A 64,360-nucleotide genomic window follows, 5' to 3' on the forward strand; every position below is an offset into this window, starting at 1 on the left:
ACAGAAGAAAGGCTAGCGAATACAGAATACAGACTCGTGTATGCAGATAGGCTTGAGTATACAGAGATGCTAGAGTAAACAGTGAGGCTGGGGTACACAGAGAGGCTAGTTTAAAGAGAGGCTAGTATATACAAAGATGTTAGTGTATATATAGAGGTTAGTGTATAGAGAGAGTCGAGTGTATACAGAAAGGACAGTGCATACAGAGAAACTAGTGTATACAGAAGACAGGCTTGGGTATACATCAAAGCTGACAGTGTATACAGAAGACTGGGTAGTGTATACAGAGAGTCTAGTGGGTACAGAAGACAAGCTGGTGTATTCTAGCTAGTTTTTACAGTCTAGTGTATACAGAAGACAGGCTGTGGTATACAGAGGGTTTAGTGTATTCAGAGAGTCTAGTGTATACAGTCGGCGAGTGTATACATAAGACTGGCTAGTTTACACAGTGTTTACAGAGATGCAAGGGTGTACAGAGATGCTAGTATATATAGAAGACTACAGCATACAGAAGAAAGGCTAGTGAATACAGAATACAGACTCGTGTATGCAGATAGGCTTGAGTATACAGAGATGCTAGAGTAAACAGTGAAGCTGGGGTACACAGAGAGGCTAGTTTAAAGAGAGGCTAGTATATACAAAGATGTTAGTGTATATAGAGAGGTTAGTGTATAGAGAGGGTCGAGTGTATACAGAAAGGACAGTGCATATAGAGAAACAAGTGTATACAGAAGAAAGGCTTGGGTATACATCAAAGCTGACATTGTATACAGAAGACTGGGTAGTGTATACAGAGAGTCTAGTGGGTACAGAAGACAGGCTGGTGTATTCTAGCTAGTTTCTGCAGTCTAGTGTATACAGAAGACAGGCTGTGGTATACAGAGGGTTTAGTGTATTCAGAGAGTCTAGTGTATACAGTCGGCGAGTGTATACATAAGACTGGCTAGTTTACACAGTGTTTACAGAGATGCAAGGGTGTACAGAGAAGATAGTATATATAGAAGACTACAGCATACAGAAGAAAGGCTAGTGAATACAGAATACAGACTCGTGTATGCAGATAGGCTTGAGTATACAGAGATGCTAGAGTAAACAGTGAGGCTGGGGTACACAGAGAGGCTAGTTTAAAGAGATGCTAATATATACAAAGATGTTAGTGTATATCAGGGCTAGACAAAACCCGGGCGCCAGGTCGCATTTGCGACTAGAAATAGCGCCTGGGGCAGCACAGCTGGGGGTATCCTGTCTCCGTGGACCCCCCCAGCGTGATCGCGTCGGGCCATTCCGCCGGCGGCCGGTAATTGAGGCCGCGGCTTTGAGGCCTTCTGCGGTCCTATGATTCCTTCTGGAATCTGGCGCCCTCTTGTGGTGGCCGTTGGTATGACAACCAGCAATGCTAATGGAGCTTGCTCTGCCTGTTTTTTTATTACCTGCCTATCTACTTCCCTTTATTTAGAACCCCCTAAACATTATATATATTTTTTATTCTAACACCCTAGAGAATAAAATGGTGGTTGTTGCAATACTGTCTGTCACACCGTATTTGCGCAGCGGACTTACAAGCGCACTTTTTTTGGGAAAAATAATTTAGTTAATAAAAAAGTAAGACAACAAAGTTAGCCCAATTTTTTTTTTATATTGTGAAAGATAATGTTACGCCGAGTAAATTAATACTCAACATGTCACGCTTCAAAATTGCACCCGCTCATGGAATGGCGACAAACTTTTACCCTTTAAAATCTCCATAGGCGTCGTTTAAAAAAATTCTTGCATGCATGTTTTGAGTTACAGAGGATGTCTAGGGCTAGAATTATTGCTCTCGCTCTACCGATCACGGCGATACCTCCTATGTGTGGTTTGAACACCGCTTTCATGTGCAGGTGGGACAGGGCGCGTTTAAAAATATATATATATTTTTTTCCTTATTTTAACTTTTTTATTTTTATTTTTTTCACTGTTCTTTTAAAAAAAAAATTGTGTCACTTTTATTCTTATTATCGGGAATGTAAAAATCCCTTGTAATAGAAAAAGCATGACAGGTCCTCTTAAATATGAGATCGTGGGTCAGAGAGACCTCAGATCTCATATTTACACTAAAATGCAATTAAAAAATAAATTTGTCATTTGAAAAAAATAAATAAATAAAATGTCCCTCTAAGAGCTATGGGCAATGACTTGGAGACAGGGGGGGAGGGGGGGGGGGCGGAGGCGCTATCTTCCCCTCACTCGTCTCCATATCAGGCCAGGGACAGGTCCGGATCGGCGTTACCGACCTGGCTCCTAACTTTTTAAGCTGGTTCCTAGATTCCAAGCAAATTTGTCAAGCCCTGCATTATGCCGATAACCAGTAGAAACGGAAAACAGTCAGTGTAAGCCGTCTTCGTGCGCAACAAAATCTTATTGCTTCTTTACACGCTGCTCATATTAAGAGTAATACAATGCTACCGATGTGAACAGTTTAACCACTTTCAGACCGGACCAATTTGCTGGTCAAAGACCAGACCACTTTTTGCGATTCGGCACTGCGTCGCTTTAACTGACAATTGCACGGTCGTGCGACGTGGCTCCCAAACAAAATTGATGTCCTTTTTTTCCCACAAATAGAGCTTTCTTTTGGTCGTATTTGATCACCCCTGCGGTTTTTATTTTTTGCGCTATAAACAAAAATAGAGCGACAATTTTGAAAAAAACGCATTATTTTTTACTTTTTGTTATAATAAATATCCCCCAAAAATATATAAAAAAAAAATTTTTCCCTCAGTTTAGGCCGATACGTATTCTTCTACATATTTTTGGTAAAAAAAATCGCAATAAGCGATTATTGATTGGTTTGCGCAAAAGTTATAGCGTTTACAAAATAGGGATAGTTTTATAGCATTTTTATTAATAATTTTTTATTATTTGTTTTTTTTACTAGTAATGGCGGCGATCAGCGATTTTTATTGTGACTGCGACATTATGGCAGACACATCGGACATTTTTGACACATTTTTGGGACCATTGTCATTTATACAGTAATCACTGCTATATAAATGCAGTGATTCCTGTGTAAATGACACTGGTAGTGAAAGGGTTAACCAGTGGGTGGCAGTGTAGGGGTTAAGTGTTCCTAGGGGAGTGTTACTAACTGTGGGGGGGTTGGGCTTTCATTTAGTGTACACTGATCTCTGCTCCAATCACATGGAGCAGAGATCAGCGTCACTAGTTGCTAGGCAGAATAGACAAATGTTGTTTACACAGCATTTGCTCTATTCGGCCGCTCCGTGAGACGATCGCGGGGATGCCCGCGGCGTTCGGACTCACGGGGATCCCGACCCGCGCGGGAGCGCGCCTCCGGTGGCGCGCTCCCGATGGCAGGGCGGCATCGAATATTGGACGTACCTGTACGCCAATATGCCTGCCCGTGCCATTCTGTCGACGTACATCGTCATGCGCTGGTCGGGAAGTGGTTAATTTCTCTTCTCCTTCTCACATTTAGCTGGTATCTCTCTGCTATAGGAACCTGAATTTGTACTACAACGATCACTCATCTAATATCAGTCCACTGATGAAATGAAATGATTTCTCAGTCATTTTGAAGCAACCAACGCTTCCGATCTCTTTTCAACTGCAATACTTAATCTCTGCAATATTAAGTAATATATAGCTGCTTAGCTCACACTTTGCTGTACGTAGCCGTGTTAACTGTATTAATGGTTACCTGTAAGTAACCAATGGGGATTGACATTTCATCTCTAATTCACATTCACATTTCTAATGCAGTTTGTCTTTTTGCCATGTCATCCTCTGCCAGTTATTATCCTTTCTCATCCTTATGCTATATGTGGGGTATATTCACTACATGATTAAAGACACGTAATGAACCTGATTGATAAAAACCTACACACGTCGTTGCTGTTATTTTGTGTATTTCCACTTAAACCCGACCTGTATATACTGTCTCAATATTAATCTGAGTAATTTTGCTATATTTATTATTAGAATAAACACATTACTATCTCTAAATCCTGGTAAACCAACTCACACAAAACCATCTTATTTCTACCTTACACACAGCACATATTAAGATATTAGCCGGTATCTCTGCAATAGTAAACGAGATGTGTATATCACTCATCTAATATCTTCTCAGTGCTACCAGAACAAAAAAAACAATGTACTGCCAAACTAATAATGGCCAATTACTTAACGTCTATCAGTCAATGACTTAACAAAATAAACTTAGCACTCTTTTGCTCTATTTTGTATATTTGTAGTTCTCCATATTAACTGTCACATTGATATCACCACTGACAACACACCACTGACCTTTTAACAGCACCAAAGAATGAAAAAAGCACTGTAACGCTTTACATGATTCAGAAGTAGTTACATTAGCAAAAAAAAAAAGTAATGTCTTCTTTACACGCTAGCCTTTCTGTATACGTTAATCTCTCCGTGACCATAATCTATATACACTAGCCTGCCTTCTTTTTACAATAGTCTCGGTGTCCCAGCCTCTCTGCATACACTAGCCTCACTGAATTCCCCAGACTGTCTTCTGTATACACAAGCCTATCTGTACACACTAGCCTCTCTGTATACACTAGCCATTCTTCTGTATACACTAGGCTCAGGGGAATAACATTAGCCTATCTGTATTACCTTGTTTGACTTTTCTGTTTTCTGTTTCTTTTCTAGGGTGTACCTCGCCGTATACCCGAGCCAATCTTATTACCCCAGCCTCATTCCAATTATAATAGCCTCACTGTATACCCCAGGCGGTCTTATGTATACCCTAGCTTGTCTTTTATACACCTAGTCTCTCGGTATACCCAGGTCTTTATGTATACGTCTTTATACACTAGCCTCTCTGTGTACCCTAGTCTCTCTGTATAATCTTGCCTCTCATTATACCCCAGCCTATATTCTGTTTACCCAATTTTGTCTTTTATATAAACTAGCCTGTCTACTGTATAACCTAGCTTCTCTTTATACCCCAGCCTCACTGTCAGCTTGTCTCTGTACACTAGCCTCTCTGTTTTCTCTAGTCTCTTTGTATAAAATAGCCTCTCTGTATACACTAGTCTGTCTGTATACTCTAGCAAGTCTGCATACACTAGCCCAGGGCTCGACAAAACCCGGGCGCCAGGTCGCATTGGCGACTAGAATTAGCGACTGGCGCCTGGGGCAGCACAGCTGGGGGTATCCTGTCTCCGTGGACCCCCCCAGCGTGATTGCGTCGGGCCGCGCCGCCGGCGGCCGGTAATTGAGCCCCCGGCTTTGAGGCCTTCTGTGATGCTAGCTATTCCCTTCTGTGATCCTATTCCTTCTGGAATCTGGCGCCCTCTTGTGGTGGCTGTTGGAATTACAACCATTAATGCTAATAGATCTCCTTCCATTTACTTAGAACACCTAAACATTACATACATACATATATATGTATGTATATATATATATATATATATATATATATATATATATATATATATATATATATATATACACACACTTTTTTTTTCTTTTTTATTCTAACACCCTAGAGAGTAAAATGGTGGTTGTTGCAATAATGTCTGTCACACCATATTTGCACAGCGTACTTACAAGCGCACTTTTTTTGGGGAAAAAATCATTTATTTAATAAAAAAAATAAGACAACAGTAAAGTTAGCCCAATTTTTTTTTATATTGTGAAAGATAATGTTACGCCAAGTAAATTGATACCCAACATGTCATGCTTCAAAATTGCGCTCCGCTCATGGAATGGCGACAAACTTTTACCCTTTAAAATCTCCATAGGCGACGTTTAAAAAATTCTACAGGTTGCACGTTTTGAGTTACAGAGAAGGTCTAGGGCTAGAATTATTGTTCTTACTCTACCGATCGCAGCGATACCTCACATGTGTGGTTTGAACATTGCTTTCATATATGCGTTCGCTTCTGCACGCAAGCTTGGCGGGACAGGGAGCATTTAAAATTTTTTTTTTTTTTTTATTATTTTAACTTTTATTATAATTTTTTTTCACTGTTCTTTTAAAAAAAAAATTTGTGTCACTTTTATTCCTATTACAAGGAATGTAAAAATCCTTTGTAATAGAAAAAAGCATGACAGGTCCTCTTATATATGAGATCTGGGGTCAGAGAGACCTCACATCTCATATTTACACTAAAATGTAATTTTAAAAAAAATCGTCATTTGAAAAAAATAAAACAAATAAAATGTCCCTCTAATAGCTATGGGCAATGACTTGGAGACAGGTGAGGGGCTGGGGGCTATCTTCCCCTCACTCGTCTCCATGTCAGGCCAGGGACAGGTCCAGATCGCCGTCACGGACCTGGCTCCTAACTTTTTTAGCTGGCTCCTAGATTCCAAGCAAATTTGTCAACCCCTGCACTAGCCTCTCTCTGTAAAACAGCCTCTCCCTCTGTATAACCTAGCCTCCATCTCTGCATACCCAGGACGTTCTTCTATATAATCTAGCCTGTCTTGTGTACACATTAGCCTCTCTGTATGAACTAGCCGGTCTTCTGTATACACTATTCCGTCTGTACACAATAGCAAGTCTGTGTAACTCAGCCTGTCTCTCTGTATACCCTAGCCTCCATATCTGCATACCCAAGAAGTTTTTCTGTATAATCTAGCCTATCTGTATACACTAGCCTGCCTTTGGTACTCATTAGCCTCTCTGTATAAACTAGCCGGTCTTCTGCATACTCTAGCCTCTCTGTGTAAAACAGTCTCTCTCTGGGTACCCTAGCCTCCATCTCTGCATACCCAGGACCTTCCTCTGTATAATCTAGCCTATCTGTATACACTAGCCTGTCTTTTGTACAAATTAGCCTCTCTGTAGCCGTTCCTCTGTATGTACGAGCCTCACTGTCTACTCTTGGTTGTCTTTTGCATACACTAGCATCTCTTTATACATTATCTCTCTGTATACCCAAGCCTCTCTGTATACACTAGTCCGCCTGTATACACTAGCAAGTCTGCATACATTAGCCTCTCTTTGTAACCCAGCCTCTCTCTCTGAATACCCTAGCCTCCACCTCTGCATACCCAGGACGTTCTTCTCTATTATCTATCCTATCTGTATACACTAGCCGGTCTTCTGTAGACATTAGCCTCCCTGTATAAACTAGCTGGTCTACTGTATACACTAGTCCTTCTGTATACACTAGCAAGTCTGCATACACTAGCCTCTGTGTAACCCAGCCTCTCTCTCTGTATACCCTAGCCTCCATCTCTGCATACCCAGGACGTTCTTATCTATAATCTAGCCTATTTGTATACACTAGCCTGTCTTTTGTACACATTAGCCTCTCTGTATAAACTAGAAAGATCTTCTGTATACACTAGTCCGTCTGTATACACTAGCAAGTATGCATACTCTAGCCTCTCTCTCTGTATACCTTAGCCTCCATCTCTGCATACCCAGGATGTTCTTCTGTATAATCTAGCCTATCTATATACACTAGCCTGTGTTTTGTACACTTTAGCCTCTCTGTATAAACTAGCCCGTCTTCTGCATTCACAAGCCTCTCTGTATACCCTTGGATGTCTTTTGTATACACTAGCTTCTCTTTATACATTAGCTCTCTGTATACCCAAGCCTCTCTATATACACTAGTCCGTCTGTATACACTAGCAAGTCTTCATAAACCAGCCTCTCTGTGTAATCCAGCCTCTCTCTCTGTATACCCTAGCCTCCATCTCTGCATACCCAGGATGTTCTTCTCTATAATCTAGCCTATTTGTATACACTAGCCTTTCTTTTGCACACATTAGCCTCTCTATATAAACTAGCCAGTTTTCTGTATACACTAGTCCGTCTGTATACACTAGCATACTCTAGCCTCTCTCTCTCTGTATACCCTAGCCTCCATCTCTGCATACCCAGGACGTTCTTCTGTATAATCTAGCCTATCTGTATACACTAGCCTGTCTGTATATACTAGCCGGTCCTCTGTATACACTAGTATGTCTGTATACACTAGCAAGTCTGTGTAACCAAGCCTGTCTAGTGTATACAGACGGACTAGTGTATACAGAGGACCGGCTAGTTGATACAGAGAGGCTAATGTGTACAAAAGACAGGCTAATGTATACAGATAGGCTAGATTATACAGAAGAACGTCCTGGGTATGCAGAGTGCTCAGCTTCAAGGGATGGCCGATGTGAGTAATATGATGGACACTCCTCACCCCCCACCTACCAGATCTGACTTTCATCCCCTTTCCATCTCTGCCCGGTCATCTGGTGGCAGTTTTATGCACTCCCTGGCCCCCACCCATTCATAATCCTTACTGACCTTTCCTTCCGCTGCTCACAGGAACACACTGGATGACTTGTCTAATTAACTAACTGTACAAGACAGCGCTATCCTCCTGGAGGAGGCTTTACCCCTCACTGTTTGGGTGGTCCCTGCCTCCCCCTGGATGCCCCACATATACCCCGACGACATTGTCGGAGGGGCACCACTTGACAGGACATGGGGCTGTCATGCCGGTGGCATCTCCCATTGGAGGAAGGGATGACGGCCCCAACCCCTTGGCAGCAGGTTCTTTCGTGTACAGACCAGGGCGGCTCCTCTTCCCTTCTGGAATCTTGACCTTAGAGGGGGGAGTTGCACTTTGGGGGGTCTGAGTGATACCTAGTGCGCTGTACTGGAAGGGCTTGACATTCCCGCATATGTGTCCCCTCCCCCTGGTTGCGCCCCTCGTCCCCCCCCTCTGGCCCCCACCTACTCTTTGCCGACATTGCCTTCTGCAGCTTTCGGGGACACCCTGGATGACTTATTTATTGAGCCTATTGGTACGAGACACTGCTTCCCTCCAGTTTGACTCTGGACCCCCCTGGAGGATTTACCCCTTACTGTTTGGGCAGTCCCAGCCTCCCTCTGGATGCTCTACACAGCCCCCGATGGCGATGCAGGAGAGACACTAATTGGCGGGCCCCAGGACTGCTGCTCGGGTGAAGTCTCCCATTGGATGGAGGGATGGTGGCCCCAGCCCCTTGCCTGCCGGATTTTCCATGCACCGACCAGGGCTGCTCCTCTTTCATCTTGATGTGGTGACCATGGAGGGGGGGAGTTGAAATTTATGGGGTCCGGGTGGCTGCTGGTGTGAGTGCGCTAAAGGACTTGACATTTCCGCATGTTTGTCCCCTCTCCCTAGCTGCCCCTCCTTCCCTCCCCCCTTCCCCCCTTCCCTCCTTCCCTCCCTCCTTTCCCCCTTCCCTCCCCCCTTTCCCTCCCCCTTTCGCCCCTTCCCCCCCCTTTTCCCCTCTTCCCTCCCCCTTTTCCCCCGGGGCGTGGACTGGGGAGAGGGGGTAAGGAGAGGACAATCTGCCAAAGGGAGAAATGCATTTGTTCGGGGGCTGCATGTGTACTTTTGGGGTATGGGACGGGGGGTGGTGGATCCCATTCTGTGATGCCTTTTCTGTTGTGACGGGCTCCCTCATGCATGCCTACGTTTAGGGCGAGCCGAGGAGACCCCTCAGTGCTGATAGTTATATGCTCTACCTCGGTTTTGATTATACTATTGTTTTTTGGTTCTATGATGTTACTGATTGTCTTTTATTTGCATACCGGTATCAGACGTGACATTTACCACTGCCAGGACTGGGGGGACTGGGATCCGGGGGCTCCCTCTCCGACCTGTCTACCCACCAACCCAAGTAGGACGGCGCTTTAAACCCAGCGCATCTGGTAAGCGCTATAGCATAATTGTGCTGTTTTAGTATACCCTTCCTGTACTGTTGAGTGCAGACAACCCTTAATTTCCCTCTCCCCCCTGGGGTTGAGGTGCCCGGCCTCTTTTTCCCCTTACCTTTCCTTCCATTTGCCCTTCCTTTCTCCCCCTTAGTTCCTGCCATCCATTACCTACCCAATACCTACCTTGGTTCAACTTTCTTTGCTTTTCTCTGACGTCCAACTCCTCCTCCCCGAGGAGCGATGGCAGACTCAGTCAAGGTCACCTCTCTAAACGTTAAGGAACTGAACTCCCCTGAAAAACGGTGGATCCTCCTGTGAGAACTGAAGACTTCCTGTACTGATGTGGCCTTTATACAAGAAACACATTTTAAAAATACTAGCCTCCCCTTTCTACAGTCGAGATCCTTCCCTAAGGTCTACCACTCTACTAACCACTCCTCTAAGACCAAGGGATTCTCCATTCTGACCTCTAGCAGGCTCCCCTGGGTTCTCCAGGATTCTCTGGTGGACCCTGGGGGTCGATATCTTTTTCTTAGGGGCCACATTGGAGAGCTCCTTTTTACATTTGCCAATGTGTACGCTCCCAATGATCACCAAGACACGTTCCTCAGAACTACCCTGAACAGATTATGTGACTTTCGGGAGGGCCGGTTGATATTAGGTGGGGAGTTTAATGTCCCCTTTCGCCATCGGTTGACACTTCTGCCTCTTGCTCCTCGCTCCTCATTTCCTCTAGAAAGCGGATTACTAAGTGTTTACTGAATGTCCAATTAGTTGATGTCTGGCGTCTGCAACACTCCGGGGAAAGGGACTACTCTTTTTGCTCTTTCCCTCACAAATCATACTTAAGGATAGACATCTTCTTGATTCCACATGACCAATTGCACTTGGTGAGCTCTTCCTCCATCTGCCATATTACTTGGTCCGACCATGCTCCTGTAGCCCTTACCTACACCCTCTCTAGGAACCCCTCACCTAGGTCTCTATTCTGGCACCTTAATGAGAGCCTCCTCCTGATACCGGAAGTTTTAGCAGATGTGACCAGGGAATTGGACTTTTATTTCCAAGAAAGCTAAACGCAGGACTGCGACCCGGGGATAATTTGGGAGGCTCATAAGTCAGTATTCCGCAGGGTACTTATCAGGCAAGGGGCGCGCATCAAACGAACACGGAAAGGAACAGCTTGCTAATCTGTTTCGTGAACTTGCCTCTGTGGAAGCGAAACATAAACATGCCCCCTCACGGACCTTAGAGATTGAATTGGGGACACTCCGTACCCAGATTACTGACCTACTCCATTATAAAGCGAAAGCGGCACTCCAGTTTTGTCGTTAACTGACGTAGGAGTCAGGGGATAAATGCAGAAAAATCTTAGCCAGGTCGGTAAAGGAGTTGAAATCTGCCTCTTACATACCACAGTTGATAGATGAGAATGGCCAGAGGGCCTCTACCCCAACCCAAATAGCCGAAGTCTTTGAAAAATTTTACTCTGATCTCTACAACCTGCCCGATTCAGGGTCTGGACAGGACAATATAGACAGATATGTAACCGTTTCTGGTCTACCAACCCTCTCATCGGAATCACGGGAGTACTTGGAGGACCCGATTACCCTGGAAGAAGTCCAGACGGCCGTGGGACCTCCGAAGGTGGGTAAGCCTCCGGGCCCTGACGGATATACCGCACAATACTATAAGACCTTCCTCCCTATTCTCGGCCCACGCTTGGTGAATTTATTTAATACTCTGAGCTCGAATGGGGATTTTCCTGAGGATACCCTTAGAGCCCACATCTCGTTGATACATAAGGAGGGCAAAGACCCGGGCCTATGTGGGAGCTACAGACCCATTTCCCTCCTAAATTCGGTCCTAAAACTATTCTCTAAAATCCTCGCCACGTGATTGGCACAGCACTTGCAGTCCCTTATACAGATTGACCAGTTAGGTTTTATTCCCACCAGGGAAGACAGGGACAACACCATTAAGGTGCTTACCCTGGTCCATAAAGTAAAGTTATCTGGGACCCCTTGTCTTTTCGTGAGTACTGATGCCGAGAAGGCTTTTGGTCGGGTCAAATGGACATTCATGTTCTCTGTCCTTCGCCATATAGGTCTGAGTGAACGGATGCTGGCATGGATAAGTAAGATATACTCACGCCCTTCAGCTCAAGTCAAAGCGAATGGGGTGCTCTCATCTCTCCTTGACATCGGGAATGGGACCAGACAGGTTTGCCCCCTGTCACCCCTATTATTCGCACTGTCATTGGAACCCTTTCTCTCCACAATTCGACAAAACTCAGACATAACGGGTACTATTGAGTGCAAGATATCTGCCTACGCGGATGACATGCTGTTCTCGCTGACGAATCCCAGAGTTTCCTTGCCAAATCTCCTTCGGGAATTCCAGATATACGGGATACTTCTTGAAATCAGAGGCCAAGGGGGTTACAGTCCCCCCGCAAACGTTACTAGACTTGCAGTCCAATTTTCATTTTAAATGGACCCATACAGCCCTTAAGTACTTAGGTACTTACATTCCACCGGACATCGCGCGTACGTTTATGTTGAACTTCCCCCCACCCCTTGTTAGTAAGATCCGCAGTTTGCTTCACGTATGGCATTCTGGCCTCCATTCCTGGTTCGGGAGATGCAATCTCATTAAAATGAACATACTCCCTAAATTTACCTATCTTTTCCAAGCTCTCCCGATCCAGATTCCAGTCCCATTTTTTAAGCAAGCTCAATCCCTGCTCACTCAATTTAACTGGGGCCACAAAAATCCCAGCGGTCACAGCTGACATTGTCTAAACAACAGGGAGGGTTGGTTCTCCCTGACTTGCGACACTACTACCTGGCCTCCCATCTGGAGCATGTATTGGACTGGCATCGAAACAAACTTTCTAAGCTCTGGGTGAAACTAGAACAATCTCACTCCCGAATTCCGCTAAGAAGCGCCATGTGGTGCTATAAGGATTTACCCACAGAATTGACGTCACATCCCACTATAGGGGCTTCGTTGAAAGTCAGTCACCTGATCGCTACCCAAAACACACTCACGTCTTTGACTTCCCCCCTATTCCCTATACGTGGCCATCCGAACTTTGAACCGGGGACCCACTTAGAAATTCCAACCTAGACCATGCGTCTAAATTCGTCATTGATGGAAAATGGCCTTCTTTCTCAGCCCTAAGAGATCCGACAGGGCTTTTCCAACTGCCTTTTTGGATTCCCAATCCTCAAACTTTTGCCCACCCTCAGATGGAGTTTGAGACTCTATGCAGGAGCGAAGGCCCTTTGGCCCACATTCTCTCTCAAACAGATCACCCACACTTAACCTGTCTGTCCAACTGGGAAAAGGACCTTAATTGCTCGTTTTCCCCAGCGCAGAGACAACGCATTATCACTTTGGCTCTCAAAACCTCGCTGTGCACGAAGATACAGGAGACGAATTTTAAACTTCTCACCAGGTGGTATTTGACACCATCAAAGCTGCATAAATGTTTCCCCTCTTCCTCGAACATATGCTGGAGGTGTGGAGAAGAAGAGGGCACGTTGCTCCACATTTTTTGGTCCTGCCCCAGCTTGGTGGACTTCTGGACAGAGATCCGATGCATAACACAAAATTCACAGACTTCTCCATCCCGAAAGAGGCTGCATTCTTTCTCTTGCACCATTCACAGATTCCCATTAAGAAGTACAAAAAAATCAATTTTACGGCATGTGATAAATGCGGCGAAATCCTGCATCCCTCTCTATTGGAAAAAATGTTCCCCCCCTTTCATTACTCACTGGCTTAGGAAAATAGAGGACATTAAAAAAATGGAGGACTTGATCCTCACATCACAAGGTAAACAAGAATTTTTTAAACAAACCTGGGACATCTGGAATAGCTTTATATTCTCGCTGGAAGGATGTCGCCTGCTATCGCCTTAGTGCTCTGAGCTTTCCTTGACTGGCCCCTTGGGCAGTGGCTGCCATTGTGTCTCGTCCCCTCTTCTCCTTTTCTGATGTTTCACCCCATCTCTTTTCTGCCTTCCTCCCCTATCTCTCACCCCTTCCACCCCCTCTCTCTTTTGGAAAAAGTGGAAAATTGGGAATGACAGCCCCACACCCCCCTCTGGATGGATTATGCCGGAGGGACCTGGGGTTTGTGTGACCCTGGATCTTGGTACAGGACTTTATCCGTGCCTTGAATCATTATGATTGATGAAAGGCAGACTCACAGTTGCAAATATACCAGTATCAAGTATTGTTCAGCTGCTTTTTGCTCTGTATTTTTCTGTTGCATTATGTACTCGGGGGACCGTCTTCCCCTGTTTGGAGAAAAAATTATATTTGAAAAAAAAAAAAGAAGCCTACGACACCTGGTATTCCCAGGTGGTCTCCCATCCAGGCATTAAACAGGCCCGACCCTGCTTAGCCTCCAAGATCAGATGAGATGGAACAGATTCAGGGTGATGCGGCCGTAGCCAATATCTTCAGGCACTCTCAACTCTCTTGACAAACGCCAAGATGGTCACCTTGGCAACAAGCGGAAAAAATAGGTAAACGGCAACAACATTAAAGGAAGACTATGGCATCTGGAAATCCCAGGCGGTCTCCCATCCAGGTACTAAATTGGTCCCAACCCTGCTTAGCCTCTGAGATCAGATGAGATTGGGCTCGTTCAGGGTGATGTGGCCGTAGGAGATTTCTTCAGGCACTCTCAACCCTCTTGACTAACGCCAAGATGGTCACCTTGGGAAACAAACAAAAAAAACAAGTCAACGCCAACAACATAAGAAGAAGTCTACAGCACCTAGTATTCACACTTGGTCTCCCATCCGGGTATTAACAAGGCCCGACCCTGTTTAGTCTCTGAGATCAGATGAGATCTGGTGTTTTCAGGGTTATGTGGCCATAGGCGAGCTCTTCAGGCACTCTCTACCCTCTTGACAAACACCAAGATTGTCACCTTGGTAAACAAACAAAAAAAACAAGTCAACGCCAACAACATAAAAAGAAGCCTACAGCACCTAGTATTCCCAGGCGGTCTCCCATCCAGGTATTAACAAGGCACAACCCTTTCTAGCCTCTGAGATCAGAGGAGATTGGGTGCTTTCAGGGTGATGTGCCCATAGGCAATATCTTTGGGCACTCTCATCCCTCTTGAAAAATGCCAAGATAGTCACCCTGGGAAACAAGCGGAAAAAAAAAACAGGTCAACGCCAACAACATAAAAAGAAGAATACGGCACCTGGTATTCCTAGTCGGTCTTCCATCCAGTTACTAATAAGCCCGGACAATGCTTAGCCTCCGAGATCAGACAAGATCGGGCACTTTCAAGGTGATGGGGCCATAGGCGATCTCTTCAGGCACTCTCAACCCTCTTGACAAACACCAAGATGGTCACTTTGGTAAACAAACAAAACAAAAACAAGTCAACGCCAAGAACATAAAAAGAAGCCTATGGCACCTAGTATTCCCAGGTGGTCTCCAATCCAGGTACTAGCAAGGCCCAACCCTGTTTAGCCTCTGAGATCAGAGGAGATCGGGCGCTTTCACGGTTATGTGCCCATAGGCAATCTCTTTGGGCACTCTCAACCCTCTTGACAAATGCCAAGATAGTCACCTTGAGATACAAGCGAAAAAAACAGGTCAATGTCAACAACATAAAAATAAGACTACGGCACCTGGTATTCCAACGCCATCTCCCATCCAGGTACTAACTAGGCCCAACCCTTCTTAGCCTCAGAGATGAGAAGAGATAGGGCTCTTTCAGGGTGATGCTGCTGTAAGCGATCTCTTTGGGCACTCTCAACCCTCTTGACAAATGGGAAACAAGGGGAAAAAAAACAGGTCAACGCCGACAACATAATGAGAAGCCTACGGCATCTGGTATTCCCAGGTTGTCTCCGATCCAGGTACTAACCATGCCCATTGCTGCTTAGCCTCTGAGATCAGATGAGATTGGGCTCTTTCAGGGTGATTTGGCCGTAGGCTCTCTCTTTGGGCACTCTGAAGCCTCTTAACAAAGGCCAAGATGGTCACCTTGGGAAACAAGCTAAAAAAAACAGGTCAAAGCCAACAACATAAAAAGAAGCCTATGGCATCCGATATTCCCAGGCGATCTCCCAATCAAGACATTAACCAGGCCAGATCCTTCTATGGCACCTGGTTTTCCCAGGCAGTCTCCCATCCAGGTACTAACCAGGCCTGACACTGCTTAGCCTCTGAAATCAGACGAGATCGGGTGCTTTCAGGGTGATGTGGCCGTAAGTGTTCTCTTCAAGACACGCCCAACCCTCTTGACAAACGCCAAGATGGTCGCCTTGAGAAACAAGCGAAAAAAACAGGTCAAAGCCAACAACATAAAAAGAAGCCTATGGCACCTGGTATTCCCAGGTGGTCTCCCATCCAGGTACTAACCAGACCCGACACTGTTTAGCCTCTGAGATCAGACGAGATTGGGCGCTTTCAGGGCGATGGGGCCGTAGATGATCTCTTTGGGCACTCTCAACCCTCTTGACAAACGCCAAGATGGTCACCTTGGGAAACAAGTGAAAAAAAACAGGTCAACGCCAACAACATAGACCCTGGCGGTCTCCCATGTGACCCTGACCCTGCTTAGCCTCTGAGATCGGGCGCTTTCAGGGTGATGTGGCCTTAGGCGAACGCTTCGGCACATACTCAAAACTCTTGACAGATGCTAAAATGGTCACCTTGGGAAACAAGCGGAAAAAAAACAGGTCAAAGCCAACAATATAAAAAGATTCCTACGGCACCTGTAATTAGGTACTATCCAGGCAGGATCCTGCTTAGCCTCTGAGATCAGATGAGATCGGGCGCTTTCAGGGTGATGTGGCCGTAGGAGATTTCTTTGGGCTCTCTCAGCCCTCTTGACGAATGGCAAGATGGTCACCTTGGGAAACAAGCGGAAAAAAAAAACATGTCAACGCCAACAACATAAAAAGAAGCCTACGGCACCTGGTATTCCCAGTTGATCTCCCATCCAGTTACTAATCAGGCCCGACAATGCTTAGCCTCAGAGATCAGACAAGATCGGGCACTTTCAGGGTGATTTGGCCGTAGGCACTTTCTTTGGGCACTCTAAACCCTCCTGACAAACGCCAAGATGGTCATCTTGGGAAACAAGCGAAAAGAAAAAAGGTCAACGCCAACAACATAAAAAATAGAATTTTTATATACAGCTTACCTGTAAAATCCTTTTCTTGAGAGTACATCACGGGACACAGGAGCTTCATTACATAGTGGGTTATATAGGCACCTCTGGTGATTGGACACTGGTTAACCCCCAATTAAGGAGAATTCCTCCCCTATATAACTCCTCCCATATGGGAGGCACCTCAGTTTTGTAGCAAAGGAATAGGAAATCACGTAAAACCCAAGAGGGGCGGGAGCCCTGTGTCCCGTGATGTACTCTCAAGAAAAGGATTTTACAGGTAAGCTGTATATAAAAATCCTATTTTCTTGATAATACATCACGGGACACAGGAGCTTCATTACATAGTGGGATGTCCCAAAGCAATGCTCAGATTGAGGGGAGGGAAACACAGATCATAATATATAGACCGCCAAGGACCGGAGGACCTAAACTGCAGCCTGCAGTACACTGCGCCCAAAGGCGATATCCTCTTGCCCTCTGACATCCACCTGATAGAATCTGGTGAACGTGTGGACTGATGACCAAGTTGCAGCCTTACAGATCTGAACCAGGGAGGCCTGGTGATGCACTGCCCAAGAAGCACTTACAGCCCTAGTTGAGTGCGCTTTCACTTGAAAAGGAGGGATCTTCCCTTTAACACTATAGGCCTGAGAAATAATCTGTCTAATCCACCTTGAGAGAGTGGATTTTGATGCCGCCTCACCCTTCCTAGGGCCTTCCGGCAAAATAAATAAGCAATCAGTTTTCCTTATCTGAGCAGTTGCCTGAAGATAGATACTGATTGCCCTTACCACATCCAAAGTGTGCAAAGATTGTTCTTCTGTGGACTGTGGGTCCGGAAAAAAGGATGGTAGGATTACATCTTGATTCAAAGGGAATCCTGAAACCACCCTAGGCAGAAAGGACCTGTTGGGACGCATTACCACCCGGTCCTTATGAATAATTAGATACGGCTCTTTGCTGGAGAGAGCTGCTAGTTCTGACACTCTTCTAGTCATGGATATGGCTACCAAGAAAAACAATTTTTTAGTCAAAAGAACTAACGAAGCCTGATGCAAAGGTTCAAAAGGTTGCCCCTGCAAAGCTGAGAGAACCAAATTCAGAACCCATGGGCATACCGGAGGTTTGACTGGCGGCCTTATCCGCATAGCCCCCTGGATGAAAGCCTGCACCAGGGAATGCGATGCAAGTGGCTTCTGAAAAAACACTGACGAAATCTGCACCTTGATAGTGCTTACGGCCAAATTAATTTCTAGGCCTGACTGGAGGAAGGCCAAGATCCTGCTAACGACATACTTTCTAGGATGCCATTCCCTGAGTTCACACCAGGAAATATATGCCCTTCAGATTTTGTAGTAAATAAGCCTGGAGGCCGGCTTTCTGGCATTGACCAGAGTAGAAAGGACTGGCCCCGAAAGCCCACGGTCTCTCAGAATGTGGGTCTCAGAAGCCAAACCGTCAAATTCAGACTGTGTAAAGCAGGATGGTAAATTGGACCCTGTGAGAGCAGATCTGGCCGGAGAGGGAGGATCCACGGCCTGCCTACTGCCAACTTCATGATCTCTGCGTACCACGGTCACCTGGGCCAAGCCGGGGCTACCAAAAGAACCAACTTTGTCTCCCTCTTGACTCTTCCCAGGAACCGCGACAGAAGCGGGCACGGGGGGAAGGCATAAATCAAATTGTACTTATCCCAGGGTACTGTCAGAGCATCCGACCCCTTAGCGAGTGTATCTCTTGTCCTTGACACGAATTTGTCCAGTTTTCTGTTGAACCTGGACGCAAACAGATCTACGTCTGGAGTACCCCACCTGCGACATATGTTACAAAACACGGCGGGGTGCAGAGCCCATTCTTCTGGGCACAACTGCTGGTGGCTCAGAAAATCCGCCTGCCAATTTTCCACTCCTGGAATAAAGACTGCAGAAAGGCATGGAACATGCCTTTCTGCCCAGACAAGTATGCGATTCACCTCTTTTTGCGCAACCAGACTCCTGGTACCGCCCTGGTGATTGATATAGGCCACTGCTGTGGCATTGTCGGACTGAACCCGAATAGGGAGACCCCGTAGTCTGAAAGACCAGTTTATGAGAGCCATATAAACTGCCCGGATCTCTAAGACATTTATGGGCAATAGCTTCTCAATCGCAGACCATTTCCCCTGCGAGTACGTCTCCTCCAACACTGCTCCCCAGCCTGTCAGGCTGGCATCTGTCGTAATAATCTTCCATGGAAGAGGAAGAAAAGTTTTGTCTTTCAGCAAATTCTCGGTTTGTAACCACCAGACGAGACTCTTGCGTGTCCCTGGGGATAGACGCATAGGAAGATCCAAGGACTGGGGCTTCCTGTTCCAAGCCGCAAGGATGCATCTTTGCAGAGGCCTTGAGTGGAACTGGGCGAATGGAACGGCCTCGAAGGAGGTGACCATTTTCTCTAACAGTCTCATGCACAACCGAATGGGGGAAGATCTTCTGCCCAGAATTAGGTGCACCAGATCCCCAATGGTCAAGGCTTTTGGCCTTGGTAGAAACACCTTGCCCTGAGTGGTGTCGATAACCATACCCAGGTATTCCAACCTGGTAGCAGGCTGTAGGGATGACTTTTCTAGGTTTATAATCCAACCTAGGCGTTCCAGGTGTTCTAGCGTTCTGGTAACACTGTGGTTCAGGAGCGCTACTGTTTTCTCTATGAGAAGCAAATCATCTAGATAAGCCATGACGGCTATACCCTGAGCTCTTAGGTTGCCAAGAGAGGGTCCAGAATCTTTGTGAAGACTCGAGGGGCCGTCGCGAGCCCGAACGGCAAGGCCACAAATTGAAAATGGCGTCGCTCTACCGCGAACCTTAGATACTTTTGGTGTGCGGGAAAAATTGGCACATGGAGCTATGCATCCTTGATGTCTATTGATGCCATAAACTCTCCCCCTTGCAGGGAGGAGACCACAGTGCGAATTGACTGCATTCGGAAGGACCGGATGCGTAAAAACCAGTTCAGATCCTTCAGATCCAGGATAGGTCTGACACTTCCATTTGGCTTTGGAACAGTGAAGAGATGCGAGTAAAACCCTGAACCCTGTTCTTTTGGGTCCACTTCTACTATCACCCCCTTTGATAGTAAGTGATCTAAGGCCAGAAATAGCAGTCTTTGCTTTACTGGGTCCCTGGGGATCCTTGACCTTAGAAAGCGAGAAGGTGGAATCTCCTGAAACTCCAGCTTGTAGCCCAGAGATACCGAAGAGACCACCAATCCCTGCTCACTCAATTTAACTGGGCCCACAAAAATCCCAGACTTAAGCAGTCACAGCTGACATTGTCTAAACAACAGGGAGGGTTGGTTCTCCCTGACTTGCAACGCTACTACCTGGCCTCCCATCTGGGGCGTGTATTGGACTGGCATCGAAACAAACTTTCTAAGCTCTGGGTGCAACTAGAACAATCTCACTCCCGAATTCCGCTAAGAAGCACCATGTGGTGCTATAAGGATTTACCCACAGAATTGACGTCACATCCCACTATAGGGGCTTCGTTGAAAGTCAGTCACCTGATCGCTACCCAAAACACACTCACGTCTTTGACTTCCCCCCTATTCCCTATACGTGGCCATCCGAACTTTGAACCGGGGACCCACTTAGAAATTCCAACCTAGACCACGCGTCTAAATTCGTCATTGATGGAAAATGGCCTTCTTTCTCAACCCTAAGAGATCCGACAGGGCTTTTCCAACTGCCTTTTTGGAGAGCGGCGCAACAACATAATTTCCTCCATTCCATCCCCAATCCTCAAACTTTCGCCCGCCCTCAGACGGAGTTTGAGACTCTATGCAGGAGCGAAGGCCCTTTTTCCCACATTCTCTCTCAAACAGATCACCCACATTTAACCTGTCTGTCCAACTGGGAAAAGGACCTTAATTGCTCGTTTTCCCCAGCACAGAGACAACGCATTATCACTTTGGCTCTCAAAACCTCGCTGTGCACGAAGATACAGGAGACGAATTTTAAACTTTTCACCAGGTGGTATTTGACACCATCAAAGCTGCATAAATGTTTCCCCTCTTCCTCGAACATATGCTGGAGGTGTGGAGAAGAAGAGGGCACATTGCTCCACATTTTTTGGTCCTGCCCCAGCTTGGTGGACTTCTGGACAGAGATCCGATGCATAACACAAAAATTCACAGACTTCTCCATCCCGGAAGAGGCTGCATTCTTTCTCTTGCACCATTCACAGATTCCCATTAAGAAGTACAAAAAATCAATTTTACGGCATGTGATAAATGCGGCGAAATCCTGCATCCCTCTCTATTGGAAAAAATGTTCCCCCCCTTTCATTACTCACTGGCTTAGGAAAATAGAGGACATTAAAAAAATGGAGGACTTGATCCTCACATCACAAGGTAAACAAGAATTTTTTAAACAAACCTGGGACATCTGGAATAGCTTTATATTCTCGCTGGAAAGATGTCGCCTGCTATCGCCTTAGTGTTCTGAGCTTTCCTTGACTGGCCCCTTGGGCAGTGGCTGCCATCGTGTCTCGTCTCCTTTTCTCCTTACCTGATCTTTCACCCCTTCTCTTTTATGCCTTCCTCCCCTATCTCTCACCCCCTCTTTTGGAAAAAGTGGAAAATTGGCAATGACGGCCCCACACCCCCCTCTGGATGGATTATCCAGGGGGGGCCTGGGGTTTGTGTGACCCTGGATCTTGGTACAGTACTTTATCCGTGCCTCGAATCATTATGATTGATGGAAGGCAGACTCTCAGTTGCAAATATACCAGTATCAAGTATTGTTCAGCTGCTTTTTGCTCTGTATTTCTCTGTTGCATTATGTACTCAGGGGACCCTCTTCCCCTGTTTGGAGAAAAAATTATATTTGAAAAAAAAAAAAAAGCCTACGACACCTGGTATTCCCAGGCGGTCTCCCATCCAGTTACTAATCAGGCCCGACAATGCTTAGCCTCCAAGATAAGACGAGATGGAACACATTCAGGGTGATGTGGCCATAGCCAATATCTTCAGGCACAATCAAACTCGCTTGACAAACGCCAAGAAGGTCACCTTGGGAACAAGCGGAAAAAATAGGTCAACGGCAACAACATAAAAAGAAGATTACGGCATCTGGAAATCCCAGGCGGTCTCCCATCCAGGTACTAAACTGGTCCCAACCCTGCTTAGCCTCTGAGATCAGATGAGATTGGGCTCTTTCAGGGTGATGTGGCCATAGGAGATTTCTTCAGGCACTCTCAACCCTCTTGACTAACGCCAAGATGGTCACCTGGGAAACAAACAAATTAAACAAGTCAACGCCAACAACATAAGAAGAAGTCTACCGCACCTAGTATTCCCAGGTGGCCTCCTATCCGGGTATTAAAAAGGCCCGACCCTGTTTAGTCTCTGAGATCAGACGAGATCTGGTGCTTTCAGGGTTATGTGGCCATAGGCGAGCTCTTCAGGCACTCTAAAACCTCTTGACAAATGCCAAGATAGTCACCTTGAGATACAAGCGAAAAGAAACAGGTAAATGTCAACAACATAAAAAGAAGAATACGGCACCTGGTATTCCAACGCCATCTCCTATCCAGGTACTAACTAGGCCCAACCCTTCTTAGCCTCCGAGATGAGAAGAGATAGGGCTCTTTCAGGGTGTTGCTGCTGTAAGCGATCTCTTTGGGCAGTCTCAAGCCTCTTGACAAATGCCAAGATGGTCACCTTGGGAAACAAGCGAAAAAAAACAAACAAATCAACGCCAACAGCATAAAAAGAAGCCTACAATAACTGGTATTCCCAGGTGGCCTCCCATCCAGGTACTAACCAGGCCAGACTCTTCTTAGCCTCCAAGATCAGACGAGATTGGGTGCTTTCAGAGTGATGTGGCCATAGGCAATCTCTTCAGGCACTCACAACCCTCTTGACAAACACCAAGATGGTCACCTTGGGAAACAAGTGAAATAAAAACAGGTCAACGGCAACAACATAAAAAGAAGCCTACAACACCTGGTATTCCCAGGCGGTCTCCCATCCAGGTACTAACAAGGCCCGACTCTTCTTAGCCTCCAACATCAAACGAGATCGGGTGCTTTCAGGGTGATGTGCCCGTAGGAAATCTCTTCAGGCACGTTCAACCCTCTTGACAAACGCCAAGATGGTCACCTTGGGAAACAAACAAAAAAACAAGTCAACGCCAACAACATAAGAAGAAGTCTACAGCACCCAGTATTCCCAGGTGGTCTCCCATCCGGGTATTAACAAGGCCCAGACCCTGTTTAGCCTTTGAGATCAGACGAGATCTGGTGGTTTCAGGGTTATGTGGCCATAGGCGAGCTCTTCAGGCACTCACAACCCTCTTGACAAACACCAAGATGGTCAACTTGGTAAACACACAAAACAAAAACAAGTCAACGCCAACAACATAAAAAGAAGCCTACGGCACCTAGTATTCCCAGGTGGTCTCCAGTCCAGGTACTAGCAAGGCCCAACCCTGTTTAGCCTCTGAGATCAGAGGAGATCGGGCGCTTTCAGGTTTATGTGTCCATAGGCAATCTCTTTGGGCACTCTCAACCCTCTTGACAAATGCCAAGATAGTCACCTTGAGATACAAGTGAAAAAAAACAGGTCAATGTCAACGACATAAGAAGAAGAATACGGCACCTGGTATTCCAACGCCATCCCCTATCCAGGTACTATCTAGGCCCAACCCTTCTTAGCCTCAGAGATGAGAAGAGATAGGGCTCTTTCAGGGTGTTGCTGCTGTAAGCGATCTCTTTGGGCACTCTCAACCCTCTTGACAAATGCCAAGATTGTCACCTTGGGAAACAAGCGAAAAAAAACAAACGAATCAACGTCAACAACATAAAAAGAAGCCTACAATAACTGGTATTCCCAGGTGGTCTCCCATCCAGGTACTAACCAGGCCTGACTCTTCTTAGCCTCCAAGATCAGACGAGATTGGGTGCTTTCAGAGTGATGTGGCCATAGGCAATCTCTTCAGGCACTCTCAACCCTCTTGACAAACACCAAGATGGTCACCTTGGGAAACAAGCAAAAAAAAAATAAGTCAATGCCAACAACAACAACTTAAAAAGAAGCCTACGACACCTGGTTTTCCCAGGCGGTCTCCCATCCAGGTACTAACAAGGCCCGACTCTTCTTAGCCTCCAACATCAACGAGATCGGGTGCTTTCAGGGTGATGTGCCCGTAGGCAATCTCTTCAGGCACTTTCAACCCTCTTGACAAACGCCAAGATGGTCACCTTGGGAAACAAGCAAAAAAAAATAAGTTAATGCCAACAACTTAAAAAAAAAGCCTATGGCATTGAGAAATCCCAGGCGGTCTCCCACCCAGGTACTAACCAGCTCCGAACCCTGCTTAGCCTCTGAGATCAAATGAGATTGGGCTCTTTCAGGGTGATGCGGCCATAGTAGATTTTTTCAGGCACGCTCAACCCTCTTGACAAACGCCAAGATGGTCACCTTGGGAAACAAACAAAAAAAACAAGTCAACGCCAACAACATAAAAAGAAGCCTACAGAACCTAGTATTCCCAGGCGGTCTCCCATCCAGGTATTAACAAGGCGCAACCCTTTCTAGCCTCTGAGATCAGAGGAGATTGGGCGCTTTCTGGGTGATGTGCCCATAGGCAATCTCTTTGGGCACTCTCATCCCTCTTGAAAAATGCCAAGATAGTCACCCTGGCAAACAAGCGAAAAAAAACAGGTCAACGCCAACAACATAAAAAGAAGAATACGGCACCTGGTATTCCAAGGCCGTCTCCCATTCAAGTACTAACTAGGCCCAACCCTTCTCAGCCTCCGAGATCAGAAGAGATAGGGTGCTTTCAGGGTGATGCGGCTGTAAGCGATCTCTTTAGGCACTCTCAACCCTCTTGACAAATGCCAAGATGATCACTTTGGGAAACAAGCGAAAAAAACAGGTCAACACCAGCAACATAAAAAGAAGCCTGTGGCATTTGGAAAACCCAGGCGGTCTCCCATCCAGGTACAAACCAGGCCCAACCCTGCTTAGCCTCTGAGACCAGACAAGATTGGGCGCTTTCAGGGTGTTGTGCCCGTAAGCAATTTCTTTGTGCACTCTCAACCCTCTTGACAAATGCCAAGATGGTCACCTTGGAAGACAAGGGAAAAAAAAACAGGTCAACGCCGACAACATAATGAGAAGCCTACGGCACCTGGTATTCCCAGGCTGTCTCCTATCCAGGTACTAACCAGGCCCATCGCTGCTTAGCCTCTGAGATCAGATGAGATTGGGCTCTTTCAGGGTGATTTGGCCGTAGGCACTCTCTTTGGGCACTCTGAAGCCTCTTGACAAAGGCCAAGATGGTCACCTTGGGAAACAAGCTAAAAAAAGCAGGTCAAAGCCAACAACATAAAAAGAAGCCTACGGCATCCGGTATTCCCAGGCGATCTCCCAATCAAGACATTAACCAGGCCAGATCCTTCTATGGCACCTGGTCTTCTCAGGCAGTCTCCCATTCAGGTACTAACCAGGCCTGACGCTGCTTAGCCTCTGAAATCAGACGAGATCGGGTGCTTTCAGGGTTATGTGGCCGTAAGCGTTCTCTTCAAGAAACGCCCAACCCTCTTGACAAACGCCAATATGAGAAGAAGCCCATGGCACCTGGTATTCCCAGGCGGTCTCCCATCCAAGTACTAACCAGGCCCGACACTGTTTAGCCTCTGAGATCAGACGAGATTGGGTGCTTTCAGGGTGATGTGGCCGTAGGTGATCTCTTTGGGCACTCTCAACCCTCTTCACAAACGCCAAGATGGTCACCTTGGGAAACAAGTGAAAAAAAAAACAGGTCAAGGCCAACAACATAAAAAGAAGCCTACGGCACCTGTTATTCCCAGACGTTCTCCCATCCTGGTACTAACCAGGCCCGACACTGCTTAGCCTCCGAGATCAGACGAGATCGGGTGCTTTCAGGGTGATGAGGCCATACGTGATCTCTTTGAGCACTCTCAACCCTCTTGTTAAACACCAAGATGGTCACCTTGGGAAACAAGCGAAAATAAACAGGTCAACGCCAACAACATAAAAAGAAGCCTACCGCACCTGGTATTCACAGATGGTCTCCCATACAGGTATTAACCAGGCCGCACACTGCTAGGCCTCCGAGATCAGATGAGATCGTGCGCTTTCAAGGTGATGTGGCCATAGGTGTTCTATTCAGACACTCTCAACCCTCTTGACAAATGCTAAGATGGTCATCTTGGGAAACAAGTGAAAAAAAAACAGGTCAACACCAACAACATAGACCCTGGCGGTCTCACATCTGACCCTGACCCTGCTTAGCCTCTGAGATCGGGCGCTTTCAGGGTGATGTGGCCTTAGGCTAACGCTTCAGGACATACTCAAAACTCTTGACAGATGCTAAAATGGTCACCTTGGGAAACAAGCGGAAAACAAACAGGTCAAAGCCAACAATATAAAAAGATTCCTATGGCACCTGTAATTAGGTACTATCCAGGCCGGACCCTGCTTAGTCTCTGAGATCAGATGAAATCGGGCGCTTTCAGGGTGATGTGGCCGTAGGAGATTTCTTTGGGCTCTCTCAGCCCTCTTGACAAATGCCAAGATGGTCACCTTGGGAAACAAGTGGAAAAAAAATAACATGTCAAGGCCAACAACATAAAAAGAAGCCTACGGCACCTGGTATTCCCAGTCGGTCTCCCATCCAGTTACTAATCAGGCCTGACAATGCTTAGCCTCCGAGATCAGACAAGATCGGGCACTTTGCTTGTGATTTGGCCGTAGACACTTTCTTTGGGCACTCTCAACCATCTTGACAAACGCCAAGATGGTCATCTTGGGAAACAAGCGGAAAAAAACAGGTCAACGCCAACAACATAAAAAATAAGATTTTTATATACAGCTTACCTGTAAAATCCTTTTCTTGAGAGTACATCACGGGACCCAGGAGCTTCATTACATAGTGGGTTATATAGGCACCTCTGGTGATTGGACACTGGTTAACCCCCAATTAAGGAGAATTCCTCCCCTATATAACCCCTCCCATATGGGAGGCACCTCAGTTCTGTAGCAAAGCAATAGAAAAACCACGTAAAACCCAAGAGGGGCGGGAGCTCTGTGTCCCGCTATGTACTCTCAAGAAAAGGATTTTACAGGTACCGTATATACTCGAGTATAAGCCGAGATTTTCAGCCTCTTTTTTGAGGCTGAAAGTGCCCCCCTCGGCTTATACTCGAGTCATCGCTGTCTGCCCGCTCGATCAGCGTGTCGAGCAGACAGACAGCGGCCATTCTATAATTCAAAAGCCGCGCCTCCGGCTCCGCCTTCGCCTGTGATAGGCGGAACACTGAATTTCCCAGCAGCCTGTGTTCCGCCTATCACGGACATCGTATCATCCTTGTACTACGGACGAGGATGATACGATGTCCGTGATAGGCGGAACACAGGCTGCTGGGAAATTCAGTGTTCCGCCTATCACAGGCGAAGGCGGAGGCGCGGCTTTTGAATTTTACAATGGCCGCCGAGGCGCCGACGAAGAGGGCACGGGACGGAGGCAAGGCAAGGCACGGCACGGGACGGGACGGGACGGAGGCAAGGCACGGCACGACACGGGACGGAGGCAAGGCACGGCACGGGACGGAGGCAAGGAGGCAAGGCACGGGACGGAGGCTCGGGACAAAGGCTCGGGACACAGGTAGGCTGGACACACACACACACACACACACACACACACACACACACACACACACACACACACACACGGATGGATGGATGGAGACACACACACACACAGGGATGGATGGATACACACACACACAGGGATGGATGGATGGATGGAGACACACACACACAGGGATGGATGGATGGATGGAGACACACACAGGGATGGATGGATGGATGGAGACACACACACACAGGGATGGATGGATGGAGACACACACACACAGGGATGGATGGATGGATGGATGGAGACACACACACACAGGGATGGATGGATGGATGGACACACACACACACAGGGATGGATGGACGGACACACAGGGATGGACGGACACACAGGGATGGACGGACACACAGGGATGGACGGACACACAGGGATGGACGGACACACACACAGGGATGGACAGGCATGTCTCACCCTCGGCTTATACACGAGTCAATAAGTTTGCCAGTTTTTTTGGGGGTAAATTGGGGGCCTCGGCTTATATTCGGGTCGGCCTATACTCGAGTATATACGGTAAGCTGTATATAAAAATCCTATTTTCTTGATCATACATCACGGGACACAGGAGCTTCATTACATAGTGGGATGTCCCAAAGCAATGCTCAGATTGAGGGGAGGGAGACACAGATCATAATATATAGACCGCCAAGGACCAGAGGACCTAAACTGCAGCCTGCAGTACACTGCGCCCAAAGGCGATATCCTCTTGCCCTCTGACATCCACCTGATAGAATCTGGTGAATGTGTGGACTGATGACCAAGTTGCAGCCTTTCAGATCTGAGCCAGGGAGGCCTGGTGATGCACTGCCCAAGAAGCACTTACAGCCCTAGTTGAGTGCGCTTTCACTTGAAAAGGAGGGATCTTCCCTTTAACACTATAGGCCTGAGAAATAATCTGTCTAATCCACCTTCCGGCAAAATAAATAAGCAATCAGTTTTCCTTATCTGAGCAGTTGCCTGAAGATAGATACTGATTGCCCTTACCACATCCAAAGTGTGCAAAGATTCTTCTTCTGCGGACTGTGGGTCCGGAAAAAAGGATGGTAGGATTACATCTTGATTCAAATGGAATCCTGAAACCACCTTAGGCAGAAAGGACCTGTTGGGACGCATTACCACCCGGTCCTTATGAATAATTAGATACGGCTCTTTGCTGGAGAGAGCTGCTAGTTCTGACACTCTTCTAGATATGGCTACCAAGAAAAACTTTTTTTTAGTCAAAAGAACTAACGAAGCCTGGTGCAAAGGTTCAAAAGGTTGCCCCTGCAAAGCTGAGAGAACCAAATTCAGAACCCATGGGCATACCGGAGGTTTGACTGGCGGCCTTATCCGCATAGCCCCCTGGATGAAAGCCTGCACCAGGGAATGCGATGCAAGTGGCTTCTGAAAAAACACTGACAAGGCCGAAATCTGCACCTTGATAGTGCTTACGGCAAAATTAATTTCTAGGCCTGACTGGAGGAAGGCCAAGATCCTGCTAATGACATACTTTCTAGGATGCCATTCCCTGAGTTCACACCAGGAAACATATGCCCTCCAGATTTTGTAGTAAATAAGCCTGGAGGCCGGCTTTCTGGCATTGACCAGAGTAGAAAGGACTGGCCCCAAAAGCCCACGGTCTCTCAGAATGTGGGTCTCAGCAGCCAAACCGTCAAATTCAGACTGTGTAAAGCAGCATGGTAAATTGGACCCTGTGAGAGCAGATCTGGCCGGAGAGGGAGGATCCACGGCCTGCCTACTGCCAACTTCATGATCTCTGCGTACCACGGTCACCTGGGCCAAGCCAGGGCTACCAATAGAACCAACTTTGTCTCCCTCTTGACTTTTTCCAGGAACCGCGACAGAAGTGGGCACGGGGGGGAAGGCATAAATCAAATTGTACTTATCCCAGGGAACTGTCAGAGCATCCGACCCCTGAGCGAGTGTATCTTGACACAAATTTGTCCAGTTTTCTGCTGGACGCAAACAGATCTACGTCTGGAGTACCCCACCTGCGACATATGTTCCAAAACACGGCGGGGTGCAGAGCTCATTCTTCTGGGCACGACTGCTGGTGGCTCAGAAAATCCGCCTGCCAATTTTCCACTCCTGGAATGAAGACTGCAGAAAGGCATGGTACATGCCCTTCTGCCCAGACAAGTATGCGATTCACCTCTTTTTGCACAACCAGACTCCTGGTACCGCCCTGGTGATTGATATAGGCCACTGCTGTGGCATTGTCGGACTGAACCCGAACAGGGAGACCCCGTAGTCTGAAAGACCAGTTTATGAGAGTCATATAAACTGCCCGGATCTCCAAGACATTTATGGGCAATAGCTTCTCGATCGCAGACCATTTCCCCTGCGAGCATGTCTCCTCCAACACTGCTCCCCAGCCTGTCAGGCTGGCATCTGTCGTAATAATCTTCCATGGAAGAGGAAGAAAAGTTTTGCCTTTCAGCAAATTCTCGGTTTGTAACCACCAGACGAGACTCTTGCGTGTCCCTGGGGATAGACGCATAGGAAGATCCAAGGACTGGGGCTTCCTGTTCCAAGCCGCAAGGATGCATCTTTGCAGAGGCCTTGAGTGGAACTGGGCGAATGGAATGGCCTCGAAGGAGGCGACCATTTTCCCTAACAGTGTCATGCACAACCGAATGGGGGTAGATCTTCTGCCCAGAATTAGGTGCACCAGATCCCCAATGGCCAAGGCTTTTGGCCTTGGTAGAAACACCTTGCCCTGAGCGGTGTCGATAACCATACCCAGGTATTCCAACCTGGTAGCAGGCTGTAGGGACGACTTTTCTAGGTTTATAATCCAACCTAGGCGTTCCAGGTGTTCTAGCGTTCTGGTAACACTGTGGTTCAGGAGCGCTACTGTTTTCTCTATGAGAAGCAAATCATCTAGATAAGCCATGACGGCTATACCCTGAGCTGTTAGGTTTGCCAAGAGAGGGTCCAGAATCTTTGTGAAGACTCGAGGGGCCGTCGCGAGCCCGAACGGCAAGGCCACAAATTGAAAATGGCGCCGCTCTACCGCGAACCTTAGATACTTTTGGTGTGCGGGAAAAATTGGCACATGGAGCTATGCATCCTTGATGTCTATTGATGCCATAAACTCCCCCCCTTGCAGGGAGGAGACCACAGTGCGAATTGACTGCATTCGGAAGGACCGGATGCGTAAAAACCAGTTCAGATCCTTCAGATCCAGGATAGGTCTGACACTTCCATTTGGCTTTGGAACAGTGAAGAGATGCGAGTAAAACCCTGAACCCTGTTCTTTTGGGTCCACTTCTACTATCACCCCCTTTGATAGTAAGTGATCTAAGGCCAGAAATAGCGGTCTTTGCTTTACTGGGTCCCTGGGGATCCTTGACCTTAGAAAGCGAGAAGGTGGAATCTCCTGAAACTCCAGCTTGTAGCCCAGAGATACCGAAGAGACCACCCACTTGTCCAGGATCTCTTCCCGCCAGGCTTCCACAAACTGCAGGAGCCTTCGGCCGAGCGGGGGCGCCCCTTCACAAGGAAGCTTTTGGGCTCTGCTTGGCAGGCTTTCGCCCCCAGGATTTCTTCTGCCCCTGGGCCCGGCCTTGAGCCTTTCCTGTAGAGGGGGGTTGAGAAGGCTGTCGCCACTGCTTAGAGCTTGATGCTACGGGAGAGAGAGAACGCCTAAATGATGGACATTTTGACTGGAAGGAGAGTAGATTTACCCCCTGAAATTTTTTGGACGAATTTGTCTAATTCTTCTCCAAACAAATGTTCCCCTTTAAACAGGAACCCAATCAAATGCTTCTTGCATGATAGCTCAGCTGCCCAATTCTTTAGCCATAGGGCCCTTCGCATGTGTACCAACAGGAGAGACAAACGAGATGCTTGTTGGACAGAATCCAAAATTGCATCAATCATGAAACACAGAATTTGAGGTATTTCTGCATAATTCTCCACTTCCTCACTGGGAAGGAGGCCAAGCAACTGCTTAACCTGTTCCTTGAGGAACTGACACAACCTCCCAGCTGCGACTGTAGGTTGCACTACAGCGCCAGTCATGGAAAAAGAGGCTTTTAATAATGTTTCCAGCTTCTTATCAGTTGGATCTTTAAATACTTGAGCATTATCCAAAGGACAGGTCAGGTTTCTATTCACGCAAGAAACAGCCGTATCGACAGATGGGACCCCCCATTTCTTGGTGAAACTTTCCTCCAAAGGATAAAGCATAGAAAACCTTTTAGGAGGAGCAAACAGTTTATCGGGATGTTCCCAATCCTCATACAACAATTTATCCATTAATCCATTTTTCCATGAATTGGAAAGGAAAAGGCAGTCTGTGGGATTTTCCTGACTCCCAGGGAAGAAACAGAGGACATAGTTTTCTGAGCGCCTTGGAGGAGAGGACTCTCTCCTCTTCCTCTGATTCATTCAACTGCTCAAGATCCCTGTCCCAAGATAGGGATCTCTCCTCATTGTCAGAAGTGTCATCTGAAAGAGGAATCTCAGCAGATGGAGGGGATCTACCCCTTTTCCTGCTATCTTTCAGGGAAGCTGAAATAAAATGATTCTCCCTTCAAAACCCTCCAATGTAGCCCTAAGGGAGTCCTCAGTGATGTATATCGGGGCTGAAATATTAGGAGAGGCTGCAAAACCTGACAGGGGCACTGACATCCTGTGAGGCTGGCTCCAGTCTTGCAGGGGGGGATGGTAACCTACAGGCATTTTTAGAACCCCCTACACCTAGGCGGTGACTTACCAGTGCCCTTGTTACCTCCCCCTGAGACCCTCTTATGAGGAGACATAGTCCTAAGCTACAAAGCAGAGGTACTAGTACAAAGGGCAATCACTGTTGTGCTTAAAGTCTCACAATAAATATATATGCTTAAACTGCACAACCTGATGCTGAGTAGGTGTCTTAGATTTGCCTGGATCCAATCCCTTGGGATGCTTACTGCCCACAGCTCCTGTGTCTCCACTTACAGCCCCCTGACGCTCTGGGCTTTTTAAAACTGCCGCCTGGCGCTTGCACAGTACAGCGCCATGCACACCGACCACACTCCCCCCTCCTCCATTAGCACGGGAGCGTGCTCGGCGCACGTGTTCACGTGCACGAGGACCGCCGATATCCAGGGGGGAAGGGAATCACCATCGTTGCTGCATGGGACCCCCAGACTACGTGGGACCCCTGTATTACCTTCATTGTGGCAGAGATTGCAGTGGAGACGCGAGTCATCTGGGAGAACCAGGCTTCACTGAGCGTGTGTATCTGAAAGGCATGTAAGTATGCATCAGGCTGCTCTTACTTCCTCTAGTGGTGGAAACCAGGTAAGACATACAACTACTCAATGAATAAATCCATAATATAATTTATATAGGATTAACTTCCCTTACCTGTCCTCGCCGCAGGAATTGCTGAAAACAGACAGATTCCAGTCTTCACCCATTATGGCGGGCAGAGTTGTGCCAACCTTCAGGTTTTTTTTGGGGTTGCTTCTCAGAAGAACCTCCTACCTGGACCGTGTAAAAGACTCTGCCAGAAACTCTCATGCCACAATGTAAATAATACACCAAGTCTGGTTTTCCCAGAGCCCAGTCTTCCAATAGGAGAGGACTTACAGGCAAAACCTAATTTCTTCGGATGACGAGGCCCGGGTACCATATCATATTGGGAGTCAAAATATCGGCCCGAGATATGGATCTGGTCTGTTGTAGCCCATGTTCATAGCACATGTTTTACGTGACCAACCACCATAGACACTGGCGAAAAAACTGAGGTGCCTCCCATATGGGAGGGGTTATATAGGGGAGGAATTCTCCTTAATTGGGGGTTAACCAGTGTCCAATAACCAGAGGTGCCTATATAACCCACTATGTAATGAAGCTCCTGTGTCCCGTGATGTATGAACAAGAAATAAGCATACGGCACCTGGTATTCCCAGTCGGTCTTCCATCCAGTTACTAATCAGGCCCGACAATGCTTACCCTCCAAGATCAGACAAGATCGGGCACTTTCAAGGTGATGGGGCCATAGGCGATCTCCTCGGGCTCTCTCAACCATCTTGACAAGCGCCAACATGGTCATCTTGGGAAACAAGCGAAAAAAACCAAGTCATTGCCAACATTGGAGGCTAAGCAGGGTTGGGCAATCAGTTTCCTTGCCTGAAATAGGCATCTCAGAACTGCCATCTGGCTGCTTTCCGGGTTTCCAACTCCTTCAACTAATCCCAGGAGACAATACTTCACCTCCATCCGGGTGGAGGTTCCAACCACCCGATTAATGGTTCCTGTCACCTCCGTCCAGTAGCGGATCAACTTCGGGCATCTCCAAAACATGTGCATCATGTCTCCCCCCATGTTCCAGCACCGGGGGCAACTTGCGTCCGGCCGTTACAGAAGACAGGCTTGGGTATACATCCAAGTTGACAGTGTATACAGAAGACTGGGTAGTGTATACAGAGAGTCTAGTGGGTACAGAAGACAGGCTGGTGTATCCTAGCTAGTTTTTACAGTCTAGTGTATACAGAAGACAGGCTGTGGTATACAGAGGGTTTAGTGTATTCAGAGAGTCTAGTGTATACAGTCGGCGAGTGTATACATAAGACTGGCTAGTTTACATAGTGTTTACAGAGATGCAAGGGTGTACAGAGAAGCTGGTATATATAGAAGACTACAGCATACAGAAGAAAGGCTAGTGAATATAGAATACAGACTCGTGTATGCAGACAGGCTTGAGTATACAGAGATGCTAGAGTAAACAGTGAGGCTGGGGTACACAGAGAGGCTAGTTTAAAGAGAGGCTAGTATATACAAAGATGTTAGTGTATATAGAGAGGTTAGTGTATAGAGAGGGTCGAGTGTATACAGAAAGGACAGTGCATATAGAGAAACTAGTGTGTAAAGAAGACAGGCTATACATCAAAGCTGACAGTGTATACAGAAGACTGGGTAGTGTATACAGAGAGTCTAGTGGGTACAGAAGACAGGCTGGTGTATTCTAGCTAGTTTTTACAGGCTAGTGTATACAGAAGACAGGCTGTGGTATACAGAGGATTTAGTGTATTCAGAGAGTCTAGTGTATACAGTCGGCGAGTGTATACATAAGACTGGCTAGTTCACACAGTGTTTACAGAGATGCAAGGGTGTGCAGAGAAGCTAGTATATATAGAAGACTAAAGCATACAGAAGAAAGGCTAGTGAATACAGAATACAGACTCAGATAGGCTTGAGTATACAGAGATGCTAGAGTAAAAAGTGAGGTTGAGGTACACAGAGAGGCTAGTTTAAAGAGAGGCTAGGATATACCAAGATGTTAGTGTATATAGAGAGGTTAGTGTATAGAGAGAGTCGAGTGTGTACAGAAAGGACAGTGCATATAGAGAAACTAGTGTGTACAGAAGACATGCTTGGGTATACATCAAAGCTGACAGTGTATACAGAAGACTGGGTAGTGTATACAGAGAGTCTAGTGGGTACAGAAGACAGGCTGGTGTATACAGAGATGCTAGTTTATACAGATAGACTAATGTTCTAATGCTCTATTTTGCATATTTGTAATTCTCCACATCAACTGTCACATTGATATAACCACTGACTTATTTTGCTTTATTTATTATTAGAAATACTATCTCAAAATCCGGTTAAATCTATTCACTTCGATGAGGTCTACCGCTACGGTAATGCAAAATGTTCACAAAACCATCCATTTGCTACCAGACATGCTGCACATACTAAGAGTAATGTAAATATCGCTCGCTAACGATGTAAACAGTTTTATTGCTTTTCTGACATTAACCGAGTATCTCTGACATTAACTGAGTATCTCTCTGCACTAGGATTCTAATAATAATAATAATAATAGGATTGTGTAATGCAAAGATCAACTAGTCTAATATAAGATTTCTCAATGGTACCGGCATATCCTTTAAATTTAGACTAACGCAACTATTTTCGGCCATTCTCAAGCTAAGCTTTCAATCTCTTACCGTTGAAACAGCGATACTTTCTCCCTGCAACATTAAGACATTTAAATGTCCTATTGGTCGCCTATATTATACAACTCTCTGAAAAGCATATATGTAGAGAATAAACCTAGTCTTACATCTTAATAAAACAGTTTTATTGCTCAACCAGTATCAGCTGCCATTACACAAGCAAATAAACGTTTCCACTGTTTCACTCTATTTTCTGTATTACTTCTTTTTCTCCACCTTAACTGTCACAGTTAAAACACAGTGACAAAACATTTCTTTTTACCGCAGCAAAATGTGAGAAAAGCAGTGTAAGCCGTCTTTCTGCCATATGCTTCAGAAAATTAATGTACCGCTTTTAAATTCATATCAATTTTAACATTTACTGATAGCAATTACTGATATTACATTACGATTATACCAGTGGAAAAGGACTGCGTAATGGAACTGTCAAATTAATCATAATCTCAGAGTTAACTTATCTGATAAATTTACGATTTACTCAACGATTTACTCAACGATTTAAACTGAGGATATTACTTTGCAACTATCCCTTGATCCCTTTTGTGTATTCACTTTATCTCGACCTATATATACTGCCTCAATATTTTCCTAATTTGTTTTGCTATACTTATTATTATTATATTATAGAGATTACTATCTCGAAATCATTGTAAACCTAACCATAGTTATAATGTCTACAGCTAATTTTACGTTAAAACAAAATTCACACAAAATCATCTTTTTCGGGGGCGTGGCTTGGCCAGCGGCGAGGATGGCGGCGCACTAACTGAGCTCCGGGGAGAAAGTCAGCAATCAGCACAGTTTGTCCCACACCAGCGGCTCAATATGGGCAAAAAAAACGCAGCTAACCCCTCACTCGAGTGTCCGGAGGAACCCAAGCAGCGGAACAGCCAGGAACATTAACGAGATTTTCAAATCTCAATCCCTGCAGAGGGCGAGCGGCCCTGACAAGATGGCGCGGGCACATGGCGAAGAGGATGATCTTGGTGAGGACTCTCAATCCGCTACAGAAGACGCAGGTAGGAGTCTTTCACATTCCTCCCGGCCCCTCACATACGATCATATGTCGGGCTTCGCTGCGGATATTAAATCCACATTTTCGGCAGCAATAACGGACCTGAAAACCAATCTGCTGGTTTTAACGGAAAAACTCACAGCAGTAGAGGCGGCGGGGAAAAGGAGGGATAAGGACATCCGTGCTTTGGAGTCAGTGGCTGTGGCACACTCCTCTCACTTCATAGAGATGAACCGCCATTTAGAGGACCTGGACAATAGGGGGAGGAGGAATAACATCAGGGTGCGGGGGATCCCTGAGTCTGTGGAGTCTGACCAGATCGTCCCTGCCTTACAGAGACTTTTTAACAGCCTTCTGGACAGACAGGAAGACACCGCCATAGACTTTGTACGAGCGCACAGGGCGCTCAGAGCGAAGGGACCAGACTCGGCCCCCCCCCAGGGATATTATTTGTTGCCTCCAGAGCTTCCCTCTTAAGGAACATATTATGAGACGAGCCAGGAGAAACGACCGCATTGTCTTCAATGGAGCAGCCATTATGCTTTTCTAGGACCTGTCTCAGATCACATTGCGCAACCGGAGGGCCTTGCGCCCTCTGCCAGATGTCCTTAGAGAGAGAGAGATCAGGTACACATGGTGCTTCCCTTTTGCATTGGTGGCGACACATGGCGGCAAGCAGTTTTCCCTGCGCACTCCACGGGACCTCCCGGACTTCTGCGAGGCACTGCACCTGGAACCAATGTCCCTACCGGAGTGGTATCAGGAATTTGCGACACCGGTGGATTCTCAGGAACCTTCTGGCTCCGTGTACTCCACACCTGAAAAACGCCTACCGAAGCGCATGAGGGGCACTAAAGGGAACCACCCCGCCATGGGTACTCCTAATCCCAGACCAACTCCATCTAGAGCCAGGGCGGAGGATCAGGACTAAGCTGTTTGTTCCTCTGTCCAGTGAACTGTTCGTGGGAAACTTCTGGATCATACCTGCTGGTAACGTGGCTATCACTTGGGAAGTTGGAAGGGGGGTTTAGAGTTGGCCGCTCCGGTGGATAAGCATTCAACTACTTTAGAGAAGTATTAGCCCGCTACTTAGGAAACATGCTGCTCAACATCTGGTGCGGGGGTTGTGTCACACTTAACTGGACGGAGCTGCTATAGAAATTGGATGCAGAAACCTACCTCCCCACAAACATTCATTTTATGATCCTACACCAGGAAAATGCTTGGGAGGCAGGAGCATCGGGGAACGTTCTGCAAAGCCTAGGGACTGGGAGACGGTGTGTCACACTCTTTGTACCGGACAGGTACTGCACCGGATGGTCGCTGGATTACCAATCCCTTCGAGGCTCACCCAAGCTAGGATTACGAATTGCCTCTGGGACATTGGCTCTTTAATGCTCTTGCAGCTTGAAGTCCACATCTAATTTCCACTCGAGTCGAATCAGCTTTATGAATAGGACACACTTGCTTTGCTGCGATCCGGGCAGCAGAGGAACATTGAGACAAGGCCACAGCTTCCCGTAAGCAGCAGGTTTAACCTATATCCCAGTTATCGCTGATCCAGAGGGGACATATTCCTTGGACACTTGCCTAGAGGGATATGATTCCCATTCCATCTCGAAGATGTGAAGAACAGGGACGACAGACTTTTAAAATTTTCTAGTTTCTATTTGCTGACTTTCTATCCCATTTCAGTATGTTACTTATCTGTTTGTTCTTAGACACTGTGATTGTTAGCCGTTGGAGGTGTTTCTCTATTTTTCTTCTTAGTGAAGAAGTGTTTTACAGTGTCTTTGTTAATTGCCTGCCTAGGTCAGCTCCACAGACCGAGCGAATCGCTTTCTGGACTGACCCACAACCCTACCAAGCTCTCCTGGATCGGGCAATCCACCCGACCTGAGGAGAAGCTACTTTGCTACCCAGGGGGCTGAGTTCAGCTCGCTGAGGTTAAATAACTGATCACTTATCTCTCGGGAGCGGTCCCCTCCTATCCGCCACTCCCGGTTTTCTTTTACCCTTTCCTAATCTTCTTCTCTTTCTTGTCTTTCTTCTCTCTTATATATCTCATATCTCCTATAAGGGTTCTAATATCTACAACATATTATAAGACTCTGATAATAGGTATAATTCTCATCGGGCATTTCTTGATAACCATATGTTTTTTTCTTGTCTTTTTTCTTTTTTTTGTTTGGCATAGCTTCATTTATCTTTTAGAGTTCCAAATTTTGGTGGGTGGGACCAACATAGACAACGGTTCGCAGACATCAGCTTAAAATTCCCTTCTTATGGCTTACTCAGAGTTGGGCCCCGGGCCCATGGTGATCTCTCATAATGTGCAAGGCCTAAATGTTCCAGAGAAGAGAACCACAGTCCTCAGAGAATTGCAAAAAGGCACTTTCAACCCTCTTGACAAACGCCAAGATGGTCACCTTGGGAAACAAGCAAAAAAAAATAAGTTAATGCCAACAACTTAAAAAAAAAGCCTATGGCATTGAGAAATCCCAGGCGGTCTCCCACCCAGGTACTAACCAGCTCCGAACCCTGCTTAGCCTCTGAGATCAAATGAGATTGGGCTCTTTCAGGGTGATGCGGCCATAGTAGATTTTTTCAGGCATGCTCAACCCTCTTGACAAACGGCAAGATGGTCACCTTGGGAAACAAACAAAAAAAACAAGTCAACGCCAACAACATAAAAAGAAGCCTACAGAACCTAGTATTCCCAGGCGGTCTCCCATCCAGGTATTAACAAGGCGCAACCCTTTCTAGCCTCTGAGATCAGAGGAGATTGGGCGCTTTCTGGGTGATGTGCCCATAGGCAATCTCTTTGGGCACTCTCATCCCTCTTGAAAAATGCCAAGATAGTCACCCTGGCAAACAAGCGAAAAAAAACAGGTCAACGCCAACAACATAAAAAGAAGAATACGGCACCTGGTATTCCAAGGCCGTCTCCCATTCAAGTACTAACTAGGCCCAACCCTTCTCAGCCTCCGAGATCAGAAGAGATAGGGTGCTTTCAGGGTGATGCTGCTGTAAGCGATCTCTTTAGGCACTCTCAACCCTCTTGACAAATGCCAAGATGATCACTTTGGGAAACAAGCGAAAAAAACAGGTCAACACCAGCAACATAAAAAGAAGCCTGTGGCATTTGGAAAACCCAGCGGTCTCCCATCCAGGTACAAACCAGGCCCAACCCTGCTTAGCCTCTGAGACCAGACGAGATTGGGCGCTTTCAGGGTGTTGTGCCCGTAAGCAATTTCTATGTGCACTCTCAACCCTCTTGACAAATGCCAAGATGGTCACCTTGGGAAACAAGGGAAAAAAAAACAGGTCAACGCCGACAACATAATGAGAAGCCTACGGCACCTGGTATTCCCAGGCTGTCTCCTATCCAGGTACTAACCAGGCCCATCGCTGCTTAGCCTCTGAGATCAGATGAGATTGGGCTCTTTCAGGGTGATTTGGCCGTAGGCACTCTCTTTGGGCACTCTGAAGCCTCTTGACAAAGGCCAAGATGGTCACCTTGGGAAACAAGCTAAAAAAAGCAGGTCAAAGCCAACAACATAAAAAGAAGCCTACGGCATCCGGTATTCCCAGGCGATCTCCCAATCAAGACATTAACCAGGCCAGATCCTTCTATGGCACCTGGTCTTCTCAGGCAGTCTCCCATTCAGGTACTAACCAGGCCTGACGCTGCTTAGCCTCTGAAATCAGACGAGATCGGGTGCTTTCAGGGTTATGTGGCCGTAAGCGTTCTCTTCAAGAAACGCCCAACCCTCTTGACAAACGCCAATATGGTCACCTTGAGAAACAAGCAAAAAAAACAGGTCAAAGCCAACAACATAAAAAGAAGCCCATGGCACCTGGTATTCCCAGGCGGTCTCCCATCCAAGTACTAACCAGGCCCGACACTGTTTAGCCTCCGAGATCAGACGAGATTGGGTGCTTTCAGGGTAATGTGGCAGTAGGTGATCTCTTTGGGCACTCTCAACCCTCTTCACAAACGCCAAGATGGTCACCTTGGGAAACAAGTGAAAAAAAAAACAGGTCAAGGCCAACAACATAAAAAGAAGCCTACGGCACCTGTTATTCCCAGACGTTCTCCCATCCTGGTACTAACCAGGCCCGACACTGCTTAGCCTCCGAGATCAGACGAGATTGGGTGCTTTCAGGGTGATGAGGCCATAGGTGATCTCTTTGAGCACTCTCAACCCTCTTGTTAAACACCAAGATGGTCACCTTGGGAAACAAGCGAAAATAAACAGGTCAACGCCAACAACATAAAAAGAAGCCTACCGCACCTGGTATTCACAGATGGTCTCCCATACAGGTATTAACCAGGCCGCACACTGCTAGGCCTCCGAGATCAGATGAGATTGTGCGCTTTCAAGGTGATGTGGCCATAGGTGTTCTATTCAGACACTCTCAACCCTCTTGACAAATGCTAAGATGGTCATCTTGGGAAACAAGTGAAAAAAAAACAGGTCAACACCAACAACATAGACCCTGGCGGTCTCACATCTGACCCTGACCCTGCTTAGCCTCTGAGATCGGGCGCTTTCAGGGTGATGTGGCCTTAGGCTAACGCTTCAGGACATACTCAAAACTCTTGACAGATGCTAAAATGGTCACCTTGGGAAACAAGCGGAAAAAAAACAGGTCAAAGCCAACAATATAAAAAGATTCCTATGGCACCTGTAATTAGGTACTATCCAGGCCGGACCCTGCTTAGTCTCTGAGATCAGATGAGATCGGGCGCTTTCAGGGTGATGTGGCCGTAGGAGATTTCTTTGGGCTCTCTCAGCCCTCTTGACAAATGCCAAGATGGTCACCTTGGGAAACAAGTGGAAAAAAAATAACATGTCAAGGCCAACAACATAAAAAGAAGCCTACGGCACCTGGTATTCCCAGTCGGTCTCCCATCCAGTTACTAATCAGGCCTGACAATGCTTAGCCTCTGAGATCAGACAAGATCGGGCACTTTGCTTGTGATTTGGCCGTAGACACTTTCTTTGGGCACTCTCAACCATCTTGACAAACGCCAAGATGGTCATCTTGGGAAACAAGCGGAAAAAAACAGGTCAACGCCAACAACATAAAAAATAAGATTTTTATATACAGCTTACCTGTAAAATCCTTTTCTTGAGAGTACATCACGGGACCCAGGAGCTTCATTACATAGTGGGTTATATAGGCACCTCTGGTGATTGGACACTGGTTAACCCCCAATTAAGGAGAATTCCTCCCCTATATAACCCCTCCCATATGGGAGGCACCTCAGTTCTGTAGCAAAGCAATAGAAAAACCACGTAAAACCCAAGAGGGGCGGGAGCTCTGTGTCCCGCTATGTACTCTCAAGAAAAGGATTTTACAGGTAAGCTGTATATAAAAATCCTATTTTCTTGATCATACATCACGGGACACAGGAGCTTCATTACATAGTGTGATGTCCCAAAGCAATGCTCAGATTGAGGGGAGGGAGACACAGATCATAATATATAGACCGCCAAGGACCAGAGGACCTAAACTGCAGCCTGCAGTACACTGCGCCCAAAGGCGATATCCTCTTGCCCTCTGACATCCACCTGATAGAATCTGGTGAATGTGTGGACTGATGACCAAGTTGCAGCCTTTCAGATCTGAGCCAGGGAGGCCTGGTGATGCACTGCCCAAGAAGCACTTACAGCCCTAGTTGAGTGCGCTTTCACTTGAAAAGGAGGGATCTTCCCTTTAACACTATAGGCCTGAGAAATAATCTGTCTAATCCACCTTCCGGCAAAATAAATAAGCAATCAGTTTTCCTTATCTGAGCAGTTGCCTGAAGATAGATACTGATTGCCCTTACCACATCCAAAGTGTGCAAAGATTCTTCTTCTGCGGACTGTGGGTCCGGAAAAAAGGATGGTAGGATTACATCTTGATTCAAATGGAATCCTGAAACCACCTTAGGCAGAAAGGACCTGTTGGGACGCATTACCACCCGGTCCTTATGAATAATTAGATACGGCTCTTTGCTGGAGAGAGCTGCTAGTTCTGTCACTCTTCTAGATATGGCTACCAAGAAAAACTTTTTTTTTAGTCAAAAGAACTAACGAAGCCTGGTGCAAAGGTTCAAAAGGTTGCCCCTGCAAAGCTGAGAGAACCAAATTCAGAACCCATGGGCATACCGGAGGTTTGACTGGCGGCCTTATCCGCATAGCCCCCTGGATGAAAGCCTGCACCAGGGAATGCGATGCAAGTGGCTTCTGAAAAAACACTGACAAGGCCGAAATCTGCACCTTGATAGTGCTTACGGCAAAATTAATTTCTAGGCCTGACTGGAGGAAGGCCAAGATCCTGCTAATGACATACTTTCTAGGATGCCATTCCCTGAGTTCACACCAGGAAACATATGCCCTCCAGATTTTGTAGTAAATAAGCCTGGAGGCCGGCTTTCTGGCATTGACCAGAGTAGAAAGGACTGGCCCCAAAAGCCCACGGTCAAATTCAGACTGTGTAAAGCAGCATGGTAAATTGGACCCTGTGAGAGCAGATCTGGCCGGAGAGGGAGGATCCACGGCCTGCCTACTGCCAACTTCATGATCTCTGCGTACCACGGTCACCTGGGCCAAGCCAGGGCTACCAGTAGAACCAACTTTGTCTCCCTCTTGACTTTTTCCAGGAACCGCGACAGAAGCGGGCACGGGGGGGAAGGCATAAATCAAATTGTACTTATCCCAGGGAACTGTCAGAGCATCCGACCCCTGAGCGAGTGTATCTTGACACAAATTTGTCCAGTTTTCTGCTGGACGCAAACAGATCTACGTCTGGAGTACCCCACCTGCGACATATGTTCCAAAACACGGCGGGGTGCAGAGCTCATTCTTCTGGGCACGACTGCTGGTGGCTCAGAAAATCCGCCTGCCAATTTTCCACTCCTGGAATGAAGACTGCAGAAAGGCATGGTACATGCCCTTCTGCCCAGACAAGTATGCGATTCACCTCTTTTTGCACAACCAGACTCCTGGTACCGCCCTGGTGATTGATATAGGCCACTGCTGTGGCATTGTCGGACTGAACCCGAACAGGGAGACCCCGTAGTCTGAAAGACCAGTTTATGAGAGTCATATAAACTGCCCGGATCTCCAAGACATTTATGGGCAATAGCTTCTCGATCGCAGACCATTTCCCCTGCGAGCATGTCTCCTCCAACACTGCTCCCCAGCCTGTCAGGCTGGCATCTGTCGTAATAATCTTCCATGGAAGAGGAAGAAAAGTTTTGCCTTTCAGCAAATTCTCGGTTTGTAACCACCAGACGAGACTCTTGCGTGTCCCTGGGGATAGACGCATAGGAAGATCCAAGGACTGGGGCTTCCTGTTCCAAGCCGCAAGGATGCATCTTTGCAGAGGCCTTGAGTGGAACTGGGCGAATGGAATGGCCTCGAAGGAGGCGACCATTTTCCCTAACAGTGTCATGCACAACCGAATGGGGGTAGATCTTCTGCCCAGAATTAGGTGCACCAGATCCCCAATGGCCAAGGCTTTTGGCCTTGGTAGAAACACCTTGCCCTGAGCGGTGTCGATAACCATACCCAGGTATTCCAACCTGGTAGCAGGCTGTAGGGACGACTTTTCTAGGTTTATAATCCAACCTAGGCGTTCCAGGTGTTCTAGCGTTCTGGTAACACTGTGGTTCAGGAGCGCTACTGTTTTCTCTATGAGAAGCAAATCATCTAGATAAGCCATGACGGCTATACCCTGAGCTGTTAGGTTTGCCAAGAGAGGGTCCAGAATCTTTGTGAAGACTCGAGGGGCCGTCGCGAGCCCGAACGGCAAGGCCACAAATTGAAAATGGCGCCGCTCTACCGCGAACCTTAGATACTTTTGGTGTGCGGGAAAAATTGGCACATGGAGCTATGCATCCTTGATGTCTATTGATGCCATAAACTCCCCCCCTTGCAGGGAGGAGACCACAGTGCGAATTGACTGCATTCGGAAGGACCGGATGTGTAAAAACCAGTTCAGATCCTTCAGATCCAGGATAGGTCTGACACTTCCATTTGGCTTTGGAACAGTGAAGAGATGCGAGTAAAACCCTGAACCCTGTTCTTTTGGGTCCACTTCTACTATCACCCCCTTTGATAGTAAGTGATCTAAGACCAGAAATAGCGGTCTTTGCTTTACTGGGTCCCTGGGGATCCTTGACCTTAGAAAGCGAGAAGGTGGAATCTCCTGAAACTCCAGCTTGTAGCCCAGAGATACCGAAGAGACCACCCACTTGTCCAGGATCTCTTCCCGCCAGGCTTCCACAAACTGCAGGAGCCTTCGGCCGAGCGGGGGCGCCCCTTCACAAGGAAGCTTTTGGGCTCTGCTTGGCAGGCTTTCGCCCCCAGGATTTCTTCTGCCCCTGGGCCTGGCCTTGAGCCTTTCCTGTAGAGGGGGGTTGAGAAGGCTGTCGCCACTGCTTAGAGCTTGATGCTCCGGGAGAGAGAGAACGCCTAAATGATGGACATTTTGACTGGAAGGAGAGTAGATTTACCCCCTGAAATTTTTTGGACGAATTTGTCTAATTCTTCTCCAAACAAATGTTCCCCTTTAAACAGGAACCCAATCAAATGCTTCTTGCATGATAGCTCAGCTGCCCAATTCTTTAGCCATAGGGCCCTTCGCATGTGTACCAACAGGAGAGACAAACGAGATGCTTGTTGGACAGAATCCAAATTTGCATCAATCATGAAACACAGAATTTGAGGTATTTCTGCATAATTCTCCACTTCCTCACTGGGAAGGAGGCCAAGCAACTGCTTAACCTGTTCCTTGAGGAACTGACACAACCTCCCAGCTGCGACTGTAGGTTGCACTACAGCGCCAGTCATGGAAAAAGAGGCTTTTAATAATGTTTCCAGCTTCTTATCAGTTGGATCTTTAAATACTTGAGCATTATCCAAAGGACAGGTCAGGTTTCTATTCACGCAAGAAACAGCCGTATCGACAGATGGGACCCCCCATTTCTTGGTGAAACTTTCCTCCAAAGGATAAAGCATAGAAAACCTTTTAGGAGGAGCAAACAGTTTATCGGGATGTTCCCAATCCTCATACAACAATTTATCCATTAATCCATTTTTCCATGAATTGGAAAGGAAAAGGCAGTCTGTGGGATTTTCCTGACTCCCAGGGAAGAAACAGAGGACATAGTTTTCTGAGCGCCTTGGAGGAGGGGACTCTCTCCTCTTCCTCTGATTCATTCAACTGCTCAAGATCCCTGTCCCAAGATAGGGATCTCTCCTCATTGTCAGAAGTGTCATCTGAAAGAGGAATCTCAGCAGATGGAGGGGATCTACCCCTTTTCCTGCTATCTTTCAGGGAAGCTGAAATAAAATGATTCTCCCTTCAAAACCCTCCAATGTAGCCCTAAGGGAGTCCTCAGTGATGTATATCGGGGCTGAAATATTAGGAGAGGCTGCAAAACCTGACAGGGGCACTGACATCCTGTGAGGCTGGCTCCAGTCTTGCAGGGGGGGATGGTAACCTACAGGCATTTTTAGAACCCCCTACACCTAGGCGGTGACTTACCAGTGCCCTTGTTACCTCCCCCTGAGACCCTCTTACGAGGAGACATAGTCCTAAGCTACAAAGCAGAGGTACTAGTACAAAGGGCAATCACTGTTGTGCTTAAAGTCTCACAATAAATATATATGCTTAAACTGCACAACCTGATGCTGAGTAGGTGTCTTAGATTTGCCTGGATCCAATCCCTTGGGATGCTTACTGCCCACAGCTCCTGTGTCTCCACTTACAGCCCCCTGACGCTCTGGGCTTTTTAAAACTGCCGCCTGGCGCTTGCACAGTACAGCGCCGTGCACACCGACCACACTCCCCCTCCTCCATTAGCACGGGAGCGTGCTCGGCGCGCGTGTTCACGTGCACGAGGACCGCCGATATCCAGGGGGGAAGGGAATCACCATCGGAGCTGCATGGGACCCCCAGACTACGTGGGACCCCTGTATTACCTTCATTGTGGCAGAGATTGCAGTGGAGACGCGAGTCATCTGGGAGAACCAGGCTTCACTGAGCGTGTGTATCTGAAAGGCATGTAAGTATGCATCAGGCTGCTCTTACTTCCTCTAGTGGTGGAAACCAGGTAAGACATACAACTACTCAATGAATAAATCCATAATATAATTTATATAGGATTAACTTCCCTTACCTGTCCTCGCCGCAGGAATTGCTGAAAACAGACAGATTCCAGTCTTCACCCATTATGGCGGGCAGAGTTGTGCCAACCTTCAGGTTTTTTTTGGGGTTGCTTCTCAGAAGAACCTCCTACCTGGACCGTGTAAAAGACTCTGCCAGAAACTCTCATGCCACAATGTAAATAATACACCAAGTCTGGTTTTCCCAGAGCCCAGTCTTCCAATAGGAGAGGACTTACAGGCAAAACCTAATTTCTTCGGATGACGAGGCCCGGGTACCATATCATATTGGGAGTCAAAATATCGGCCCGAGATATGGATCTGGTCTGTTGTAGCCCATGTTCATAGCACATGTTTTACGTGACCAACCACCATAGACACTGGCGAAAAAACTGAGGTGCCTCCCATATGGGAGGGGTTATATAGGGGAGGAATTCTCCTTAATTGGGGGTTAACCAGTGTCCAATAACCAGAGGTGCCTATATAACCCACTATGTAATGAAGCTCCTGTGTCCCGTGATGTATGAACAAGAAATAAGCATACGGCACCTGGTATTCCCAGTCGGTCTTCCATCCAGTTACTAATCAGGCCCGACAATGCTTACCCTCCAAGATCAGACAAGATCGGGCACTTTCAAGGTGATGGGGCCATAGGCGATCTCCTTGGGCTCTCTCAACCATCTTGACAAGCGCCAACATGGTCATCTTGGGAAACAAGCGAAAAAAACCAAGTCATTGCCAACATTGGAGGCTAAGCAGGGTTGGGCCTGAAATAGGCATCTCAGAACTGCCATCTGGCTGCTTTCCGGGTTTCCAACTCCTTCAACTAATCCCAGGAGACAATACTTCACCTCCATCCGGGTGGAGGTTCCAACCACCCGATCAATGGTTCCTGTCACCTCCGTCCAGTAGCGGATCAACTTCGGGCATCTCCAAAACATGTGCATCATGTCTCCCCCCATGTTCCAGCACCGGGGGCAACTTGCGTCCGGCCGTTACAGAAGACAGGCTTGGGTATACATCCAAGTTGACAGTGTATACAGAAGACTGGGTAGTGTATACAGAGAGTCTAGTGGGTACAGAAGACAGGCTGGTGTATCCTAGCTAGTTTTTACAGTCTAGTGTATACAGAAGACAGGCTGTGGTATACAGAGGGTTTAGTGTATTCAGAGAGTCTAGTGTATACAGTCGGCGAGTGTATACATAAGACTGGCTAGTTTACACAGTGTTTACAGAGATGCAAGGGTGTACAGAGAAGCTGGTATATATAGAAGACTACAGCATACAGAAGAAAGGCTAGTGAATACAGAATACAGACTCGTGTATGCAGACAGGCTTGAGTATACAGAGATGCTAGATTAAACAGTGAGGCTGGGGTACACAGAGAGGCTAGTTTAAAGAGGGGCTAGTATATACAAAGATGTTAGTGTATATAGAGAGGTTAGTGTATAGAGAGGGTCGAGTGTATACAGAAAGGACAGTGCATATAGAGAAACTAGTGTGTAAAGAAGACAGGCTATACATCAAAGCTGACAGTGTATACAGAAGACTGGCTAGTGTATACAGAGAGTCTAGTGGGTACAGAAGACAGGCTGGTGTATTCTAGCTAGTTTTTACAGGCTAGTGTATACAGAAGACAGGCTGTGGTATACAGAGGATTTAGTGTATTCAGAGAGTCTAGTGTATACAGTCGGCGAGTGTATACATAAGACTGGCTAGTTCACACAGTGTTTACAGAGATGCAAGGGTGTGCAGAGAAGCTAGTATATATAGAAGACTAAAGCATACAGAAGAAAGGCTAGTGAATACAGAATACAGACTCAGATAGGCTTGAGTATACAGAGATGCTAGAGTAAAAAGTGAGGTTGAGGTACACAGAGAGGCTAGTTTAAAGAGAGGCTAGGATATACCAAGATGTTAGTGTATATAGAGAGGTTAGTGTATAGAGAGAGTCGAGTGTGTACAGAAAGGACAGTGCATATAGAGAAACTAGTGTGTACAGAAGACATGCTTGGGTATACATCAAAGCTGACAGTGTATACAGAAGACTGGGTAGTGTATACAGAGAGTCTAGTGGGTACAGAAGACAGGCTGGTGTATACAGAGATGCTAGTTTATACAGATAGACTAATGTTCTAATGCTCTATTTTGCATATTTGTAATTCTCCACATCAACTGTCACATTGATATAACCACTGACTTATTTTGCTTTATTTATTATTAGAAATACTATCTCAAAATCCGGTTAAATCTATTCACTTCGATGAGGTCTACCGCTACGGTAATGCAAAATGTTCACAAAACCATCCATTTGCTACCAGACATGCTGCACATACTAAGAGTAATGTAAATATCGCTCGCTAACGATGTAAACAGTTTTATTGCTTTTCTGACATTAACCGAGTATCTCTGACATTAACTGAGTATCTCTCTGCACTAGGATTGTAATAATAATAATAATAATAGGATTGTGTAATGCAAAGATCAACTAGTCTAATATAAGATTTCTCAATGGTACCGGCATATCCTTTAAATTTAGACTAACGCAACTATTTTCGGCCATTCTCAAGCTAAGCTTTCAATCTCTTACCGTTGAAACAGCGATACTTCCTCCCTGCAACATTAAGACATTTAAATGTCCTATTGGTCGCCTATATTATACAACTCTCTGAAAAGCATATATGTAGAGAATAAACCTAGTCTTACATCTTAATAAAACAGTTTTATTGCTCAACCAGTATCAGCTGCCATGACACAAGCAAATAAACGTTTCCACTGTTTCACTCTATTTTCTGTATTACTTCTTTTTCTCCACCTTAACTGTCACAGTTAAAACACAGTGACAAAACATTTCTTTTTACCGCAGCAAAATGTGAGAAAAGCAGTGTAAGCCGTCTTTCTGCCATATGCTTCAGAAAATTAATGTACCGCTTTTAAATTCATATCAATTTTAACATTTACTGATAGCAATTACTGATATTACATTACGATTATACCAGTGGAAAAGGACTGCGTAATGGAACTGTCAAATTAATCATAATCTCAGAGTTAACTTATCTGATAAATTTACGATTTACTCAACGATTTACTCAACGATTTAAACTGAGGATATTACTTTGCAACTATCCCTTGATCCCTTTTGTGTATTCACTTTATCTCGACCTATATATACTGCCTCAATATTTTCCTAATTTGTTTTGCTATACTTATTATTATTATATTATAGAGATTACTATCTCGAAATCATTGTAAACCTAGCCATAGTTATAATGTCTACAGCTAATTTTACGTTAAAACAAAATTCACACAAAATCATCTTTTTCGGGGGCGTGGCTTGGCCAGCGGCGAGGATGGCGGCGCACTAACTGAGCTCCGGGGAGAAAGTCAGCAATCAGCACAGTTTGTCCCACACCAGCGGCTCAATATGGGCAAAAAAAACGCAGCTAACCCCTCACTCGAGTGTCCGGAGGAACCCAAGCAGCGGAACAGCCAGGAACATTAACGAGATTTTCAAATCTCAATCCCTGCAGAGGGCGAGCGGCCCTGACAAGATGGCGCGGGCACATGGCGAAGAGGATGATCTTAGTGAGGACTCTCAATCCGCTACAGAAGACGCAGGTAGGAGTCTTTCACATTCCTCCCGGCCCCTCACATACGATCATATGTCGGGCTTCGCTGCGGATATTAAATCCACATTTTCGGCAGCAATAACGGACCTGAAAACCAATCTGCTGGTTTTAACGGAAAAACTCACAGCAGTAGAGGCGGCGGGGAAAAGGAGGGATAAGGACATCCGTGCTTTGGAGTCAGTGGCTGTGGCACACTCCTCTCACTTCATAGAGATGAACCGCCATTTAGAGGACCTGGACAATAGGGGGAGGAGGAATAACATCAGGGTGCGGGGGATCCCTGAGTCTGTGGAGTCTGACCAGATCGTCCCTGCCTTACAGAGACTTTTTAACAGCCTTCTGGACAGACAGGAAGACACCGCCATAGACTTTGTACGAGCGCACAGGGCGCTCAGAGCGAAGGGACCAGACTCGGCCCCCCCCCAGGGATATTATTTGTTGCCTCCAGAGCTTCCCTCTTAAGGAACATATTATGAGACGAGCCAGGAGAAACGACCGCATTGTCTTCAATGGAGCAGCCATTATGCTTTTCTAGGACCTGTCTCAGATCACATTGCGCAACCGGAGGGCCTTGCGCCCTCTGCTAGATGTCCTTAGAGAGAGAGAGATCAGGTACACATGGTGCTTCCCTTTTGCATTGGTGGCGACACATGGCGGCAAGCAGTTTTCCCTGCGCACTCCACGGGACCTCCCGGACTTCTGCGAGGCACTGCACCTGGAACCAATGTCCCTACCGGAGTGGTATCAGGAATTTGCGACACCGGTGGATTCTCAGGAACCTTCTGGCTCCGTGTACTCCACACCTGAAAAACGCCTACCGAAGCGCATGAGGGGCACTAAAGGGAACCACCCCGCCATGGGTACTCCTAATCCCAGACCAACTCCATCTAGAGCCAGGGCGGAGGATCAGGACTAAGCTGTTTGTTCCTCTGTCCAGTGAACTGTTCGTGGGAAACTTCTGGATCATACCTGCTGGTAACGTGGCTATCACTTGGGAAGTTGGAAGGGGGGTTGAGAGTTGGCCGCTCCGGTGGATAAGCATTCAACTACTTTAGAGAAGTATTAGCCCGCTACTTAGGAAACATGCTGCTCAACATCTGGTGCGGGGGTTGTGTCACACTTAACTGGACGGAGCTGCTATAGAAATTGGATGCAGAAACCTACCTCCCCACAAACATTCATTTTATGATCCTACACCAGGAAAATGCTTGGGAGGCAGGAGCATCGGGGAACGTTCTGCAAAGCCTAGGGACTGGGAGACGGTGTGTCACACTCTTTGTACCGGACAGGTACTGCACCGGATGGTCGCTGGATTACCAATCCCTTCGAGGCTCACCCAAGCTAGGATTACGAATTGCCTCTGGGACATTGGCTCTTTAATGCTCTTGCAGCTTGAAGTCCACATCTAATTTCCACTCGAGTCGAATCAGCTTTATGAATAGGACACACTTGCTTTGCTGCGATCCGGGCAGCAGAGGAACATTGAGACAAGGCCACAGCTTCCCGTAAGCAGCAGGTTTAACCTATATCCCAGTTATCGCTGATCCAGAGGGGACATATTCCTTGGACACTTGCCTAGAGGGATATGATTCCCATTCCATCTCGAAGATGTGAAGAACAGGGACGACAGACTTTTAAAATTTTCTAGTTTCTATTTGCTGACTTTCTATCCCATTTCAGTATGTTACTTATCTGTTTGTTCTTAGACACTGTGATTGTTAGCCGTTGGAGGTGTTTCTCTATTTTTCTTCTTAGTGAAGAAGTGTTTTACAGTGTCTTTGTTAATTGCCTGCCTAGGTCAGCTCCACAGACCGAGCGAATCGCTTTCTGGACTGACCCACAACCCTACCAAGCTCTCCTGGATCGGGCAATCCACCCTACCTGAGGAGAAGCTACTTTGCTACCCAGGAGGCTGAGTTCAGCTCGCTGATGTTAAATAACTGATCACTTATCTCTCGGGAGCGGGCCCCTCCTATCCGCCACTCCTGGTTTTCTTTTACCCTTTCCTAATCTTCTTCTCTTTCTTGTCTTTCTTCTCTCTTATATATCTCATATCTCCTATAAGGGTTCTAATATCTACAACATATTATAAGACTCTGATAATAGGTATAATTCTCATCGGGCATTTCTTGATAACCATATGTTTTTTTCTTGTCTTTTTTCTTTTTTTTGTTTGGCATAGCTTCATTTATCTTTTAGAGTTCCAAATTTTGGTGGGTGGGACCAACATAGACAACGGTTCGCAGACATCAGCTTAAAATTCCCTTCTTATGGCTTACTCAGAGTTGGGCCCCGGGCCCATGGTGATCTCTCATAATGTGCAAGGCCTAAATGTTCCAGAGAAGAGAACCACAGTCCTCAGAGAATTGCAAAAAGGTAAGCCACAACGCACTTTCTCTCTCGCCAGACGTACAGACTGACCAATAGTTACTTTACGAAAGCTTTTCATGCTACGAATGAGTTGTCAAAGACGAAGGGGGTCTCAATACTTTTAGGCAGGAATACCCCTTTCGAAGTTGCCGAAACACTCTTGGACCCAGGAGGACGGTATATATTTCTGAGGGGCTCGTATAAGGGTAGGCCCCTTACCTTGGCTAAGGCATATTTCCCAAATAGGAACCATTTGCAATTCTGTAAACGCCTGGTGCGGGAATTGCAGGGCTTTGCGGCAGGGTGCATTATACTGGGTGGAGACTTCAACATCCCCTTAGACCCATTAGTGGATACCTCCACGGGGAAGTCGTATGTCACGTTTCAGATATTGAAAAAAATTAAGAAACTTCTACAGTCCCTTCAACTAATAGACTCATGGCGTCTGTTAAACCCAGGGGGTAGGGATTTTACGCACTTTTCTACACCACACAAAAAATACTCCCGAATAGATTACTTGTTTGTGTCCCAATGTGACTTGTCGGCACTTAGCACGGCCAAGATTGGTTCACAAGTGATCTCAGATCATGCCCCAATAGCAGTGACCATGGACTTTAGTATACAAAAACGGAGGACTGGTACTTGGAGATTAAACTCATCCCTCCTGACAGACCCACAAACACTACCTCAAATTAGTGAGGCTCTAAAAGATTATTTCGTAAATAACGATTTGCCCGACACTGATCCCTTGGTACTCTGGGAAGCCCATAAGTGCACTGTCAGAGGGGTGTTAATCAAGCTGGGCTCAAAACGCAAGCGTGACCAAGAAAAAATGGTACAAGACCTTCTGGGGAAAATAAATAGACTTGAAACACTACATAAACGCACGCTGTGCGAACAGACAGCTGAGGATCTCCTAGAAACCAGGAAACAACTACATGACTTGCTACACACTAAATCCAAGCGTCTGTTATTTTTTAGGAAGAACATGTATTATGAGGGGGGGCAACAAAGCAGGCCGGCTGCTTGCAAGGGCCCTTAGGGAACATTTTTCGGGTCAAATTGTTAACGGGATTCGCAGGACGGACGGTACTCTGGAGGTTGATAATGATGCCATTGCGGCACACTTTCATACATACTATACGGGACTATATAACCTTCCCCTACAACATAAACCACCTGACTTAGACGGACACAGATCTCAAATTATTACTGAATTTCTAGAAAAGAGTGGACTTCCGACTCTCGAAGAACATGACTTAGTAGCCCTCGATGAACTGATTTCTGACGAGGAGGTGAAGAGGGCTATTGCAGAACTGAAAACTGGAAAGAGTCCTGGGCCAGATGGCTACACGGCCATTTATTATAAAACCTTCCGGGATCTACTTTTAACACCGCTAAAGAAAGCCCTGAACTCCTTGTCTGCACCCAGACAGGTCACCCCTGAATTCTTGTCGGCCCACATAGCAGTTTTGCCAAAGCCCAACAAAGACCCCTCTGTATGCTCCAACTACAGGCCAATTTCGCTCCTAAACTTAGATTTAAAGCTGTTGACAAAGATACTAGCTAACAGATTAGGCCCCCTACTGGCGGGGCTGATTGGGCCAGAACAAGTGGGGTTCATGCAGGGGAGAGAGGCCAAAGATAACATTATCAAAACGCTTTTGCTGGCACAGGCGGCCCGGACAGAAAAGATCGAGGGCCTTCTCCTGTCCACAGACGCGGAGAAGGCCTTCGATCGAGTGGCCTGGGACTATATGATGGCAATGTGTAGATGGGTGGGGATGAGAGTGCGGATGGCGTCCTGGATCTCGGCGATATACCAGACTCCCACAGCTAGAGTTAGGGTTAATGGGTCCTTATCAGACCCGGTGAGGATTGCCAATGGCACCAGACAGGGCTGTCCCTTGTCTCCACTTTTATTTATCCTATCCCTAGAGCCGTTTATAAGAATGATAAAACATGAGGATTCGATTAGAGGATTCAGGGTTCGAGATAGAGAGTTCAAGATAGCAGCTTACGCCGATGACCTGATGTTTTACTTAGTGGACCCCCATACGTCGATCCCTAATTTGCTTAGAGCTTTTACACATTTCGGGTACATATCAAATTTAAAAATTAACTATTCTAAGTCCGAGGCCCTAAATATAAACTTATGCCCAGTAGAATTAAATAGGATCAAGGGAAACTGTCCATTTCGTTGGGAGGATAGGGCACTTAAATACCTGGGAGTGTGGGTGACCCCGGAAGTTAGCAAAGTCTTTGATCTCAACTTCCCCCCATTGTTGAAATCAATTGAGGAAGATCTGCGCTCATGGGGCGCGGGGTGGTTCTCCTGGTTTGGGCGGGCGGCGATTCTGAAGATGTCAATATTACCTAGGTTAATTTATCTATTTAGGGCGCTGCCTGTCCAGATCCTGAGAAGTTTCTTCCAGAAACTAAACTCGCTGGTGCTGAATTTCTTATGGAACCAAAAAAGGGCGAGGATCAGATTTGCGCTGCTAACGAAACCCAAGGAGAAGGGGGGGATGGGGTTACCGGACTTCAAGAATTACCAGATAGCGGCACATTTGACCAGAATAATCGATTGGCCCTGCCACAGGGGAGACAAAGATTGGGTGGGCTTGGAAGACATGCTGAACGGAAACAGGCTACGCTTTTCTCCATGGATTCCTTTAAATAAACTTAAAGATGAGTCCAGACTGCATCCTTTGACCGAGACCACTTTGACTTTACTACACGCCACGACAAAACACTTAGCAGTGACAACCCTGTATGGCCCCTTGACTCCACTACGAGATAATCCTGACTTCGCTCCAGGGATAGGCAATGTTAATTTTTATAATGCCAATTCTGATACCTCGAGAGTAATGAAAGATTGCTTCTCCCATGGCAGAATGAAGGACTTGATGGTTCTTAGGAGGGTTTGGGAGGTACCCGGGCTCCCCCTTTGGACGTACTTTCAGATTAGGAGCTTTGCTAATTCTCCGAGACGTAAAGAAGCATTTATTAGACCTATGACGGACTTTGAGGCGGTCTGTGCGTCTGGCGAGAGACAAGACAAGGTTACCTCGATGGCATATTCCTTGTTGCAAAATCTAACTAAACACTCTGAGGACAACTTTAAGAGTAAGTGGTCTATTGAGCTTCGCAGAAACATTACGGATTCACAGTGGGGGAACGCCTGTGCAATGGCGCACCGGTGCTCCATTAGCACCAACACACAAGAGTTGTGCTATAAACTGTTGACCAAATGGTACCACACCCCCGATAAACTTCATAGATGGTTTCCACAAGTGTCGAGTATGTGCTGGAGGTGCCACAGTGAGGTGGGAACACTTACACATATTTGGTGGGATTGTCCAAAGCTGAAACCCTACTGGGATGAAGTGAGGTCACTAATTACTCACATTACGCACACCTCTACTTCACTAGACGCGGCTTGTTGTCTCTTGCACATTACTGATGCACCGCGGAAGAACTATAAAAATTCGTTACTCAAGCACCTTTTGAATGCAGCTAAAGCGCTGGTGCCGTTGCATTGGCGTTCACCCAGATTCCCTACAGTGAAAGAATGGTTGCAAAAGGTAGCACATATCCATACAATGGAAGAAACGGTGGCCCAAGCTCATGAGACAGTGGATCTGTTTCACGATACCTGGACTCCTTGGATAGTGTTTAGATACTCCAGGGCATATGCTGATATTCACCGGTGTAGCTGATTAGTCTCCTACCCATGTGATCCATCTGCCTTTAAACCGTTTAAAACCTATTTTCTCTCTATACTGATTTCTCTTTTCTTTTTTCTTCCTATCCAATTCTGTCTTATTTCTTCTTGCATTGAATTCCAGATTGCCTCTGGTTATTCAACTTGCTTGCCTATAGGGTACAGATGGACCAGATCGTTCCAAAACTAAGTGTTTAGGCGGGAACTGTGTTTTTTTTTGTTTCTTTTAAACTTCACACACTCTTGATGACTGAGTAGTTGGCTCGGTCCAAGTTTATATGTCTAGCATCTGGATATGAGATGAGGGTAAGACCCTACAGGTCTTGTCAGTGCCTTTATGTCCCATTGCATTTAATTGGGTGGTTACAAATTCCTGATCTTGTACCATTTCTATTTCACTAAATGCTGCTGATGTACACAAAAACAGAAGAGTACCTGCTAAAAAACAAGTTAACTGACTTTAGCACTATATGATTTGTTTAACATCCCGGCACACTCCCTTCGTTCAGCCATCGGTCACAGCTAGATCCCTTTTGGGGTGTCCGGTGGCCTGAAATTGTGGCCCGGTTTCTAGAGCAGATTGCATAGTTACTCTGTTTACTCATATTCAGTAGGAAGCTATTTAAAAGCGGTCCATTCCTATGTTTCCTAACTAGGTTTGCAACAGCTGATGAGGACCCCCGGCCTTCTTATATGCTAGATACTCGAGTTTATTAAGTTTGTGTTCAGTTGATTAATAGATACCTGCAATGTATACTGTCATATATGTACTCTGTACCTATTTATCGTATCTTGCACCTTTCTGCCTTATTGTATTTTCATAAAATTCTAATAAAAATCTATGTGAAAAAAAAATCATCTTTTTCAAACCCTTTACACACTGCACATTAAGAGTAATGCAACCATCTCTCGCTACCTCTACTGTAGTAGGATTCTCTTTCTGACTCTATTTTGTGTATTACTTCTTCTCCACATAAACAGTCACACTGATAACCATTTGTAACACATGACACTGGCAACACATTTTTTTAACAGCAGCAAAATGTGAGAAAAGCAGTGGGACGGTTTACTTGATGTAGTAGTGGTTGCAGTAGCAAAGGATAGCAATAAAGTTTGATTACATTTATTAACACATAATGCAACTATTTTACATTCCCATCAAGCATACATCATAATGTCTATCACTATTAGTGTTCAGGGTTACCGATACATTATGCCGATAACCAGTAGAAACGGAAAACAGTCAGTGTAAGCCGTCTTCGTGCGTAACAAAATTAATGGAACGATTTACACGTTGGAATTTTCAAGCTACAACAATTTACTCTTAAATAATGTATACCCTTTAGCTGCTTAGCTCACACTTTGCTGTATGTAGCCATGTTAACTGTATTAATGGTTACATGTTAGTATCCAATGAGGATTGACATTTCGTGTCTATCTCACATCTCTAATGCAATTTGTCTCTTTACCATGTCATACTTTGCCAGTTATTATACTTTCTCATCCTTAAAGACACTTAAGGATCCTGAAAAACGATAGAAACCTAATCACGTCATTGCTGATATTTCATGATTACAGCAATCATCTCATCTAATTGCTATTCCGACATTCTGCCTTGGTATCACTTTGCAACGCTCTATTGAACATTGTAAAGGTAAGCTAGATATTTTGTATATTTCCACTTAAACTCGACCTGTATATACTGTCTCAATATTATCCTTTCTAATTTTGCTAAATAAGATTATAGAGCTTGCTATGGCTAATTTTAGGATAATACAAAACCATATCATTGCTTCTTTACACGCTGCACATATTAAGAGTAATACAATGCTACCGATGTGAACAGTTTAATTGCTCTTCTCACATTTAGCTGGTATCTGCTATCGGAAACTGAATTAGTACTACAACGATCACTCATCTAATATCAGTCCACTCAGTGCTACCGGGATAACTTTTACATTTTAGAGTAATGAAATGATTTCTCAGTCATTTTGAAGCACCTAACGCTTCAAATCTCTTTTCAACTGCAATACTTAATCTCTGCAATATTAAGTAATATTTAGCTGCTTAGCTCACACTTTGCTGTACGTAGTTGTGTTAACTGTATTAATGGTTACCTGTAAGTAACCAATGGGGATTGACATTTCATCTCTAAATCACATTCACATTTCTAATGTAGTTTGTCTTTTTGCCATGTCATCCTCTGCCAGTTATTATCCTTTCTCATCCTTATGCTATATTTGGGGTATATTCACTACATGCTTAAAGACACATAATGAACCTGATTGATAAAAACCTACACACGTCGTTGCTGTTATTTCGTGTATTTCCACTTAAACCCGACCTGTATATACTGTCTCAATATTAATCTGAGTAATTTTGCTATATTTATTATTAGAATATTAGAAAACACATTACTATCTCTAAATCCTGGTAAACCAACTCACACAAAACCATCTTATTTCTACCTTACACGCAGCACATATTAATATATTAGCCGGTATCTCTGCAATAGTAAACGAGATGTGTATATCACTCATCTAATATCTTCTCAGTGCTACCAGAACAAAAAAAAACAATGTACTGCAAAACCAATAATGGCCAATTACTTAACGTCTATCAGTCAATGACTTAACAAAATAAACTTAGCACTCTTTTGCTCTATTTTGTATATTTGTAGTTCTCCACATTAACTGTCACATTGATATCACCACTGACAACACACCACTGACCTTTTAACAGCACCAAAGAATGAAAAAAGCACTGTAACGCTTTACATGATTCAGAAGTAGTTGCATTAGCAAAAAATAAAGTCATGTCTTCTTTACACTGCTAGCCTTTCTGTATACATTAATCTCTCCGTGCCCATAATCTATATACACTAGCCTGCCTTCTTTTTACAATAGTCTCAGTGTCCCAGCCTCTCTTCATACACTAGCCTCACTGAATTCCCCAGACTGTCTTCTGTATACACAAGCCTATCTGTACACACTAGCCTCTCTGTATACACTAGCCATTCTTCTGCATACACTAGGCTCAGGGGAACATTAGCCTATATGTATTACCTTGTTTGACTTTTCTGTTTTCTGTTTCTTTTCTAGGGAGTACCTCGCCGTATACCCGAGCCAATCTTATTACCCCAGCCTCATTCCAATTATAATAGCCTCACTGTATACCCCAGGCGGTCTTATGTATACCCTAGCTTGTCTTTTATACACCTAGTCTCTCGGTATACCCAGGCCTTTATGTATATGTCTTTATACACTAGCCCCTCTGTGTACCCTAGCCTCTCTGTATAATCTTGCCTCTCATTATACCCCAGCCTATATTCTGTTTACCCAATTTTGTCTATTATATAAACTAGCCTGTCCACTGTATAACCTAGCTTCTCTTTATACCCCAGCCTCACTGTCAGCTTGTCTCTGTACACTAGCCTCTCTGTTTTCCCTAGTCTCTCTGTATAAAATAGCCTCTCTGTATACACTAGTCTGTCTGTATACTCTAGCAAGTCTGCATACACTAGCCTCTCTGTGTAAGACAGCCTCTCCCTCTGTATAACCTAATCTCTGCATACCCAGGACGTTCTTCTATATAATCTAGCCTGTCTTGTGTACACATTAGCCTCTCTGTATAAACTAGCCGGTCTTCTGTATACACTATTCCGTCTGTATACACTAGCAAGTCTGTGTAACTCAGCCTCTCTCTCTGTATACCCTAGCCTCCATATCTGCATACCCAGGAAGTTTTTCTGTATAATCTAGCCTATCTGTATACACTAGCCTGCCTTTTGTACTCATTAGCCTCTCTGTATAAACTAGCCGGTCTTCTGCATACTCTAGCCTCTCTGTGTAACACAGTCTCTCTCTGGGTACCCTAGCCTCCATCTCTGCATACCCAGGACCTTCCACTGTATAATCTAGCCTATCTGTATACACTAGCCTGTCTTTTGTACAAATTAGCCTCTCTGTAGCCGTTCCTCTGTATGCACGAGCGTGAGTGAGTGTCTACTCTTGGTTGTCTTTTGTATACACTAGCATCTCTTTATACATTATCTCTCTGTATACCCAAGCCTCTCTGTATACACTAGTCCGCCTGTATACACTTGCAAGTCTGCACACATTAGCCTCTCTTTGTAACCCAGCCTCTCTCTCTGAATACCCTAGCCTCCACCTCTGCATACCCAGGACGTTCTTCTCTATTATCTATCCTATCTGTATACACTAGCCGGTCTTCTGTAGACATTAGCCTCCCTGTAGAAACTAGCTGGTCTCCTGTATACACTAGTCCGTCTGTATACACTAGCAAGTCTACATACACTACCCTCTGTGTAACCCAGCCTCTCTCTGTGTATACCCTAGCCTCCACCTCTGCATACCCAGGACGTTCTTACTTATAATCTAGCCTATTTGTATACACTAGCCTGTCTTTTGTACACATTAGCTTCTCTGTATAAACTAGAAAGGTCTTCTGTATACACTAGTCCGTCTGTATACACTAGCAAGTATGCATACTCTAGCCTCTCTCTCTGTATACCTTAGCCTCCATCTCTGCATACCCAGGACGTTCTTCTGTATAATCTAGCCTATCTATATACACTAGCCTGTGTTTTGTACACTTTAGCCTCTCTGTATAAACTAGCCCGTCTTCTGCATTCACGAGCCTCTCTGTATACCCTTGGATGTCTTTTGTATACACTAGCTTCCCTTTATACATTAGCTCTCTGTATACCCAAGCCTCTCTATATACACTAGTCCGTCTGTATACACTAGCAAGTCTGCATAAACCAGCCTCTCTGTGTAACCCAGCCTCTCTCTCTGTATACCCTAGCCTCCATCTCTGCATACCCAGGACGTTCTTCTCTATAATCTAGCCTATTTGTATACACTAGCCTTTCTTTTGCACACATTAGCCTCTCTATATAAACTAGCCAGTCTTCTGTATACACTAGTCAGTCTGTATACACTAGCATACTCTAGCCTCTCTCTCTCTGTATACCCTAGCCTCCATCTCTGCATACCCAGGACATTCTTCTGTATAATCTAGCCTATCTGTATACACTAGCCTGTCTGTATATACTAGCCGGTCCTCTGTATACACTAGTACGTCTGTATACACTAGCAAGTCTGTGTAACCAAGCCTGTCTAGTGTATACAGACGGACTAGTGTATACAGAGGACCGGCTAGTTGATACAGAGAGGCTAATGTGTACAAAAGACAGGCTAATGTATACAGATAGGCTAGATTATACAGAAGAACGTCCTGGGTATGCAGAGTGCTCAGCTTCAAGGGATGGCCGACGTGAGTAATATGATGGACACTCCTCACCCCCCCCACCTACCAGATCTGACTTTCATCCCCTTTCCCTCTCTGCCCCGGTCATCTGGTGGCAGTTTTATGCACTCCCTGGCCCCCACCCATTCATAATCCTTACCGACCTTTCCTTCCGCTGCTCACAGGAACACACTGGATGACTTGTCTAATTAACTAACTGTACAAGACAGCGCTATCCTCCTGGAGGAGGCTTTACCCCTCACTGTTTGGGTGGTCCCTGCCTCCCCCTGGATGCTCCACATATACCCCGACGACATTGTCGGAGGGGCACCACTTGACAGGATATGGGGCTGTCATGCCGGTGGCATCTCCCATTGGAGGAAGGGATGATGGCCCCAACCCCTTGGCAGCAGGTTCTTTCATGTATAGACCAGGGCGGCTCATCTTCCCTTCTGGAATCTTGACCTTAGAGGGGGGAGTTGCACTTTGGGGGTCTGAGTGATACCTAGTGCGCTGTACTGGAAGGGCTTGACATTCCCGCATATGTGTCCCCTCCCCCTGGTTGCGCCCCTCGTCCCCCCCTCTGGCCCCCACCTACTCTTTGCCAACATTGCCTTCTGCAGCTTTCGGGGACACCCTGGATGACTTATTTATTGAGCCTATTGGTACGAGACACTGCTTCCCACCAGTTTGACTCTGGACCCCCCTGGAGGATTTACCCCTTACTGTTTGGGCGGTCCCAGCCTCGCTCTGGATGCTCTACACAGCCCCCGATGGCGATGCAGGAGAGACACTAATTGGCGGGCCCCAGGACTGCTGCTCGGGTGAAGTCTCCCATTGGATGGAGGGATGGTGGCCCCAGCCCCTTGCCTGCCGGATTTTCCATGCACCGACCAGGGCTGCTCCTCTTTCATCTTGATGTGGTGACCATGGAGGGGAGGAGTTGAAATTTATGGGGTCCGGGTGGCTGCTGGTGTGAGTGCGCTAAAGGACTTGACATTTCCGCATGTTTGTCCCCTCTCCCTAGCTGCCCCTCCTGAACCTCCCCCCTTCCCCCCCTTCCCCACCTTCCCTTCCCTCCCCTCCCTCCTTTCCCCCTTCCCCCCCCCCTTTCCCTCACCCTTTCCCCCCTTCCCTCCCTCATTTCCCCCGGGGCGTGGACGGGGGAGAGGGGGTAAGGAGAGGACAATCTGCCAAAGGGAGAAATGCATTTGTTCGGGGGCTGCATGTGTACTTTTGGGGTATGGGACGGGGGGTGGTGGATCCCATTCTGTGATGCCTTTTCTGTTGTGACGGGCTCCCTCATGCATGCCTACGTTTAGGACGAGCCGAGGAGACCCCTCAGTGCTGATAGTTATATGCTCTACCTCGGTTTTGATTATACTATTGTTTTTTGGTTCTATGATGTTACTGATTGTCTTTTATTTGCATACCGGTATCAGACGTGACATTTACCACTGCCAGGACTGGGGGGACTGGGATCCGGGGGCTCCCTCTCCGACCTGTCTACCCACCAACCCAAGTAGGACGGCGCTTTAAACCCAGTGTACATCTGGTAAGCGCTATAGCATAATTGTGCTGTTTTAGTATACCCTTCCTGTACTGTTGAGTGCAGACAACCCTTAATTTCCCTTTCCCCCTGGGGTTGAGGTGCCCGGCCTCTTTTTCCCCTTACCTTTCCTTCCATTTGCCCTTCCTTTCTCCCCCTTAGTTCTCGCCATCCATTACCTACTCAATACCTACCTTGGTTCAACTTTCTTTGCGTTTCTCTGACGTCCCCCTCCCCCTCCCCGAGGAGCGATGGCAGACTTAGTCAAGGTCACCTCTCTAAACATTAAGGGACTGCACTCCCCTGAAAAACGGTGGATCCTCCTGTGAGAACTGAAGACTTCCTGTACTGATGTGGCCTTTATACAAGAAACACATTTTAAAAATACTAGCCTCCCCTTTCTACGGTCGAGATCCTTCCCTAAGGTCTACCACTCTACTAACCACTCCTCTAAGACCAAGGGATTCTCCATTCTGATCTCTAGCAGGCTCCCCTGGGTTCTCCAGGATTTTCTGGTGGACCCTGGGGGTCGATATCTTTTTCTTAGGGGCCACATTGGAGAGCTCCTTTTTATATTTGCCACTGTGTACGCTCCCAATGATCACCAAGACACGTTCCTCAGAACTACCCTGCACAGATTATGTGACTTTCGGGAGGGCCAGTTGATATTAGGTGGGGACTTTAATGTCCCCTTTCGCCATCGGTTGACACTTCTGCCTCTTGCTCCTCGCTCCTCATTTCCTCTAGAAAGCGGATTACTAAGTGTTTACTGAATGTCCAATTAGTTTATGTCTGGCGTCTGCAACACTCTGGGGAAAGGGACTACTCTTTTTGCTCTTCCCCTCACAAATCATACTTAAGGATAGACTTCTTCTTGATTCCACATGACCAACTGCACTTGGTGAGCTCTTCCTCCATTGGCCATATTACTTTGTCCTACCACGCTCCTTTAGCCCTTACCTACACCCTCTCTAGGAACCCCTCACCTAGGTCTCTATTCTGGCACCTTAATGACAGCCTCCTCCAGATACCGGAAGTTTTAGCAGATGTGACCAGGGAATTGGACTTTTATTTCCAAGAAAACTAAACGCAGGACTGCGACCCGGGGATAATTT

At 46.3% G+C, this 64,360-nt stretch overlaps 18 pseudogenes; all 18 read right to left on the reverse strand.

The window, feature by feature from the left end:
• Window positions 1–14,473: 14,473 nt before the first annotated feature.
• Window positions 14,474–14,592, reverse strand: LOC143953715 (5S ribosomal RNA; annotated as a pseudogene).
• Window positions 14,593–15,130: 538 nt separating this feature from the next.
• Window positions 15,131–15,249, reverse strand: LOC143952854 (5S ribosomal RNA; annotated as a pseudogene).
• A 579-nt stretch (window positions 15,250–15,828) lies between these two features.
• On the reverse strand, window positions 15,829–15,947 carry LOC143948398 (5S ribosomal RNA; annotated as a pseudogene).
• A 99-nt stretch (window positions 15,948–16,046) lies between these two features.
• Window positions 16,047–16,165, reverse strand: LOC143946508 (5S ribosomal RNA; annotated as a pseudogene).
• A 476-nt stretch (window positions 16,166–16,641) lies between these two features.
• LOC143946055 (5S ribosomal RNA) lies at window positions 16,642–16,760 on the reverse strand (annotated as a pseudogene).
• Window positions 16,761–22,606: 5,846 nt separating this feature from the next.
• Window positions 22,607–22,725, reverse strand: LOC143942870 (5S ribosomal RNA; annotated as a pseudogene).
• A 100-nt stretch (window positions 22,726–22,825) lies between these two features.
• On the reverse strand, window positions 22,826–22,944 carry LOC143947635 (5S ribosomal RNA; annotated as a pseudogene).
• Window positions 22,945–23,041: 97 nt separating this feature from the next.
• Window positions 23,042–23,161, reverse strand: LOC143950887 (5S ribosomal RNA; annotated as a pseudogene).
• Window positions 23,162–23,701: 540 nt separating this feature from the next.
• Window positions 23,702–23,820, reverse strand: LOC143955159 (5S ribosomal RNA; annotated as a pseudogene).
• Window positions 23,821–23,926: 106 nt separating this feature from the next.
• LOC143951814 (5S ribosomal RNA) lies at window positions 23,927–24,044 on the reverse strand (annotated as a pseudogene).
• A 972-nt stretch (window positions 24,045–25,016) lies between these two features.
• LOC143956892 (5S ribosomal RNA) lies at window positions 25,017–25,135 on the reverse strand (annotated as a pseudogene).
• Window positions 25,136–25,465: 330 nt separating this feature from the next.
• Window positions 25,466–25,584, reverse strand: LOC143954717 (5S ribosomal RNA; annotated as a pseudogene).
• A 101-nt stretch (window positions 25,585–25,685) lies between these two features.
• LOC143955682 (5S ribosomal RNA) lies at window positions 25,686–25,804 on the reverse strand (annotated as a pseudogene).
• Window positions 25,805–26,500: 696 nt separating this feature from the next.
• Window positions 26,501–26,619, reverse strand: LOC143944710 (5S ribosomal RNA; annotated as a pseudogene).
• Window positions 26,620–39,881: 13,262 nt separating this feature from the next.
• Window positions 39,882–40,000, reverse strand: LOC143956898 (5S ribosomal RNA; annotated as a pseudogene).
• Window positions 40,001–40,378: 378 nt separating this feature from the next.
• LOC143957335 (5S ribosomal RNA) lies at window positions 40,379–40,497 on the reverse strand (annotated as a pseudogene).
• Window positions 40,498–40,598: 101 nt separating this feature from the next.
• LOC143956788 (5S ribosomal RNA) lies at window positions 40,599–40,717 on the reverse strand (annotated as a pseudogene).
• Window positions 40,718–41,413: 696 nt separating this feature from the next.
• On the reverse strand, window positions 41,414–41,532 carry LOC143950333 (5S ribosomal RNA; annotated as a pseudogene).
• Window positions 41,533–64,360: the final 22,828 nt, after the last annotated feature.

Source organism: Lithobates pipiens, unplaced genomic scaffold (genome assembly GCF_037356315.1).
Source record: "Lithobates pipiens isolate NorthernLeopardFrog02 unplaced genomic scaffold, aLitPip1_a1.2 Scaffold_10, whole genome shotgun sequence".
NCBI lineage: Eukaryota > Metazoa > Chordata > Amphibia > Anura > Ranidae > Lithobates > Lithobates pipiens.